At 43.4% G+C, this 72089-nt stretch overlaps 1 long non-coding RNA gene across 3 annotated transcripts; it reads right to left on the bottom strand.

Annotated features, from left to right (window-relative positions):
• Nucleotides 1-37365: 37365 nt before the first annotated feature.
• Nucleotides 37366-38916, bottom strand: LOC127004001 (uncharacterized). 3 transcript variants are annotated; one of them, XR_007757503.1, is made up of 4 exons: nucleotides 38310-38916; nucleotides 37967-38211; nucleotides 37771-37819; nucleotides 37366-37721 (listed from the first exon to the last, which is right to left on the bottom strand). It is a non-coding gene; the product is annotated as an uncharacterized LOC127004001 (long non-coding RNA). The 3 variants fall into 3 exon arrangements; XR_007757502.1 differs by having other exon boundaries at nucleotides 37366-37819; XR_007757504.1 differs by lacking the exon at nucleotides 37771-37819.
• Between the last annotated feature and the right edge of the window lie 33173 nt (nucleotides 38917-72089).

The following is a 72089-nucleotide window of genomic DNA, read 5'->3' as shown; positions in this document are numbered from 1 at the left end:
TACCGCGTAAAATCATAGGCTGGGTAAAGAGTAAATACCATGTTATCCGCCTAGAGTGTTGTGGATTATTATGATTTGTCTTGAATGTGTGTAAAACAGTGAGACACAGGAGCGAGGCTGTCGAGGACGATGCCGCCGCTTGAGGGTGAAGGGCTGGGTGTGACACGTGGGGAACGGCACGCACGCCCGCACTCACCCACGCCTTTTTAGTGTGTGTGTGTGTGTGTGTGTGTGTGTGTGTGTGTGTGTGTTCAGGAAATAATGTTAGTCAAAAGTAAATTTACATTCATGAGCTAGACGGAGGCCTTCCGTTGTGACAGCTTCGTGATACTGACATGAATCCGTTTATAAACAGACCTTACTTACATGAAATCATTTTCTCGTCTGCATTTAATCAACTGAAGAAAATCATTATTCACTTTCAAATTGAATATAAAACGTCCTAATCAGCAGAAACCCATTGGAAAGAAGTTACATAGATAGACAGATAGACAGATGGATAGAAAGATAGATAGATAGATAGATAGATAGAAAGATTGATAAATAGATAGACATATATAGATAGATAGATGGACAGACACAGATGGATAGATAGACATAGAGATGGATTGAGGGGTAGGTAGATAGATATTTCATGTGTCATCCTCAGTAAAATGAATATAAATATACTTTACCAAATATCAGTCATCAATGTGCCAGTCATTAGGGAAGTGTTCAGACATGTTGGGGGGGGGGTCTGTTGGCTGGGCGTGCGTGCACTCCTCACGTATGTTTGTCTAAGTGTTACACCAACGCGTCACGGACTGCGTTTTGCGAAGTTTGCTGACACAGACGAGGAGATTGTGAATGCACAAAGCCCTCGTTCGGAACAGGAAATTACGCACACGCCCGAGGAACTTTAAAAAAAAAAACCTGAATCAGAAACAAAAACGTCTGCAGATATAAATAAAATCACAGTAAACTTGGATAATGCGTGGAAAAAAGACATAAATTAATAAAACAAAAGATAATTAATGATATCACCGTCTCTTGTTAACAATCTCAAACTTACAAAAAAACACCAGAAACAAAACACTTTCTCACAAGAGTCCAATCACAGCCAAACACGAATTGTAGTGGAAAGAAAACTATGATATCATCGTTTCTTTGGTTAACACATTTCGTCCACCTCCACCACCACCACCACCATCACCTCCACCACCACTATCACCACCACCACTACCATCATCTCCTCCTCCTCCTCCTCTCAAGACAATAGCGTTAACTAATTACCAGTGACAACAAAGAACACTAAAAAAAAAAGATCTGTTATGATGACAAGGTTGCGTCCCCCCCTCACGCCTCCTCTTCCTCCTCCTCCTCCTCCTCCGCACCAAGCCTCTCTCTCCTCCTCCTCCTCCTCACCATGCCTCCCCCCCCCCCCCCCCATACACAGGAAAGGAAAGGCGAGGTGAATGCCGCAACAAACAAAAAAGGCAGGTGGGGAAGAAGAGCGATTCCCAACACCAAGGCGGATGTGCCCCTCCCCACCGCACCCTTCGCGGGCATCCATTTGTTTACCTACTGACTCGCTCACCCACGCACGCATTCCCACACCCACCTCCTCGCTCTCTTGCTCACCCACCCACTCCCTCCCTCACTCGCAAACTCCTTTTCTCGCTATCTTGCTCACTTGCTCACTCACTCACTCATTTCCTCGCACATGTGCACTCCTTTCCTCGCTCTCTTGCTCTCTTACTCCTTTTCTGACTCACTCATCCACTCACTCACTTGAAAACTCACTCACTCACTCACTCGTCAGTCGCACTCATGTACTAATTTTCTGGCTTACTCTTATACACACAAAGAAGAATATAAGCTAAATCGAAAATAAGTAGATAGTGTCATAAATAAATACAATAGCAAAGTAAATATAGATAAATGAAGAACAAAATAAGATACAATAAGATAAAGCATATTAAAAGATAAGGTAACACATAACAAATAAAACTACCACAATTCTCCTTCTCCTCCTCCTCCTCATTATTATTCATTCTTGTTCATCATCGTCATCATCATCATCATTCCAACCATCACCACCACCGCTGCCTGCTTGTTTTCTTTGCCACGCGGAAGAAGGAAAAATAAATGCATAAAATATCAAGCCAACGACCTGAATGATGAGCAGTTTTTATTAGTTTTCTTTTTGTTGTTGTTGTTGTTGTTAATTAAGCCTCAAGACCCGACTCGCTGCACACAAAATTAACTGGAGTGCTGCATCAATTAATCAAAGAGTCACTTCACGCCACTGGGTAAACGACAACAATAACAACAACAATAACAGCAACAACGACAATAACATGAAGAAGAAGAAGAAGAAGAAGAAGAAGAAGAAGAAGAAGAAGAAGAAGAAGAAGAAGAAGAAGAAGAAGAAGAAGAAGAAGAAGAAGAAGAAGAAGAAGAAGAAGAAGAAGAAGAAGAAGAAGAAGAAGAAGAAGAAGAAGAAGAAGAAGAAGAAGAAGAAGAAGAAGAAGAAGAAGAAGAAGAAGAACAACAACAACAACAACAACAACAACAACAACAACAACAACAACAACAACAACAACAACAACAACAACAACAACAACAACAACAACAACAAGCAAACAACACTACGATCAGAGGTAAAAAAATATATATTTCTTCAAACGTTTTTTTCATTAGTTGTATACGCACAAGAAGAATTTTTTCCTCCTTACGCAATAAGAGTTCCGTTTGCATCAGTGTAATGAGTAGAACAATTACTAATCTTTTTTCAATGACCTCTTTGTGTATATTTCTTTTCCTATAGAATGTATCCCAAGGTCCTCCTCCCATCTCCCTTGATTAAAATTATCTTCCTATTTTCTTCTTTCTCAAGCATTTCCTTTTGCATTTACTTTTTTTCCTTGTGTGAACGTACATTTACTTTTCTTGAATGTATTTTTTAAGCCTGTCCTCATTTATTTATCTTCTCTTGGGTATGTCCTGTTCTTTTTTTAGGGTATGTTCTATATTTCTCCTTTTTCAATGGCATGTGTATTTCTTCTATTTCTGTGGTTGTATTTTTATGTATTTCTGATTTTTCAATATTATATTTTTTTGTGTTTCTTCTTTTTTTATGTTGCCTTCTCTAGCGTGTGCTCCTATATTTCCTTTTCTTTTCTCTAGTGCATCCTCCTAGATTAGTATTCTCTGTATAATCTGTATTTCATTCTCCTCTAAACAACATAACCTCCTACATCACCTCCTTTCATTCTTTTCCCTTCTCAAGCTTATGTAACGGCTGCCGGTCTGGTTGCGTGTAGCTCAGATGGGGCTGAGGGGATGAACAGGTGTGAAGGAAAACACTCCGCTGCTTTTTAGGTGACTATATTCTTAACCTAAGTACAGGGGCGTTGGAGAGAGCCGAGACTGTTAGGTCTGAATGAGTCGGGCTCTCGGGAAGGAGTGTAGACGAGAGGCTTGAAAAGTAATGAAGTGACGACCGGTCACGTACGTCAAGGTGACCCTTAAGTTGACGAAATGCTTATTACACATACTGAGACGATCGTACGATCAACACTGACAAGTGACATTCCTACAAACGGTGGCGTGATCTATCTGAAGTGGGTTTTTTCCACTGATACTTCCATTCCTAATCCATGGTGACATATAATAATAATAATACACTGATATAACTACAACTACTATAACATTTATCCTAACATTTTCCTCTTCAGCAATTCCTCTGTTAAGCCCCCTTCACACTGTGCCGACTCTGGGCCACGATAACCCAGCGACTCAGGGTACACGAGGTCTTGGATGTGAATTTTTGATGTGAAAGGGTCGCACATGATCGGAAAGAGTCTAGAAACGATCGCCGGATGCTAGTGAGGAGGGGGCTCCAAAGTCGCTGGGTTGTCGTGGCCCAGAGTCGGCACAGTGTGAATGGGGCCTCGTAATACTCCGTGGAAGTTACACCATGTCAAATCAACCACCGTCGCCTACGTCATAATCCTCTTCGAAATGTTTGAATTCACTTTTTTCTACAACTATTCTTCCCCGGCCTTCCCAAATCTATCCCACGTTCCTTTTTCCTTCACCTCTCTTGTTCATCTTTTTTGTTCCCACTGTTCCCTTTGTTAGTATTCCTATTAGTAATGTGTTCGTTCACTGGCTCTTTCTTACTTTCCCTCTCTCCGCCCTCCATTTCTCTGGTCGATCCACCTCACATTTTCTCTCTGATATATATCTCTTTTCCTAGAATCGAACTCCCCCGCCGTGACAGTTCCGCCCAGCGACTGACGCAACTCAGCCCTCGCCAAGAACCCCCGTGGTGTCTACGTGTCGGAACCCACGCGGGGAAACCACCAGGAGAAAGGATGGCCAGAGGGGGAAAGAGAGAGGCGAAAGCAGAGCAAAGAACCGTGTGGGAGGAGGAAAGTTAGGGAAAAAGATACAGAGGCAAAAGAGAGAAGAGGAGAGAGGCGAAAGGAGTGCATAGGACCATGTTGAAGACTGAGGGGGTGGGGGGAGGTAAGTGGAAGAGACAGAGGCAAGGGGCGGTAAAATAGGAGAATGGAAATGCAGAAGAGATGGAAAGAGGCGAAGAACGAGTGGAAGAGAGATATAAAAGGAGAGAGGCGAAAGGAGAGCAAAGGACTGGAGAAGGGAATGGCGAAGAAGAGATAGAAGGATTGACGGCAAAAAGGGAGAAAAGATAAGCAGAAGAAAAAGAAGAGGAGAAAGACAAAAGAAGAGCATAGGACCGTGTGGTAGACTAGGGTGAAGATAAGGGAAGAAGCTGGAGAGGCAAAGGGCGGTAAAAATGGGAGAGAGGGAATACAGGAGAGATGGAGAAAGACGAAGAAAGAATAGAGGATCACAGAGGCTCATGGAGAAGCAAAGGCAAGAAAAGACGACAGGAAAAAGAGGAGAAAACGGGAGACATAGGAAGACCAATGGATCATGAAGTAGAGTGGAATAAAAAGAAAAGGGACGCAAGAGAAGTAGGAAAGAAGGAGAGAAACGAAGGAGTATTGAACCATTAAGCAGACTGAAAAAAAACGAGAAAGGGGTCAGGAAAAGTAGGAAAAGAGAAAGATGAAAAAAGAACAGAGAATCATGAAGCATAGTGAAATAAACAAAACAAAGGTGAAAGAAGAACAGAGAATCATGGAGCATAGTGAAATAAACAAAACAAAGATGAAAGAAGAACAGAGACTCATGAAGCGTTATGAAATAATAAAAAAAAGGTGAAAGAAGAACAGAGAATCATGAAGCATTGTGAAATAAACAAAAAAAAGATGAAAGAAGAACAGAGAATCATGAAGCGTTGTGAAATAAACAAAAAAAGGGTGAAAGTAGAACAGAGAATCATGAAGCATTGTGAAATAAACAAAAAAAGGGTGAAAGTAGAACAGAGAATCATGAAGCATAGTGAAATAAACAAAAAAAAAAGATGAAAGAAGAACAGAGAATCATGAAGCATTGTGAAATAAACAAAAAAAGGGTGAAAGTAGAACAGAGAATCATGAAGCATTGTGAAATAAACAAAAAAAGGGTGAAAGTAGAACAGAGAATCATGAAGCATTGTGAAATAAACAAAAAAAGGGTGAAAGAAGAACAGAGAATCATGAAGCATTGTGAAATAAACAAAACAAAAAGATGAAAGAAGAACAGAGAATCATGAAGCATAGTGAAATAAACAAAAAAAGATGAAAGAAGAACAGAGAATCATGAAGCATTGTGAAATAAACAAAACAAAAAGATGAAAGAAGAACAGAGAATCATGAAGAAAAAGATGAAAGAAGAACAGAGAATCATGAAGCGTTGTGAAATAAACAAAACAAAAAGATGAAAGAAGAACAGAGAATCATGAAGCGTTGTGGAATAAACAAAAAAAAGGAGAAGAAAGAGAAGAGAATCAAATATGAAAGCGTTGAATAAACAAAAATGATGAAAGAAGAACAGAGAATCATGAAGCAAAGTGAAAAATAAAAAAAAAAGATGAAAAAAAGATGAAAGAAGAACAGAGAATCATGAAGCATTGTGAAATAAACAAAAAAAGATGAAAGAAGAACAGAGAATCATGAAGCAAAAAAAGATGAAAGAAGAACAGAGAATCATGAAACATATTGAAATAAACAAAACAAAAAGATGAAAGAAGAACAGAGAATCATGAAGCATAGTGAAATAAACAAAAAAAGGGTGAAAGAAGAACAGAGAATCATGAAGCATAGTGAAATAAACAAAAAAAGATGAAAGAATAACAGAGAATCAAAAAAAAGATGAAAGAAGAACAGAGAATCATGAAGAAAAGATGAAAGAAGAACAGAGAATCATGAAGCAAAAAAGATGAAAGAAGAACAGAGAATCATGAAGAAAAAGATGAAAGAAGAACAGAGAATCATGAAGAAGAAGAACAGAGAATCATGAAGCATAGTGAAATAGAATCATGAAGCATAGTGAAATAAACAAAAAAGGTGAAAGAAGAACAGAGAATCATGAAGGAAAGAAGAACAGAGAATCATGAAGCATAGTGAAATAAACAAAAATGAAGCATTGTGAAATAAAAAAAAAAGATGAAAGAAAAACAGAGAATCATAATAAACAAAAAGGGTGAAAGAAGAACAGAGAATCACAAAAGATGAAAGAAGAACAGAGAATCATGAAGCATTGTGGAATAAACAAAAAAAGGGTGAAAGAAGAACAGAGAATCACGAAGCATTGTGAAATAAACAAAAAAAGATGAAAGAAGAACAGAGAATCATGAAGCATAGTGAAATAAACAAAAAAAAAGATGAAAGAAGAACAGAGAATCATGAAGCATAGTGAAATAAACAAAAAAAGATGAAAGAAGAACAGAGAATCATGAAGAAAAGATGAAAGAAGAACAGAGAATCATGAAGCATTGTGAAATAAACAAAAAAAGATGAAAGAAGAACAGAGAATCATGAAGCATTGTGAAATAAACAAAAAAAGATGAAAGAAGAACAGAGAATCATGAAGCATAGTGAAATAAACAAAAAAAGGGTGAAAGAAGAACAGAGAATCATGAAGCATAGTGAAATAAACAAAAAAAAAGATGAAAGAAGAACAGAGAATCATGAAGCATAGTGAAATAAACAAAACAAAAAGATGAAAGAAGAACAGAGAATCATGAAGCAAAGTGAAATAAACAAAAAAAAAAGATGAAAGAAGAACAGAGAATCACGAAGCATAGTGAAATAAACAAAAGAATGGTCAGAAAAAGTAGGAAAAAAGGAGAAAGCCAATGAACGAGGAGATTACTAATAGAGGGAACACTAGGAAGGAAAAGGAAAAAAGGAAGAAAGAATGAGCAATAGAACTGAATAAAAAATAAAAAAAAACATGTGGTATCCTGGTGAAGGTCGGGGGAAAAATAGTTGTAAAAATCATTGAATTGGAACGTTTCTAAGAGGATTATGACGCAGGCGAGGATGGTTGACTCGACATGGTGCAAGAGCCACAAGGTTATCCCGAAGAGTGGAAGAAACTGAAGGTGTTAAGAGTGTGCTTAGACAGGGATAGAGTTGCAAGACTAACAACAGAAGAAGGAGGTGTGTGACGCAAGCTTGGGAAGGGAGAGGCATGCAAGAATAACAGAAAAAGTAGTTGTTGGGTAAGCTTGGGAAGGGAGAGGCATGCGATAATAACAGAAGAAGCAGATGTTGGGTAAGCTTGGGAAGGGAAAGGAATGCGATAATAACAGAAGAAGCAGATGTTGGGTAAGCTTGGGATGGGAAAGGCATGCAAGAATAAGAGAAGGAAGATGATAGGGAAAGCTTGGGAAGGGAAAGGCATGCATGATTAAGAGAAGGAAGATGATAGGGCAAGCTTGGGAAGGGAAAGGCATGCATGATTAAGAGAAGGAAGATGATAGGGGAAGCTTGGGAAGGGAAAGGCATGCAAGAATAAGAGAAGGAAGATGATAGGGAAAGCTTGGGAAGGGAAAGGCATGCAAGAATAAGAGAAGGAAGATGATAGGGAAAGCTTGGGAAGGGAAAGGCATGCAAGAATAAGAGAAGGAAGATGATAGGGAAAGCTTGGGAAGGGAAAGGCATGCAAGAATAAGAGAAGGAAGATGATAGGACAAGCTTGGGAAGGGAAAGGCATGCAAGATTAAGAGAAGGAAGATGATAGGGAAAGCTTGGGAAGGGAAAGGCCTGCAAGAATAAGAGAAGGAAGATGATAGGACAAGCTTGTGAAGGGAAAGGCATGCAAGATTAAGAGAAGGAAGATGATAGGGAAAGCTTGTGAAGTGAAAGGCATGCAAGATTAAGAGAAGGAAGATGATAGGGAAAGCTTGGGAAGGGAAAGGCATGCAAGAATAACAACGAAAGCAGGTGTGTGTAAGGTAAATAGATAAACAAGAGAGGAGAAGGATTAGATAAGAAAACAGGGAAGACGGTAAAAGTGCGAGAGAAAGGGAGGACATCAAAAGCAAGATAAGAAGAAGGGGGAGGGAGAGATTGGATGAGAGGTGGCTGGAAAGAATAAACAAAAGGAATACTAGGAGACAGGAAGACTAGACCAGAAAAGGATAGGAGTAGGAAAAAAGAGGAACAAAGGAAAAACGAATGAGAATAAGAGGGAGCAACGAGGAATGAGATAAATTAGCAAAAATGATCAAAAGGGGAATGAAGGAGAAGGAGCTATGAAAAATGAGAGAAATTGGCAAGAGCGATCAAAAGGGGAATGAAAGGAAAGCGATAAAGAGGTAAAATGTGTGTGACTGAGGAGGAGGAAAAATCGTAAAGGAGGAGGACGAGGCAGGGAGAAGAGATGAGTAAGAAAGACCTACGAAAATATGAAAGAAATTGGCATAAGCGATCAAAAGGGGAATGAAAAGAAAGCGATAAAGAAGTAAAGTGTGTGAGACTGAGGAGGAGGAAAAATCGTAAAGGAGGAGGACGAGGCAAAGAAAAGAGATGAGTAAGAAGGACCTGAAGGACGAAGGAGATTGGTAAAGAGTGAAGGAGGCGAGAATGGGGAGGCGGGCGACCGGAAAAGGAGGCGAGGAGGTCATGAAGCAAGGGAGACAAGGAATAGGGGAAAGGAATGGGGGAAGAAAATGGGGAATACACAAAACCATGGATGCAAGAATAGCAGAAGAGGAGAGAAGAAAGAGGCGAAGAACGAGAAGAGAGAAATAAAAGGAGAGAGGCGAAAGGAGAGCAAAGGACTGGAGAAAGGAAAGGCGAAGAAGAGATAGAAGGATTGAAGGTAAAAAGGGAGAAAGAATAAGCAGAAGAAAAAGAAGAGGAGGGAGACGAAAGAAGAGCATAGGACCGTGTGGTAGACTAGGGGGAAGGTAAGGGAAGAAGCTGGAGAGGCAAAGGGCGGTAAAATAGGAGAAAGGAAATCCAGGAGAGATAGAGAAAGACGAAGAAAGAATAGAGGATCACAGAGGCTCAGGGAGAAGGCGAGTAAAGGGCGAGAAAAGGAGACAAGAAAAAAAGAGAAAAGGAAAGACAAAGGAAGACCATTGGATTATGAAGCAGAGTGGAAAAAATAGAAAAGTGAGATTGAGAAGGGAAAGGAAAGCAAACATAGGAGAAATAGCAGATGCGTGGAAGACAATTAGATAAACAGAGAATAATAATTAGCAACAAAAAAGAGGGAAGAGAAGGTGAGGAGTTTAAAAAGAAAGTGAGAAAAAGATGAAGGGAGGAGAGGAAATGCAGATGTGTGTAAGTGTGTAAATAGATAAAAAGAGGAAAATAATTTGACAGAAAAAAATAAGGAAAAGAAGATGAAGTCAAGAAAAAATGGAGAAAAAGATGGAGAGGAGAGGAAAAGTAAGCAAAGTAAGGTAATAAGATAAACAGAAAAGAACAATTAGATAAAAAAGAGAGAAAAGAAGGTGAGGAGGTAATGAAGAAAGGGAAAAAAAGATGAGAGGAGGAGAGGAAAAGTAGACGTAAGGTAAATTGATTAAAAGAGAAAAGAATAAAAAAATAAGGGAAAGAAGATGAGGTCAAGAAGAAATGGAGAAAAAGATGGAGAGGAGAGGAAAAGTAAGCAAAGTGAAGTAAAGATAAACCGAGAAGAACAATTAAATAAAAAAAAAGGAGAGAAAAGAAAGTGAGGAGGTTAAGAAGAAAGGGAAAGAAAAGATGAGAGGAGGAGAGGAAAAGTAGACGTGTAAGGTAAATTGAACAAATAAAAAAATAAGGAAAAAGTAGACGTGTAAGGTAAATTGAACAGAATAAAAAAAAATAAGGAAAAAGTGAAAAAGGCAAGAGGAAGGAGAGAGAAGGAATGGGGAAGGAATGGGGAAGGAATGGGGAAGAGGATGGGAAATACTCAAAACCAGATCTTACACTGCCTTTCGAGGATATAGAACAGCTTCCTAAAGTCCCGGCGGTGGCACGGAACAAGAAACGTTAATTAAGCTATTTCCTCCTCTCCGTCCTTCTCCTCTCCCTCCACCTGCTCCTTTTCCTCATTCTCACCTATATTATCTTTCCTATTAATCTCACCTGGCCGCCGCTGCCGTCACCCACTACGGATATGACGAGGGATGATGAAAGGCGCACCGACCTCCCCCCCCAAAAAAAACCAAAAAAGATACTAACACCGCCACCTACAGAGATTCAAGGGACAAAGAGACGGAGATGACTTTATTCTTCAGTTTGTGCGAGTCGCTTTCAGAGGGATTCCTTATTTGGCTTCATTTTCATTTCGTAAGCAGACGGGGAATTCCGCTAGAAAGGTTGCTGGGCAGTGTAGGTTTTTTTTAATCGACTGCTTACGAGGTGAGGTTCATTTCCCTTTTGATTATTCTAGCACATTTTCCTCCCCTCCTCGTTGCTCCTTCCTACCCTAACCTGCTCTTCCTTTTCTTCTTTTTCCCATACTTTTTTTTTTATTCCTTTGTGCCAAGTCTCTCTCTCTCTCTCTCTCTCTCTCTCTCTCTCTCTCTCTCTTGTTCATTTATTACAGCAACCTTTCTTATAATCTTCCCTACAACCCTTCTACTCTTCTCCTATTCTTGATAGCTTCCCTTTCTCTTCCATGCACTCCTAACGCCTTCCTTGCTTTCTCGTCTATATAATTATCCTCCTCTCCTGTTTCTCTACTCACCTCTACTCACATTTGTTTCTTCTGTTGTTTTTGCTTCCTATTCCCTTTCCCAAGCTTGCCCAACACCATCTTCTTCAGTCCTTCCAAGAAATGCGAGCGAGAACAAATACTTGTCTAGTCATCTCCTGTTTCTCTGCCCACCTTATAAACTCAACTCTTATGTTACTCTTCCCTCCTATGCCCTTCCCAAGCTCGCCCTAACATCCTCCTCTTCAGTTCTTCAAACAAACATAAGAGTGAGGACAAATACTCGTTTAATTTTCCTCTCCTGTTTCTCTGCTCCCACTTGCTTCTATATAACGTTAATCTTCCATCCTATTCCCCTCCTAAGCTCTCTACTCAACTTCCACGCATGTTTCTTCTGTTGTTTTTGCACTACACTTAATTCTCTAGTATTCTTGCCCTAACACCTCCTCTTCAGATCCTCCGAGAAACATAACAGGCGAGGACAAACACTACTTTTCCCGACTGTACAGGGATGCGAGGTGACTGGCAAGGGAAGGGCACACCCGGGAAGGCGACTGAAAGTGTTTATACAAGCTACTTTCCTTGACTGATCGCCGCGATAAAACAGTGAGGCAGCGGGCGAGCGTTTCTTTGCCAGCTCTAGGTATGCATGAGCTCGGTGGCGCTGGCTGAGGTCCGGCATGGCTGATTTTGTATACGCAGTGGGTTTTACGTAGCGATTTGGGCTGACAACCTCGTATTGGGTGTATGGTGGCGTGGTCTGTGTGCTGAGTTTAGGGCGTTCGTGCAAGTCCTCGTTTCGTGTCTCCTCGTTTTCTGTTTTTCCTCTTTGGTCCCCTTCCTCTGTTCCCCCTGACTGTTACACCCTACCTGCTTCCCTGACTCCTTTCTCACCCCCTATCTCTCTCTCCCTTTACCTCCTCCCTGTCTCCCTGCACCCAACTCCTTTCTCACCCCCTTTCTCTCTCTCTCTCTCTCTCTCTCTCTCTCTCTCTCTCTCTCTGTCTCTCTGCACCCAACTCCTTTCTCTCTCTCTCTCTCTCTCTCTATCTCCTCTCTCTCTCTCTGCACCCAACTCCTCTCTCTCTCTCTCTCTCTCTCTCTCTCTCTCTCTCTCTCTCTCTCTCTCTCTCTCTCTCTCTCTCTCTCTCTCTCTCTCTCTCTCTCTCTCGTGTTCTTAGTTTAGTGTGTTTGTGTTCCTCTTCGTGTTCTGCTCTGTCTGTTTACTCCACCTTGCTCTTTTAATTCCCTCCCCTGACTGCCTTCCTTATGTTCTTTCCTACCTCTTACCTCTCTTTGTTTTCCTGTTACCTTTCCCTTAATCCTGTTTGCTACATCGTGAAGGAGAAGCTCGTTGCTGCCTCCGCCTCTTCCTCGTGTCCACAAACCTTCCTCTCACCGTGTATAATCTTCCTCACTGTTCACCTCACTACTTACTCCCCTGTTGAATTCCCCCCCCCCCTCCCCCCGATACCTGTCCTTCTGTCTGCCCTTCTACCTGTCTTACTTTACCGGGTACGTGTTTGTCTGTCTGGTGTGTATAATCTTCCTCGCTATTTAACTCACTACATACTCCCCTGTTGTATTCTCCTCCCCCCCCCCCCTCCCCCCCTTCCATGATACCTGTCCTTCTGTCTGCCCTTTGCCTGTTATCCTCGTATTTCCTTCACTACTCCGCTAACCCACCTGTCTACCTGTCTCTTTTTTCACTCCTATACATCTGCTTGCCTTGGTAACTTAATTGTCTATCTGTCTCTTTTCTAAATTCCACTACGCCACCTGTCTGTTTTTCTTTGTTTTTCTTATCCACCTTCCTGTCTTGTTCCTCCCACTTCCATCTCGTTACTCTCTGTCTGTCTGTCTTACCTGCGGTTCTGTCTATTCCTCCCTTGTCACCTGTCAGCCTTCCACATCCTCCTGTTTAACTGTTCCCTTCTACTTCCACCTTGTTATTCGTTTGCCTTCCTCATTCGCCTGTCTGCCTGTTCCTCCCACCGCCACCTCGTTACCTGCTTGCCTACCTTGTCCATCTGTCTGTCTGTCCCTCTCCCACTTATACGTACCATTAAATGTCTACCTCTCTTGTCCTCCTGTCTAGTTGTCAATCTATCTACCCTACCTCCCTGCCACCCAACCTCGTTACCTGTTTGCCTTCCTCATTCTCATCCTCCTGTCTGCCTGTCTATCCACCTTACACCTCTACCTGCTTGCTTGTCCCCCCTATCCACTTGTTTACCTGTCCCTGCTACCTTACTTTACCAACTGTCTGCTTTCCTTTACCATTTGTCTGCCTGTCTATCCACCTTACAACTCTACCTGCTTGCTTCTCTCCCCTATTTACTTGTTTACCTGTCCCTGCTACCTTAATTTACCAACTGTCTGCTTTCTTTTACCATTTGTCTGCCTGTCTATCCACCTCACAACTCTACCTGTTTGCTTGTTCCCCCTATCCACTTGTTTACCTGTCCCTGCTACCTTAATTTACCAACTGTCTGCTTTCTTTTACCATTTGTCTGCCTGTCTATCCACCTCACAACTTTACCTGCTTGTCTACTTTATCCTCCATTGTATTTATCCCTGCTACCCCACCTTGTCAGTTCTCTGCTTTCCTTTACCATTTGTCTGCCTATTCCCCATCCTTCCCCTCTCCTCCCCTCCCCGCTTCGCATCCGTCTACCATATCCTGAAGGAGACGTTGTTGCAGCCTCCGTCTCTCCCCGTTTAAGGCACAGCACTCAGGGTCAAGGTCACTCCCTCCCTCCCGTTCACCTTCCTTCCCATACGGAGCCAACACCTGCTGAGCGCCGCCGATGTTGGCCCACACACCTGCCCACCTGTTGCCATTACCTGAGCTCGTTAACCTGTGCCTTGGGGGACCTACTTTCGCTTGCGTAAAACCTGGGGTGGCTCACACGAGGTTTTTTTTCTCGTTTTCATTTTTTTTTTTCTTAGGGGGAGAGTCAGGGGGAGGGGGAGTAGGTTGTTGTTGCCTAAATTCAGTGACATGCAAAGTGAGGTCACGTGAGTTTGACCTCTTCGTTGTGAGCAAGAGGAGGAGGAGGAGGAAGAGGAGGTGGAGAAAAGAAGAAAATAAAGATAAAGAAGAAAAGGAAGAAGAAGAAGAAGAAGAAGAAGAAGAAGAAGAAGAAGAAGAAGAAGAAGAAGAAGGGAAAAAAATCAAGCTGAAGGAGGAAAAGAAAACAGGAAAACTAGATGAAGAAGAACAAGGAAAAAAAAACCAATAATGACCACGAACAAGCACACGAAACAGCAAAAACAACAACAACAACCTGGAGTACATAATTAACACAAGCCATCCTAAAGAGACCATTAGCAACAACAACAACAAACTAACTAAGGTGGACAGCAGGCAGGCAGACAGGTAAGCAGGCAAGCAGGTAGGCATTCAAGCAAGCAATCGGGTTCATCAACACAACACAACATACCTCCAAAACTTTCACATTTAGGTCCATTGTTTTGTTTTTTTCTCATTCTTCTTCTCTTTCCACTATTCCGTTTCTTCCCTCAGTCTCAAATACTTCCACTATCTCCTCTGTTTTCCTTATTCCCTCCTTTATTATCTCCACCTTCCCCAGACTTTTATATTCAGCTCTATTGTTTTGGTTCTTCTCATTCTTCATTCTTTTCCACTATTCCGTTTCTTCCCTCAGTCTCAAATACTTCCACTATCTCCTCTGTTTTCCTTATTCCCTCCTTTATTATCTCCACCTTCCCCAGACTTTTACATACAGCTCTATTGTTTTGGTTCTTCTCATTCTTCTTCATTCTTTTCTACCTCTCCGTTTCTTCCCTCAGTCTCACATACTTCCACTATTTCCTTTGTTTTCCTTACTCCCTCCTTTATTATCTCCACCTTCCCCAGACTTTTACATACAGCTCTATTGTTTTGGTTCTTCTCATTCTTCTTCATTCTTTTCTACCTCTCCGTTTCTTCCCTCAGTCTCACGTACTTCCACTATCTCCTCCTCTGTTTTCCTTACTCCCTCCTTGATCATCTTCACCTTCCCCCAAACTTTTACATTCAGCTTCATTATTTGCTTCGCTTAATTCTTCTTTACTCTTTCCCCTTACTTCCCTTTCTTCCCTTCACATCACATATTCCACCATTCCCTTCCCTCTTTCCCTTACTCCCTCCTTTGCCACCTTGAAATACCCCAAACTTTCACATTCATTGTTAATATTTGGTCTTTCTCATTCTTTCTTTATTCTTTTCCATTATTCCATTTCTTCCCTCAAACTTCCATATTCGACTATCCCCTCCCCTGTTTCCCTTACTCCCTCCTTTATCATCTTCACCTTCCCCAAACTCTCACATTCATTGCTAATATTTGTCTTTCTAATTCTTCTTCATTCTTTCCCATGATTCCATTTCTTTCCTTCAAATCACATATTCCACTACCTCTTCTTTCCTCTTTCCCTTACTCCCTCTTTTACTACCTTGAAATACCTCAAACTCTCACATTCATTGCTAATATTTGGTCTTTCTAATTCTTCTTCATTCTTTCCCATGATTCCATTTCTTTCCTTCAAATCACATATTCCACTACCTCTTCTTTCCTCTTTCCCTTACTCCCTCCTTTACTACCTTGAAATACCCCAAACTTTCACATTCATTGCTAATATTTGGTCTTTCTAATTCTTCTTCATTCTTTCCCATCACTCCTTTTCCTTCCTCCGTCTAACATATTCCTCTATCCCCTCCTCCCTATTCCCATTATGCTCCCTTCTTTACCACGTTTGCCTTCTCCACCATTCCCTTCTGGTGTTCTGGTTTGAGTACAGCAATGGAAGAAGATAGGAAAGAGGAGATGAGAAGACACTGATGGAAGAGGAATAAGAAAGAAAAGAGAAGATAGGAAGAGGAAGATAAAAGAGGAAAAAACAAAAGACACATGAATGAGAGATTTTATGCTCAAAGACTCTTTAAGAAATGGTAAAATAGCTTCTCTCCTCCTCCTCCTCCTCCTCCTCCATTTATCTGTCTCTTCCTTCCTCCCTCGCAAGAAATCGCAAAAATGTCTCTCTCTCTCCTTCTCTCTCTCCCTCCTTTCTTCCGTCCTCCAGAGCTCCTTTTTTCCCTTCCATCTTTTTCGTCGCGTGAAGGACGAATGAGGGGAGAGAGTGCGGCGCGAGAGGCGAGTTTCGTCGCGGCGAGGTTGTTGTTGCCTATCACCTGCGTAGCGGAGGCGAGGCGAGGCAAGGTAACATGGGCGAGCGGGGCGTTGGACTCGAAAGGGCGGCAGCAGCGAGCGGGGTGAGGTGAGCCTAGGTTAGGTTAGGTATGGGGGGTGGGGGGGTGAGGGGAAGGGGGGGCAGTGTGGGGGAATGGACGAATGATTGGATGTCGTAATAAGGAGTTGGACGTAGTGATAAGCGTTTAATGGTGGTGGTTGTTGTAGTAATAATGATAATGATGATGAAAATTATAGTAATAAGAATAACAGTAAGAAAAATAGAAGGAGGATGACAACGACGACCACAACGATGATTAAGACGAAGAAGAAGGAGGAAACGAAGAAAAATAAAATCAACCAAACAGAGGAAAAAAGAAAGAAATACACCAGCACCAGCAGCGAGGGGAGGTCAGGAGACGGCGACGCAGGAGAAAGGGCAGGGCATTGACCCTACATCGAAGAGAGAGAGAGAGAGAGAGAGAGAGAGAGAGAGAGAGAGAGAGAGAGAGAGAGAGAGAGAGAGAGAGAGAGAGAGAGAGAGAGAGAGAGAGAGATAGAGAGAGAGAGAGAGAGAGAGAGAGAGAGAGAGAGAGAGAGAGAGAGAGAGAGAGAGAGAGAGAGAGAGAGAGAGAGAGAGAGAGAGAGAGAGAGAGAGAGAGAGAGAGAGAGAGAGAGAGAGAGAGAGAGAGAGAGAGAGAGAGAGAGAGAGAGAGAGAGAGAGAGAGAGAGAGAGAGAGAGAGAGAGAGAGAGAGAGAGAGAAAAGGGGGTGCCCAGCAAACAGGTGCCAGTACACGTGCGTTGGTGAGCCACGTGCCCGTCGTGTGCTCCCCCCGTGTGAGGCCGTTGACTTCACACACCCGTCACCACCAAAGGCACCGGCGGGAGTCGATGTGGGGCCGCGGAGGCACGCTGTAGCCACCCAACCATGCGAGCCTAGATTCCAGTCCCCTGCTGCGCCACACGTATCATTCACCTCTGCCAACACACGGGCGGGGAGCAGCGGGGCGCGGGACGACACACCAGGCGCATTATACTTAAGCAGATCTCCGGATACATAAGAAGTAGTAAACAAGGAGGACAAGCTGATAAAAAGATGCTTTGGGGGTCCTGGGTGGCCTAACATGAGGTAGCCCGGATGTCACACTCAAAAACGCAGTATCGGCACCTCAGTTCGCCGGTTCGAAAAGCCTCTCGTGGAAGTTGCCGGGTTGTTCATGGACTGTTTTGTGATGCTAGTGATTGTTTTACCCGACTTTTCATCTTAAACGGGACAACCACCCATGGAAACCCGGTTAACCTTTCCTGTGGCCTTGGAAAACAGTCGTACGTAAATGGACCTCAGTCGGAAGAACTCAAAAGCCCATACTCTCCAACACTTGGAGGCTCACAGACCCACATATGATAAGGCTTTCGTAGAGGTTTTGGGCGAGTATTTCCATGGGTAGTTTTATGAGCCTAATAATAGTTTGTCAAGCCATCTTTCTGTACCATGAAAGTAAAAAATAACTCATGAGAGCTCGACCAACCTCCTTTGTGGCCTTGGAAATATTTGCCGTGAGAGCCGACAGTGTCCTGAGTGTCCCACCAAACTTTACCTCGGCAAGAGCTTCCTTTATGATGAAAACGATAGTAATTATAAGAATAAGAATGATAAAAATACGAATAATTAAAAAAGAAGGAGGAGAATAACAACGACGACGATTACAACGATGACGAAAAGGAAGAAAGAAGGAAAGAAAGCCAAACCAAAAAGAGGGAAAGAAAAAGAAATATACTATCAGCACCACCTTCCGCGCCCCCAGGACACACGCCGGAGTGGAGGTGTCGGGCCTGCATGTCGATCGTTCCTCTCAAGGCTGCTTGCTAGGCTGACCACCCGATGAATCACGAATGAGAACCTTCGTGTAGGCCGTGCCTCCACACACACACACACACACACACACACACACACACACGGCCCTGTAATGGGGTGACGCGTGCCCTAACCTTGATGGAATACAAGAGACGCGGCGTACAAGATGGCAGAGTACACCTGTAAAGTATATATGCCTTCCCACCGCTCATCTCCGTTGCTTTCTAACTGGTCTTCGATTCCTACTGACGGAGTGTGACATCCGGGTTACCTCATATTAGCCTACCCAGGTACCGTCAGGCATACTTTTATCAGCTAATCATCAGCAAATGACACTGATTTTTTACGTTTGGCCTATAGCGCCAGTAGGCTTTCTTGATGGAGACTGTTGATCGGCCCCAGCTCGTTAGTGGCGCAGGCAAGTGTTTTACAGTGCCGCCATTCTTTTGCTTGGCTCATGTTGCCCCCGGAACTCCACTTGATCCCTGAAAGAGCTTCGCTAGAGTCCAGGTTGACAAGTGGGCATCAGAACAGCAAGTGCGTAGTCTGAGTCCCTCGGTGATAATTGAATTCACTGAAAATTGTCACCTTGTAGCAACGGGCGGAACTTGAACTCGGGTCATGCAGGACACCACGCCCGCGCGCTGGCCACTCAGCCATCGCCTGTCATCAGCTTTTTTTTCGTGCGTAATGATAGTTATTAGCACGTGATCGCTGTGCCTCTTTTTCGTACTTGATTATTGATGGATTATTGATGACCTTGTTTTTAATTTTCTCCTTTCGTTCCCTCAAGGATAATCAGGCGAAGTGGGTGACTTTTGTTCTTGGAAAGATGGAGAACTAAGAGCCGATTTCAGTCTAACCAAACCAAACTGCAGAATCCCACACAATCCAAAATGGTGAGGTCTTCGATGTCACACTACATACACAAGACTTTTTCTGTATAGTTTCATCAAATTTGTGACCTTAAATATAAACACCAGACACTATACAAGGAAATTTCGAAGGCTCTGGTATAGGTTTGGGAGCTTACTAACCCATCATGGGGAACTGTGAAACTGGCCCTAAATGACCGAAGTGTCCCGAACTGAGCTACCCGATCTACGAGACTTGCGTTGGAGGTCCTCTCGCAAACACCATGCCTACAAACAGTGTTGATATGCCATACTTGCCACCGCTGACGTCACCGCATAAGCCTACATATTCACACGGTTTTTAAATGGAGTGACTGCGCCGCTTTGCATGACTGAAGGATGAAGTTTATTCCCGTCTCTATAGGTAGTTAAGGATTCTCTCGTTGTTTCTCTCTCTCTCTCTCTCTCTCTCTCTCTCTCTCTCTCTCTCTCTCTCTCTCTCTCTCTCTCTCTCTCTCTCTCTCTCTCAAAGTTCGAATACGAAATGCACAGCGTTAAACTCAAAAGCGTTCAATGGGTCAAAGACTTGGGGGTCAAAATCGCGTCAAACCTCAAATTCTCACAGCAATGCATCGATGCAGCAAATAAAGCGAACAGAATGTTGGGCTTCATTAAAAGAAACTTTGTATTCAAGAATAAAGATGTAATACTCCCGCTCTACAACAGTTTAGTCAGACCCCACTTGGAATATGCGGTACAGTTTTGGTCCCCCCACCATGCAAAGGATATTGCTAAATTAGAAGGTGTTCAGCGTCGGGCAACGAAAATGATCCCTTCCTTGCGCAACAAATCCTACGAAGAAAGGCTTTCTACCCTTAACATGTTCTCTCTTGAGAAACGTCGCCTCCGAGGAAAACTGATCGAATGTTTTAAAATACTTAATGGTTTCACGAATGTAGACAGATCAACATTGTTTATGATCGATGACACTCTGCGCACGAGGAACAATGGCGTAAAACTCAGATGTAGACAAGTAAATTCAGACTGCACCAAATTTTTCTTCACCAACGTTGTAGTGCGAGAATGGAATAAGCTTCCACCATCAGTGGTCCAGTGTAACACGATTGACTCCTTCAAAAATAAGCTCGACCGTCACTTCCTTCAACTTAATATCAACTAGAGTAGAAATGCAACGTTTTGGAGTCTTCTGATTAATGTAAAATCACTTAGGTTTAAGGACAGACCACCAAGTCTGGACCATGGGGTCTGTGTGGTCTGATTTTCTATGTAAATCTATGTCTATGTAAATCTCTCTCTCTCTCTCTCTCTCTCTCTCTCTCTCTCTCTCTCTCTCTCTCTCTCTCTCTCTCTCTCTCTCTCTCTCTCTCTCTCTCTCTCTCTCTCTCTCTCTCTCTCAAACCACTTTTTTCACTCTACCTACCTAACTACCTTCCTGACTACTTATGTCCATCTATTTATCTATTTATTATTTTCTCTATCAGACCGTCTGCCAGTCTGTCTGTCAATCCCTCCGTAACAACAATGAGTTCGCATAAGTTAGGGGAGGGAAACCACATCCACCGAAGAGGAGAAACACGTGCGAACACCACATGAACCTTGCCAACCTCCAACCCTTCCTCCCAACCCCCTTCCCCTTGCCCTGTACAAGAGCGAGGAGGGGCAGTGAGGAGTTCAAGTTTTAAGCCCAAGTAACCTTCACCTCACAAAACTCTTCCCCCTCACACGACTCACTTTCCACTCCAGTGTGTGTCGTGGAGGAGCTTTGGCCTCACTCCCTCACCTCACCCCCGACAAAAACACAGAACCACCCCTCCCTCACCCCTTCTTGGCACCCCACCCTCGGATACCCACTACCCAGGGACCTGCTGGGGGAGTGTGGGTGTCAGGGTCCGCCGCGGTGCCACACTCACTCACACACGTGGCGTTAGGGGGTTGGGAGATCGGGGATTTGGGGGACAGGAGGCAAGGAACAGTGGGAGGAAGTAGGCCGACCGGATGGTGCGGCTCGTGTGTGGTGTGTGTGTGTGTGTGGGTACGCGAGAGAACACACGCACGCACTCTCAGCCTGCCTGCTCCAGCCTCCCACACAGAGCCAGCTGTCGACATGAGGCTCTTGGCAATGGTAAACAGCAAGCCATGATCACCTGTTGCTATACCGAGACCGCCGCTACAACCATCAGTCCTGCTAATGTGACTACTTTCTCTACTGCTATTGCTGCTACTACTGATACTCCTACTCCTCCTCTCCCTCCTCCTACTCCTCCTACTCCTACTGTTGTTGCTAGAAGGGTTTTTCTACTACTATACTATTACTGCTACTTTTCCTCCTCCTCCTCCTCCTCCTCCTCCTACTGTTGTTGCTGGCAGGGTTCAGTCCATTTCTCGTGCAACATTTAATGTACTCATATTCGTATTTAGATTAAGGGTGAAGATTATGCTTTGTACTTGTGCCTAGACTCTCACCTTTTGTATACTAGAGAGTTTACAGAGTTACCTTCGAGCACAAGCCTCTGGAACATGTGGTGAGAGGTGGGCAATCAAGGCACAGGTGAGGAAAGGTAAAGAATCAGACAAGGTGGGGTCCAGTGTGCGTGGTATTGACATTTTGGGGCGTCGCATTAGCATAAATCAGATCTTCGTTGTTTAAATGTTAAAGACGAATTACACTGTTGAAAGAAAATGTGTTTGGATTAGCTAGAAAGGACTTACGTATACCTGGATTTGAGTTTAATATAGTGAGTTTGTACTTGACTCCTACTTGAAAACGAGAACTTGTACTTGAGTTTGTGATATCATAATGTATATGTATGTGGAATCAAGTACGAACAATCTTATTTGAACCCAAGCCAGATCGCTACAAACATGGCCAAAGTACCACCACCCTCACTACTACTACTACTACTACTACTACTACTACTACTACTACTACTACTACTACCACTACTACTACTACTACTACCACTACTACTACTACCGCTACTACTCCTACTATCATACGATCCTACGATCATATCACTCGACCCGCCTCGACACACAACCCTCACCCCGTACCCATTCCCTTCCCTTTAAACCCATTCACCTCCACTGCCCATCACCACCGCCTGTCCCTTCCTCCATACCTGCTCCGTCACCACTCACCATCACCTCCCCCTGGCTACATCCTCACCACATCATCACCACATCCCAATCACATAGTCACCCCCTCTTCTATTGTAAGAACCAACATCACCAGGATCACCACCATCACCACATAACCACCGCCATTACTTACATCACCACACCTGAATCACAACCACATCACCACCATCACCACCTAATCCTCTCATCATCACCATCATACCACCACAAACAGGTTCCATCATCACCAGCACAGACACGGATCACCAGCACCACCATCATTATCCCATCCCTACCATCACCACCACCACCATCATTATCCCATCCCTACCATCACCACCACCACCATCATTATCCCATCCCTACCATCACCACCACCACCATCATTATCCCATCCCTACCATCACCACCACCACCATCATCCTATCCCTACCACCACCACCACCACCACTACCACCAGTGTTTCATCACAACACGCCATCACCACCACCATCACCTCGGCATTCCAGTCATACCTCTTCCCCTACTTCGATACCTCCATTCCCTTCCCCCCTCCCCCTTCCCGTCCCTCCTCCTCCTCCTCCTCCATTCAGTGTCTCCCTACGAGCAAGGTCACACTTTTTTCATTAATCACTCTCCCTTGCCCTGCCTCCGCGGCGACGAATGAGTCAGAGAGGCGAGCGGGCGCCAGCAACATAAACCGGGTGAGCATTCGATTTCGACAAGGTTATTGAGGGGGGGGAGCAAGGAGAGGGGGGGGGGGCAGGAAGACGCGTAAGAGAAAACAGGTATAGGCTCATAGTGGGCGATGTAGGCGAGGCAGCAAAACACGAGGAGCAAAACGTGAAGAACAGGTAAGGATGGAGTTTAGCAGGTGACGTAATGTGCCCGGCGGAGAGTCGAAGAAGGAAGAGGAGGGAGGGAGGGAGGGAGGAGGTTATAAGCTAATAGTGGGCGATGTAAGCAAGGCAGCAGAACACGAAGATCCACACATGAAGAACAGGTAAGGAAGGAGTTCAGGAGGTGACGTAAAGGTTGACGGAGGATGCAGAAGGGAGAGGAGAGAAGGAAGGGGGTATAATAAGGCTACTAGTGGGCGATGGCAAGACAGAACATGAGGACCCAGACGTGAAGAGAAGGTAAGGAAGGAGTTCAGGTGACTTAAAGATACTGAGCGAGTGCCTGACGGAGAGACGGAGGAGGAAGAGGAGGGAGGGAAGGAAGTAGAAGCTATTATAACTGGCGATGTAGACAGGACAGCAGAACACGAGGAACCAGACGTGAAGAGTAGTTAAGGAAGGAATTCAGGATGTGGCGTAAAGCTATAGTGTATACTGAACAAGAGCCTAAAAAGGAGAGGCGAAGAAGGAGGAAGAGGAGGGAGAGAGGGGGGAATAGGCTACTAGTGGGCGATGTAAGCAAGGCATCAGAACACGAGGAAGCCGACGCGTTGTGAAGGACAGGTAAGGAAGGAGTTCATGTGACGTATAGAGTGGCTGACGGAGGAGATAGGAGGGAGGGAGGGAGGGAAAGAGAGGGGTAAGGTTGCATTACGTTCGTCCGCCCTCCATTTCAGTAACAAAGTACCGTCACAATATGCCACGAATTAACACCTTGACTGCGGATTTCCTACAAGAAGACATCACCAAGCTACAGGAATGGAACAAAAAGTGGCTGCTACAATTCAATGAAGAAAAATGTAAGGCCATGCAAATTAGGAGGGAAAATCCAGCATACCAATACCACATGGGAAACACTCCACTATCCACCACAGAGGCAAAGAAAGACCTGGGAGTATGTTTTAACAGGCTACCAGTGAAGGCGAAATCCGTGTCAATCGCAGCGGACGAGTTAAGAGCAAGTTAGTGACGTAAGGAAGTGCATGACTCACTGACGGACTGCCAAGAGAGGAAGGCTTGCGTCCGGGCGGTTCATCGACACGTCCGTAGCAAGCCGAGACATCACGCTCATCATCCCTTCGCTTATCATCCCTCGTCTTGCTTGGCGTCATCTTCTCATCATCACGCAGAGATAAGGAAGTGCTTGAGTCACCCCTCTATGCTATCACGGACATTCCCTTCCTCCCACTCTATTCTCTCTCTCTCTCTCTCTCTCTCTCTCTCTCTCTCTCTCTCTCTCTCACACACCTTCCCCCCTCACCCCAAGCCAACTCACGTGAACATTGCAAACTTGTATTCTCAGACGCTTGAGGCTTTAACAACAATTTCCTAAGGCCATAAAGGAGATTAGTCAGGGTCTCATGAGTGTTTTTTTTTCACATTCATGGTGCAGATGTCTTGTCAAACTACCACTAGGCTCATAAAACTACCAATGGAAATACCTACCTACAATCTCTACGAAAGCCTTACCGAGTGTGGGTGTGTAAGCCCCGAAATGGGTGAGAATGTGGCGTCTAAGGGTCATATTCTTAAACATTTCGACGCCCAAACACACATATCTGACAAGGCTTACGTAGGAGTGGTGGGCATTTTCAGGGGTAGTTTTATGACCCTTCTGATTGGTTGACCCTTCTTCTGTACCATGAATCTAAAAAAGCACTCATTAGAACCCGTCTGATCTCCTTTAAGGCCTTTGGAAATGGTTGATGTGAGAGGTGGGAGAGTCTGACAATACCGCCCTAACTCTTCCATCTTCTTCCCTTCCCTCCTCTCCCTCTTCCTCCAACAGCCCTCCCTCCCTCACCCCCTCATCCCGTGCCCCCCAGGATCTGAATATTCATCCTCCCCGCGTCAGGCTGTGTCCCCCATGTACGGAAACGAGTGCATGCACGTGTTTTGAAAGCCAGGTAAGCTTAGACGGGCGGGAGACATGTAAGTTCCGTAAAAAAATATCAAGGTTACTCGTACTCGGCTTCCCCGCCAGCACCACCACCACCACCACCACCACTATGGCCATTGGTGAACGAATATTAACCGTGTAAGGAAGAAATAACCGTGTAGGGAGAAAAATCAACCGTGTAGGGAGATGAGGCAACCGTGTGGGCAGAAATAACAACCGTGTGGGCAGAAATAACAACCGTGTGGGCAGAAATAACAACCGTGTGGGCAGAAATAACAACCGTGTGGGCAGAAATAACAACCGTGTGGGCAGAAATAACAACCGTGTGGGCAGAAATAACGACCGTGTGGGCAGAAATAACAACCGTGTACAAAGATAGAGCAAACGTGTAGGCAGAAATAGCAACCGTGTGTAGGGAGAAAAAACCGTGTGAATGCATCAACCGTGTGTAGGGAGAAAAAACCGTGTGAATGCATCAACCGTGTGTAGGGAGAAAAAACCGTGTGAATGCATCAACCGTGTGTAGGGAGAAAACCGTGTGGGCAAATGCATCAACCGTGTAGGGAGAAAACCGTGTGAATGCATCAACCGTGTAGGGAGAAAAACCGTGAATGCATCAACCGTGTGTAGGGAGAAAAAACCGTGTGAATGCATCAACCGTGTGTAGGGAGAAAAAACCGTGTGAATGCATCAACCGTGTGTAGGGAGAAAAAACCGTGTGAATGCATCAACCGTGTGTAGGGAGAAAAAACCGTGTGAATGCATCAACCGTGTAAGGACATAAACCGTGTAAGCAGAAACATATCAACCGTGAGTGGCCCAAAACAATCAACCGTGTAACCCTCGCCAACTCAAGACTACAAGACGACAAGGGACAGATGAATCGAGGAAGCAATGAGGGAGTTTGACTTTTAAATGAGAAGCCCGGGCAGATAGCATCACAGGTGTCACTCGTGCAAAATCAAGACCACACGACCGAGCACATGACACACAGAAAACACGCGTCGGAGGAATCGAGGAAGCAGTAAATAAGTGTTGTTGTTTTAACCCCCCAAACCGAAGACGTCATCGAGAGAGTGAGAGTGGGAGAGAGTGAGAGAGGAAAAAACTAATACGTCATATGGGCAAAAACTATACTATTAGAGATAAAAAGCAGACCAGCGAGTAATACTAAAGTTCAACCTCACACAATGTCTCTAATCACCCCAACTCAAGTGACGGAGGAGTGAAGCCAAAACGAAACAGGCAACCAAACACACAAACACTTTAAAATGCAACGAAATCAGACCAGCCAAACTCACACGACCCTAAAAACATAAGAAGAAGCCAAGACGAAACTAGCAACCAAACACACAAATGCTTCAAAATGCAACGAAATCAGACCAGCCAAACTCATACGACCCTGAAAACATAAGAAGCCAAAACGAAACAGGCAACCAAACACACAAACACTTTAAAATGCAACGAAATCAGACCAGCCAAACTCATACGATCCTGAAAACATAAGAACCCAAAACGAAACAGGCAACCAAATACACAAACACTTTAAAATGCAACGAAATCAGAGCAGGCAAACTCATACGATCCTGAAAACATAAGAACCCAAAACGAAACAGGCAACCAAACACACAAACACTTCAAAATGCAACGAAATCAGACCAGCCAAACTCATACGACCCCGAAAACATAAGAAGCCAAAACGAAACAGGCAACCAAACACACAAACACTTCAAAATGCCATGAAATCAGACCAGCCAAACTCATACGACCCCGAAAACATAAGAAGCCAAAACGAAACAGGCAACCAAATACACAAACACTTCAAAATGCAACGAAATCAGACCAGCCAAACTTATACGACCCTAAAATCATAAGAAGCCAAAACGAAACAGGCAACCAAACACACAAACACTTCAAAATGCCATGAAATCAGACCAGCCAAACTTATACGACCCTAAAAATATAAGGGGTCATATTAAAAGACACTTCGTCGCCCAGGAACGCATATTTGACAAGGCTTTCGTAAGAGTTGTGGGCATTTCCAGAGGTGGTTTTATGACCCTGGTGGTAGTTTGAACCTGCCTCTGTACCGTGAACCTGAAGAAATACTCATCAGAACCCGATTGACCCCCTCCTTGACCTTCAGAAATAGCTGATGTGAGAAGCGAAGCTCTTATAATACCGACCAAGGAGTGTGCAAGAGGCCCAGGAATCCCAAACATTAACCCACCACAAAGTCACAATTTCCTACACCAGTCATCGTAACACCAACACATCCATGACGCCATCGAGAGGGGCAGACAGCTAGACGGAGGAGTTGGAACATGCACGTCACTAGCTAAGAAAAAAATATATATAATTCAGGCAGCATTTATGAACTTCAGTCCGCAACAAATACTGATCATTTCCTACCTTAAAGACATCATGGAGAAGGACAGACTGAAAGAGAGAAGAGTTGAAACATACACGTCATCAGTTAAGAAAAAAAATGTACAGTTCAGGTAGCATTTATGAGGTCAGTCCGCTACAAACCCTGATCATTTCCTACCTTAAAGTCGTTACGGTGAGGGACAGACAGACAGAGAGACATAAGACATACAGAGGCAAGAGTTGAAACATACACGTCATCAGTTAAGAAAAAAATGTACAGTTCAGATAGTATTCATGAGGTCAGTCCGCTACAAATACTGATCATTTCCTACCTTAAAGTCGTTACGGAGAGGGACAGACAGACAGACAGACAGAGAGAGGCAAGAGTTGAAACATACACGTCACTAGTTCAGAAAAAAAAAAGGTCAGGTAGCATTCATGAGGTCAGTCCGCTACAAACCCTGATCATTTCCTACCTTAAAGTCGTTACGGTGAGGGACAGACAGACAGACAGACAGAGAGAGGCAAGAGTTGAAACATACACGTCACTAGTTAAGAAAAAAAAAAGTAGTTCAGGTAGTATTCGTGAAGTCAGTCCGCTACAAATACTGATCATTTCCTACCTTAAAGTCGTTACGGTGAGGGACAGACAGACAGAGAGACATACAGAGGCAAGAGTTGAAACATACACGTCACCAGTTAAGAAAAAAATGTACAGTTCAGATAGTATTCATGAAGCCAGTCCCCTACAAACCCTGATCATTTCCTACACTAACGACGTAATCAAAGTGAACCTACAGATAGATATAGGCAAAAGTTTAAGCATGCACGTCATCAATTAAGAAGAAAAAATTGTTAGTCCAAATCTCTCTCACGAATTGGAACCCTTTACAATCTCTGCTCATTTCCCACACACCCCAATCATTGTAACCCCACACAAAGACGTCATCAAGAGGAGGAGAGATAAGATGCCAAAAGTTGAACGTCACCACTTCGGAAAAAAAAAGATTAGTTTAAGTAGCTCACGAATTTCAACCCTTTACAAACCCTACATCACAAACTCCCACACACCCCAATCATCGTAACCCCACCCAAAGACGTCATCGAGAGGAGGAGAGACAAGAGGCAAAAGCTGAACATCACCACTTCATAAAAAAAAGATTAGTTCAAGTAGCTCACGAATTTCAACCCTTTACAAACTCTACATCACAAACTCCCACACACCTCAATCATTGTAACCCCACCCAAAGACGTCATCAAGAGGAGGAGAGACAAGAGGCAAAAGTTGAACGTCACCACTTCGGAAAAAAAAGATTAGTTCAAGTAGCTCACGAATTTCAACCCTTTACAAACTCTACATCACAAACTCCCACACACCTCAATCATTGTAACCCCACACAAAGACGTCATCAAGAGGAGGAGAGATAAGATGGCAAAAGTTGAACGTCACCACTTCGGAAAAAAAAGATTAGTTCAAGTAGCTCACGAATTTCAACCCTTTACAAACTCTACATCACAAACTCCCACACACCTCAATTATTGCAACCCCACACAAAGACGTCATCAAGAGGAGGAGAGACAAGAGGCAAAAGCTGAACATCACCACTTCATAAAAAAAGATTAGTTCAAGTAGCTCACGAATTTCAACCCTTTACAAACCCTACATCACAAACTCCCACACACCTCAATCACTGTAACCCCACCCAAAGACGTCATCGAGAGGAGAAGAGACAAGAGGCAAAAGTAAACGTCACTACTAAAGAATAAAAAAAGGGAAGGCCAAGTAGATCTCATGATTTTCAACCCACTACAAACCTTACAAACTCCTACACACACCCCAGCCTCTGTAACACAACCCAAAAACATGATCGAGAGGGACAAATAAAGAGAAGCAAAAGATCATTAAAGCATAAGCGTCACCAGTTAAGAAAATAAGTCGGTACGAAAGTATCTCTCACGAATTTCAACTCTCTATAAACACTAATATTATCCTATAACAGTCACTGAAACCGCACCCTAAGACGTCATCACAAAAGGGAGCGACTCCAAACACACACGTCATCAAAGGAAAAAAAAATCAGACCAGGTAGCGCTAATGAACTTCAACTCAACCCACCACACTGTAAACTCAGATAATTTCCTCCTCCAGTAAAGGAATGGAGCCCCACCCAGCCAATCAGGACGCGGGGCTCACGTCACCAACACGTTACGACACACGTCACCGCCCCGACCAGCCACTCGGGAGCAAGGACAGCCGGTGAGGGTACTGTGGCCGGCATTGTCAGACGCTTCCACCAGCGTTGCCAGATTATCGTATTCACCACATCGTCTTTATTACTTTTAAGCCTCAAACTCTCGTACCTACACAAATAACGATAGAAAATTGAAGTTAGCGTTAAAACTCCTATTTATTGATGTTTGTTTGTTTGCTATAGTTATTGGTCAGAAACTACGAAAATGCAATACGATAAGTACGACAATTTGGCAACGCTGGGCCTTCCACTCCTCACATCAACTATTCCCAAAGGCCGAAAAGGATATCAGTCGGGTTCTTTTGGGTGTTTTCTTAGGTTCATGGTACAGAAGGAGGGTCAGACTACTAGAGGGGTCATAAAGCTACCCCCGGGAATGCTCAAAACTCCTGCGAAAGTCTTGTCGAATACGTGTGCTTGGGAGACGAAATGTTGAAGCGTATTATCTGACCCACCTCCGTCACGACCCGCCACCACCCCGCCAGCCCGCCAGCCACAGCCCAACCCTGAGAGGCGCTCCATATTAGGTCTACGGCTGGCTGAGTGTGTGTGTGTGTGTGTGTGTGTGTGAAGGGGAAGGAGGGGAGTTGATGACGCAATGCACGCCTATACTCTTCCCCCCCCCCTTCCCATCCCCTCCCTATTAACTCTCACCTGAAGCGTTCATGCGTTCGTTCGTTCGTTCGTTCGTTCGGCACATGTGTGAAAAAAAGTTGACAGTGTTTGTTTGTTTGTCCTTTTAGTGGTGTTTTTTGTTTGTTTGTTTTTTTCTTTTCCCTTTCTATCTATGTATTTATCTATCATGTTTTTTTTTCTCTCTCGTATGCCTTTATTTTTTTTCTCCCTCTTTCTATCTATATATTTATCCATCAGTTTTTGTTTTTGTGTTCTTTTGTCTTCTATCGTAGGAAGAAAAACATCTCATATTATATCAGTATTTTTTTGTAGATACTCAAAATGTCCCCTTCTTCCTCTCGTAACACCATCTCTCTCTCTCTCTCTCTCTCTCTCTCTCTCTCTCTCTCTCTCTCTCTCTCTCTCTCTCTCTCTCGTGACCTTCTGTGCTCTCGTCACCAGCTGAGCCGCGTTCCACAAGCCACCCTGGAATCACGTCACATATATACACCCTCTGCGTCCCCTGCCCCGAGCCCGTCAGATATCCCAACGACACGCTTTTTCTTCCTGCCCGCTGAGAAGACGCTGTTTGCTCGCTCTTAAGGCACCCCCAGCCACGTACAGTCATTCACTAATCATATACACTTGACACCACCACCTCCTCTTCCTCCTCCGCCTCCTCCTCCTCCTTCTTCTCCCCCTCCCTCCTCAAATCATGAAGTCTTCGCTGCCCCCTCCTCCTCCTCCTCCTCCTCCTTCTTCTCCCCCTCCCTCCTCAAATCATGAAGTCTTAGCTGCCCCCTCCTCCTCCTCCTCCTCCTCCTCCTCCTCCTCCTCTTCCTCCTTCTGCTCTTCTGTTAATGATATACAGAATCTTCTTCCTCCACCATCAATTAAATTAACCAATAAGTCAAGCACATGCATCAGTCTTACCAAAACAAATATGAACAAAGTAATATTAATGTTAATGATGATGATGATGAGCATAATAATAAAAATAGTGATAATAATAGTAATAATAATAATAATAATAATAATAATAATAATAAGAAGAAGAAGAAGAAGAAGAAGAAGAAGAGAAAGAAGAAGAAGAAGAAGAAGAAGCACAATAACAACAAAATGATTACGATGATGACAATAGTGATAATAACAACACACACACACACACACACACACACACACACACACACACACACACACACACACACCAGCTCATGACAACATTACTCACCTCAGTCAATGCCACTGAGTCAAGACACACCTGCACACTTGCCCCCCTGCACACCTGTCCTTCACTAACACAGGTAATACGACTCACCCAAGACACCCAGGCACCCCAAACCCTGCCAAGACACCCCTCTACCTCTGCCTACACGTCTTGTTCCATGTTGGTGTGCGTGGTTCTCCTCACACCCCATATCAAAACACCTCAATAATTCTGCTTACACATCTTCCCATTTTCAGTATACGTCCTTCCACTCACACCCCTGTCAGGAAGCCTCAACACCCCTGCTTACACCCCTGTCCCCTGTCAGTACACGTGTCTCCACTCACACCCTTGTCAGGAAGCCTCAACACCCCTACATACACCCCTTTCTCCTATTAGTACACGTTCCTCCACTCAAACCCCTGCCAGGACGCCCCAATAACCCTTCTTACATATCTATCCGCTGTTGCCGCGCGTGTCTCCTTTCACACCTCTGTCAGGAGGTCGCCAATATCTCTGCTTACACTCATGTCGGCCTTTTAGACACTTCCGCCTCTCACATCAACAATTTCCAAAGGCCGAAAAGGAGACAGATCGGGTTTTCAACTTTTCATGAGTGTTTTTTTCACGATCATGGTACAGAAAAAAAGGTCAAACTAGCCAGCGCTCAAACCCCTTTCCACCTTGCCAGGACATCCCGCTACCCCTGCCACATGAACCTGCTCCCAAACATCCCACTAAGCCGTCTAGCTGTCCCTGCCAAGCCAAGCCTCCTCACACACCCGCAAGCTTGGCCTCGCCCTAAGCTTGCTGCTGCATCACCCTCTCATTAAACCTTCTTGTTGCTTCCACTTTCGCGGCCGTTCTTCTTTTTTTATTGTCTTCTTTTATTACTCATATTTGGGTGTACTCGGTCTGAGACAGCGATTACCAGACCAGGGTTCTTCGGGTACGGGTAGAGGAGCGGCGATTCTTGATGGTGATTCTACTGGGTCGTCACGTCATCAAAAAATAATTTAATGAATACCAAAAGTCGGGAAGCTCACAGTTATTTCTTCCGTACTCTCAAACACTTTCGACTCTCACAACAAATAATTCCAAAGGAGATTACTCGGATTTTCATAAGTTTTTTCACTTCCATAACACAGCAGAAGCCTTGTCAAACTATCACTGAGCTTATAAAATTACAAATGGAAACACACACTTACAACCTCTACCAAAGCCATACCAAATGTGGATGAATAAGCCTCTATAAGTGTTTAAGAATATGGGCCTTAGACTCATTAATAGGATCGTGAATGAGTCGTGAGAGCAACGCATAAAAGGATAAACTGCGCCGGGTAAGAAATTATTGAAGACTATTATAGAGGATGATATTAATGACTTGAAGCCTTTCGGGGAGTTAAATTATAAGATCACGGCCGAGGATCCCTTCTTAGCAATGTTGACGGTCCTCTCGTGTGTCTCATTGATCAGTGTCTGGCGGAGAGCACTCGAGCGGCCCTGCACTATTGAAGAGGTTAGAAGAGAAGGTGGAGAGAGTAGAGAGAGGGAGAGGAAAGGTTGCCGTGGAGAGAGTGAAAAGAGAGAAGGGAGGGAGGAAAGGTTGGTTGTCCTAGACTAAGTAAGTTTCGGGTTCTAAGTGCGAAAAGGTCAAGAGCAAGATACTCTGCAATAGTTTACGATAGGTCTGCAATGGTCTACGATAGTCTACAATGATTCTGCGATAGTCTGCGATGATTCTGCGATAGTCTGTGCTAGCCTACCTCGTGTGCTCCCTTTTTCAGCCCCTTCTGTCGTGTTTCCTCTAATTGAGCTTGTTCCTGTGCTCCCGCGAGGCCCAGAAACACCCACACGCTAAACAGCTCACACGTGCGGTTTAGTGCACACACACACACACACACACAACCGAGTCGCGAGTCACAGTCAGCGTCATTTAACGGGAGTGAGTCACCCCCGATGCCTGTAAGCTGCCATCAGTATGGCGTAACACACTGAGGGTATGACAAATCCCGCGCTCGTCATCATCTCCTCTCAGGGCTCGGCGAGATACAGCAGCATCACTTAATTATGAGGATGCATTATATGGTCATCTAGTCACCAGCATTCATACTATACTTTCTCTGCTATACAGTTAAGTAATTAGCATATGTTCGTTTGTTCCTCTGTTAAAAACTTATTTTTTTTACGTTCCGTCTATGGCGCCGGTAGACTTTTTTGGTGAGGTAGTGAGGTATGGTGGTCTGCCACAGTCCGTTCTGGCGCACTCAAGTGTTTAATTATTTAATTTAATGAATTATCCTAAGTCCCTCTGCTAAATGCTAAAGTAATCAGCCTAACTTCCTCTGAAAAATAGTGCCCCCTCACACACACACATACAGTTCAATTTCTAGTACACTAACAAAAAAAATAGTATCTAATGCCCCGCACGTGCCCTCTACGCCCTTTAGCTTACATTTCCTGTCGCTGCTTCGGCCGAGGAGAGCAAAGCAAATTTCACGACACAGATGAAAAAAAATATTAGGCAGCTTGTTAGAATGTGGGTCACGGCCTTCCTGCGCGGCCCAAGGCTGTGTTAACGTGTTTGTTATTTTCCACTGGGCCACACGAGGCTTTTAGGCATGGGGGCGGAACTTGGGGGGTGGGGCTGAGGGGGCGGGGGTGTGGGCGGCAGGACATGTTCGGAGGCAACGCCCAGCCTGCCCGTGGGGTGATTGTGTGTGTGCTCCAGTTACCTGACAGACAGCCCCACCCACGCCCTGCCCTCACTCACCGCAGCGACCGCCAAACACACGCCTTCCTCTCCCCAAATTGCCCCATATTCTCTATTTCTGGGGCCTAGAAAGATAACAAACACACCAAAGAACACAAAAATGAAATAAAAGAAATGAAAATAAGACAAACAAAATGAAGAAATAAAATAGGACCCTTATCGTGCCATCTCACCGGCGGCCATTCTTGCAATCACCCGTCTGTTTACTTTCTGCCAGCCTGTTTGCCTCTACACGTGGCGGCTGGACTGGACGTGACCCCTAACTGTTATGAGGCCGAGAACTACACAAGAATGCCGCGCCGCTCCTCTCCTCCTACGGGTAAAGAACCTTGTGCCTGCCCGTACCAAGCCTACACGTGGATGACCTTTAAGAGGCTGCGGACGTGATGATATGAACGTCTCTCCTGATCGTGCGAAGGATACAAACTAAGCTGCATGGAGTCTTTAATATGAGAGCGTTGCATTTTTGTTTTCATGCGTCGTTATTTGAAAGTTTGAAGGGCTGATGTAACAAGAGAAAGCGTAAAAAGAGAGTGTAGCAAGTCTTTAATATGATAAGCGCTGCATTTTTGTCTTTATGCGTCGTTATTTGAAAGTATAAAGGGCTGATGTAACAAGAGATAGCTTAAAAAGAGTGTGTAGCAAGATAGTATAACAAGAGGTACTACGAGAGTGTAACAATAAAGTGTAACAAGGGATAGTGTAGCAGGAGAGTGTAACAAGATTTAAACGTATGAACAGTACAGTCGATCGAGAAAGTCAATCCCCTAAAAAAAAAAAACAAGGATTATGAGCACGATCTAAATCTATACTTAAATTACAGTGATCAGCGTTCCTTCTCTATAATCTTTGCTCATTCTATGTTCTACCGTTCATAAAGTGGCCCATAATTGCTAAGCTATCTGTGCTTAGAGACATTCATTTCAAACAATTCGAGTCGGCAAATCCTTCGTCACTTCCAAAGACCAGAAAAAAATTCAAGAAAGAAAATCAGGAAGGAATACAAGAAAGAAGACCCGAAAGGAAGACAAGAAAGAAGATTAGAAAAAATACAAGAAAGAAGATTAGAAAAGAAGATAAGAAAGATTTGAAAAGAAGACGAAAGAAAACTAGGAAAGAAGACAAAAAAGAAAACCAGAAAGGAAGACAAGAAAGAAGATCAGAAAAAACAAGAAAGAAGATTAGAAAAAAGACAAGAAAGAAGATTAGAAAAGAAGATAAGAGATTTGAAAAGAAGACAGTAAAGGTTAGAAAAAAAGACAAGAAAGAAAACTAGGAAAGAAACCAAGAAAGAAAACAAGAAAAGAAGACAAGAAGATCAGAAAGGAAGACAAGAAAGACTAGAAAAAAAGACAAGAAGATTAGAAAAAAGACAAGAAAGAAGATTAGAAAGAAGATTTGAAAAGAAGACAAGAAAGAAAACTAGGAAAGAAGACAAGACAGAAAACCAGAAAAGAAGACAAGAAAGAAGATCAGAACGGAAGACAAGAAAGAAAACCAGAAAGAAAACCAGAAAAGGAAGACAAAAAAGAAAACAAGAAAAGAAGACAAGAGAGAAAACCAGAAAAGAAAACAAGAAAGTAAACCAAAAAAAAGAAAGACAAAAAAAGAAGACAAGGAAAGAAAACAAAAAAGATAACAAAAGAAAAGACAAGAAAGAAAACCAGAGAAAAAAACAACAGACATGAAGTATAAAAAAAAACGGGTCAGATTATATAAGAAAGCCTATTAAGTTTCAGGAGATGACGCTCACTCAAGTTATACCATTCTTGGCCCCGAGTCGCTCCCAATGACACTCGTATTCAGGGACGGAGACGCGACATACGAACCAAAAAGAAAGACAGAAAGAAAAAAATGCGGCCCAGGTGCTCCGGTGAATCACAAACAAGATCACTCCATGGCATGAAAGTTCACCCTACGTCCTTACCACATGTAAAACGAGGAAATTCACGCAGAAATTCAATAGACAAAGGCATGCATGAGCAATTCGTGCCGCGGATACACAAGCCCGCGTAGAGCGAATCCGTGCGTCAGAGGAAGTAAAGTGCGCGCGGAGAAAGAATGTCCCTGAATACCGAGGGGGAGTGTGTCTGGCTGGCTTGCAGGTGGTGAATGGACATGAGGAAGGGCAAAAGGAAGACATCTGGGTGAAGGGAGAGAATAAGAAACGAGTGGTGAAGCATAAATGGAAGTGAAATGAAGGTGCGATAAGGTAAAAGGAAGATACTGTGCGGCGAGAGAATAGAAAAACAAGTGATAAAACAATATTGAAGGCCTGTGCGTGATGAATGGACATGAGGAAGAGGAAAAGGGAGACAGTAAGATCAAGAGAGAATAAGAGAGGAGAGGTGAAGCATAACTGGAAGCTGTATCGGAGTGTGTGTGGGTTACGAAAAAATAAATAAAAGACTAACAAGGAAGACACTGGATGAAGAAAGAATAAGAAAGGAGTGGTAAAGCATAAACTGAAGGCGAATTTGAGGCTGTCTGATTTACGACCTGGAAATTAAAATGTGTAACGGTAATAGGAATGCATTAGCTGAAGAAAGAATAAGAAACGAATGGTAAAACAGTTATGGAAGGCGAAGTGGAATGTTTGCTTGACTTACGAATGGCAGTTGTGCATGTGGACTGGTAAACGGAAGACATCTGGGTGAGGAGAGAATATGCAACGAGTGGTAAGCATAACTTGGAGGCGACAATGGAGTGTGTCTGGCTTGCGAGTGAGGAAGGGGTAATAGGAAGACATTGGGTGCAGAGAGAGAATAAGAAACGGATGAGGAAACAAATATTGAAGGCAGAAACGGCATGTGTTTGGGTTACGAACTGGAAGTGAGGATGTTAAATTGTCATGATTTCATTATTCAGGGAGTAGCCTGTGGAAAATTACCGCGGGAGTCCCCACCATTTTGATTGAGAGAGCGGGAAGTAGTCACAGATCACAGACGGAAACTAGAAGGCAGGGAGCAGCAATATAGCTATTCATTATTTATTATTTATGCCAACGCTATGTGCTATGTGCTGAGATGCATGATGACATGACCAATTGCATGTGTTTTATTAATAATTAATAATAGCCGTTAGGGCGTTTTTTAGCGTGCGTTGCACAGAAAAAAACGGCAGAGTATGGCAAGAGGACTGTGTACTGAGGTCAGGGAAGCCCGTGGGAGGAGAGGGCACGGCGCGTTGCAGTAAGAAACGGAGAGAGAGGAAGGACTCAGAGGAAACGGACCACGCGGAAAGGCAATTTACGGGATTTTCGGAAGTCCAGACCTTTCAAGAACCCCACAAAAATGATAAATGGAAAACGAATAAATGGAAGAGAAAAAAGAATGAATGCTGAATTAGGATAAAAGAAAGAAAGGGAAGATGCTAGGTGAAAATAAGAGGGAGGTGAAATGGAGTGTGCTTAGCTAACGAGGTGAAAATGGAGAAGTGAAAGGAAAAAAAGGAAGACTAAAGAGTGAAGGAGAAAAAAATGAGTAAGAAACTAAGATGGAAGGAAGAAAAGGAAGGCGACTAAAGGAACAGAAGACAATAATCGGAAGAAATGGAGACCTAAGAGAATAAAGAGGAAAAGAAGACAATAATCGGAAGAAATGGAGACCTAAGAGAATAAAGAGGAAAAGAAGACAATAATCGTAAGAAATGGAGACCTAAGAGAATAAAGAGGAAAAGAAGACAATAATCGGAAGAAATGGAGACCTAAGAGAATAAAGAGGAAAAGAAGACAACAATCGTTAGAAATGGAGACCTAAGAGAATAAAGAGGAAAAGAAGACAATAATCGGAAGAAATGGAGATCTAAGAGAATAAGGAGAAAAAGAAGATAATAATCGTAAGAAATGGAGACCTAAGAGAATAAAGAGGAAAAGAAGACAATAATCGGAAGAAATGGAGACCTAAGAGAATAAAGAGGAAAAGAAGACAATAATCGGAAGAAATGGAGACCTAAGAGAATAAAGAGGAAAAGAAGACAATAATCGGAAGAAATGGAGACCTAAGAGAATAAAGAGGAAAAGAAGACAATAATCGGAAGAAATGGAGACCTAAGAGAATAAAGAGGAAAAGAAGACAACAATCGTAAGAAATGGAGACCTAAGAGAATAAAGAGAAAAAGAAGACAATAATCGTAAGAAATGGAGACCTAAGAGAATAAAGAGAAAAAGAAGACAACAATCGGAAGAAATGGAGACCTAAGAGAATAAAGAGGAAAAGAAGACAACAATCGGAAGAAATGGAGACATAAGAGAATAAAGAGGAAAAGAAGACAATAATCGGAAGAAATGGAGACCTAAGAGAATAAAGAGGAAAAGAAGACAATAATCGGAAGAAATGGAGACCTAAGAGAATAAAGAGAAGACGAAGTTGTGAATGAAAAAAATAAATACGATAAATTAGGATACAAGAAAGAAAAGGTGACTGAACGCAAAGAAGACGAGACAACAAGAGTGACTAGCCAAGCGATGATGAAGATAAGTGAGTGAGTACAACATAATTATGACGCGCGGAGAGAAAAAACAAGTTCGCCACGACAGAGAGATAAAGATCGGAGGAGCGTGATAACGAGATGCGGAACAGACAGATAAAACAGATAACACGGGGCGAGTAATTACAGGACACGGACATGAGCGAAGATAATGGCCTAGAAAAATGAAAAGATAAGGAGGGAAGGAGGACGAATATAGACGATTACGAGAGCTAACACAGGGAAGATAAAGAAAATGGAGGGAGGAAGGAAACAAATAAGGACGATCACAATGCAAATAAAGGGAGAGATAAGAAGAATGGAAGAGATAATATGAAAACAATAACTACACAAGGTAAAGAGAGAGAGAGAGAGAGAGAGAGAGAGAGAGAGAGAGAGAGAGAGAGAGAGAGAGAGAGAGAGAGAGAGAGAGAGAGAGAGAGAGAGAGAGAGAGAGAGAGAGAGAGAGAGAGAGAGAGAGAGAGAGAGAGAGAGAGAAGATAAAAGGAGAGATAATACATAAGAAATATAACTACACGTGCCAAGAGGGAGAGAAAAAAGATAAAAGGAGAAATAACACATAAGAAATATAACTACACGTGCCAAGAGGGAGAGAAAAAAGATAAAAGGAGAAATAACACATAAGAAAGATAACTACACGTGCCAATATAAGGGAAGATAAAGAAAATGGGATGAGAGACAACATGAAAACAATAATATACATGTAAAGCAAGATAAAGAAAATGGAGGGAGAGAAATACCACATAAAGAAGATAAGTAAAGAAAATAGGAACGAAAAACAACATAATAACAACACCAACATAAACAAACATTACTAGAGATAAAGGTAATGGAAGAGGGTAAGAATGGAGGCAAGATAAAGAAAATGGAGGGAGATAAATACCACATAAAGAAGATAAGTAAAAAAAATAGGAACGAAAAATAACACAGTAACAATACCTAGATAAACAAACATTACTAGAGATAAAGGTAATGGAAGAGGGTAAGAATGGAGGGAGATAAATAACACATAAGGAAGATAACTAGAAGATAAAAAAATAAAAACGAAAAACATAATAACAACACCTACATACACAAACAATACTCGAGATCAAGGTAATGGAAGAAGGTTAGAATGGAGGCAACAGGTGAGTACTAAGCAGACATAGAGAGTGTATACGTGCTGATCCACTCGTCCCTATGACCCGTGAGGAGCATACAGCACAGCGCACCTATAGCAAGTACACCTGTCCTCCCCACCCCCCAAGCCCATATTAACGAGGGGAAAGGTAGCCATGGGGGGTGAAAGGGGCATTCTAGCCAGTCTTCCCAGTGAACCATAACACTCGGCCTCTTATGTTCTTATGCTCTGATGTTCTTGTGTCATGTTCTTACGTTTCTCGACACTCAAGGAACAATGATGCTTCCACACTCTACCAAGTCCTCCCAATTAACCATAACACTCGGCCTCTTATGTTCTTATGTTCTTATGTTCTGATATCATGTTCTTACGTTTCTCGACACCCAAGGAACAATGATGTTTCCACACTCTACCAAGTTCTCCCAATTAACCATAACACTCGGCCTCTTATGTTCCTATGTTCTTCTCTCCTTATGTTCTTGTATCCTTATGTTCTTACGTTTCTCGACACCCAAGGAACATTGATGCTTCTACACTCTACCAAGTTCTCCCAATTAACCATAACACTCGGCCTCTTATGTTCTTATGTTCTGATGTCCTCATGTTCTTACGTTTCTCAACACCCAAGGAACAATGATGCTTCCACACTCTACCGAGTCCTCCCAATGAACCATAACGCTCGGCCTATTGCAGACTCTTTACGTCCATATGTCTTATCCTCTTTGACACGTAAGGAAGAACAATAATAACATGCCTGTCAAGCTACTGTGGTGTCTTGCCATAAGATTTTGCGTTAGAGACCATAAGTTTGTGTATAAAACGGTAATTAAACCATAAGAAAACCATAGTTTTTGTCATTCAATATTTATTTGTTTAAAAAACAAATGCAAAATGAAAACACAATGTAAACACATGACACAGTATGAACACCACATAATGAAACACAGTACTGTTTTTCATTATGTGGTGTTCATACTGTGTCATGTGTTTACATTGTGTACAACAGCACAACAAAGAGCATCAGTGAGCTGCAGTGAACCTACTGCAGCTCACTGATGCTCTTTGCTGTACTCGGCAGTACAAGACCTGGCTTTCTCTAGCATATTAAAAAAAAAAAACATCGCAAGCGGAGAAAAAACGTAAGATTTTCAACTTACGCCGTAAGACTTGAAAATCACCGAAATTACGTAAGACTTACGCAAAAAACGTAAGATTTGACAGGTATATAATAATACTTTGACACACGAGCCGATCTTCTAAATGAAACGTAAAACTTGGCCTCTTATAGTCTCCTCGTGTTCTTGTGTTCTTATGTTATTCGACACGCAATGCACAATAGTAAGAGTCGTATTCTTAAACATTTCGGGGCCCAAGCACACATATTTGACAAGGCTTTCGTGGGAGTTGTGGGCATTTCCAGGGATAGCTTTATAACCCTGGTGGTGGTGCGACCCTTCTTCTGTACCGTGAACCTAAAATACCACACTTTAGAACCCGACTGATTTCGTTTTTGGCCTGTGGAAAGAGCTAATGTGAGAGGCGGAGGCGTCTGATAATACCGACATAAGACTCTTTGACACAATAGTAAGTTTTCCTAATGAACAGAAACACACTTGGATTAGTAGCTAAACAAGGATGGACTGAAGCAAGAGATAGGAGATAAAGAGAGAGTGATTAGAGGAGACAGCCAAAAATATCACACAAAGATGAACTAGAATAAGAGAGAATATAAGAAAGATAAGAGATAATAACACTCTTCAAACAGTAATTAAACATGATCGGACTGAGGCGAGAGAATGCTATAGATAGAAGATAAAGATACGAGAGAGTAATTAAAGGAAACACCAAAAAAAAAAAAAAATCAGACGGAAAATGAACTAAAAAAAGAGAAAGACGGAGGAGAGATAAAGCAAGATAAATTAACCAAATAACACAAATGAACAAATAAACACTCCACACATCCCCCCCCCTCCCCTTTCATCCCTCCCGCCTCACCCCCTCCACTTTTGATGTCCTTCTCTCCCTCTCTCTCACCTGGTCACCTGTCTGTCAACATGCCGCTCCGTCCCACCCACAGCATGGTTAATTAACGGTGTGCTAACAGAACCTCACCTGGCAACCATCCTCACCCACCCACCCGCCCACCCATCCCCTCTCTCTCACGTGTAAGAACATGTGGACTGGCTGACAGTCCACCACCACCACCACCAATAAGACTCCATCCAGTCCAATATAGAGGCTTAAGTAGGACGTGAGAAAAAATACACTAAGGACCGTGATAGTCTTTTTTTGTGTGTGTTGTTGTTGTTTTGATACGCAACGCTATACCAAAGACGTTGAAAGAAATAGAGATAACGTAGTACAGTAGGCAACACTATATACGAGATCGTTACTGTGTGTGTATATGTGAAGGGGGGGGGGGGAGAGAGAGAGAGAGAGAGAGAGAGAGAGAGAGAGAGAGAGAGAGAGAGAGAGAGTCAACTTAGCAATAACTGTAGTACGGTGAAGAAGAAGTAAACAGTAGTACGAAGAATAACAATAATTTCGAAAAAGCTTGCACGTCTGAAAGGCCCTTGTGAAATCCTGATGCACGGTTAAGCAGTCAACAGTAAACAAGTTAAGGCAGTCCGTTCGTCTCGTTGAAGAAGAGGAAGCGTCGAGAGAACTAACAGTGAAAAGAGAACTGGAATACAAGGTGTTTGCTGTTGTTGATGATGATGATATTCGAGACTACGTGTGTGTGTGTGTGTGTGTGTGTGTGTGTGTGTGTGTGTGTGAGAGAGAGAGAGAGAGAGAGAGAGAGAGAACGGGGTGGGGGTTATTTGACTGTGTGTGTGTGTGTGTGTGTGTGTGTGTGTGTGTGTGTTTCATAATAACTGGACTTCCTGCTGCGAATTATTTTTTTTTCTTGCCGTATCAGTTACAAATATCAAATCCCCGTGACACTCAGCACCACCAGCACCTCACCCATGTCACCACCACTGAGTCCAGACAAACAATCTCTAAGACAATCCATACGACAACCACCCTGCTTACAATTCCCCCCTCAGTTAAGAGTGCACAAGAGGACAAAACCCTCTCAGTTATATACTTTTTTTATGTTGTCAGATTTACTACCATGAATGAAAGAGATAACATGGAGACAATAATCAAATAAGATCAATATATGGGAAGATAAAGATGGTAGGAATGAGGTAAGAGGACAATAACTACATAGGTAAATAAAGTTAAGGGGCAAATTTTCCGTGGATCTTCAGTCAAACCACGATTTTCGCTAGCGTGGTTCTCATTTGTTTCTTGTTATTGCTGCTGATGATGATGGTGAGTAATACCGTCGTCCTTTGGTGAAATCTACTGTAGCTTTGGAAGATCGTGGACACGTCAGAAAACCACGGAAATATGAGAACCCCGGCAGCGGAAATCGTGGTTTGACTGAAGATCCACGGAAAATTTGCCCAGTGTAATAGCCCCTTAACCTGACCATCATAATTCAAAGGGTTTTTTGTCATACACTCCACCACCACAAAACCTATTCAGGCTACCCCTACCACCACCACCATCACCACCACCACCACCACCTCCCTCTAATCCACGACGTACCATCACACACGTTTCATCCATCACCTCCGACCACGAGCCATAGATCAGGAGAGCTTGGACCCCTGGAAATGCCTGAAACGCCTACGAAAGACTTGTCAATAATGTGTACTTGGGCGCGGAAAGGTTTGAGAATACGGCCCCTGCTGGTTTGGACATCTTCGTCACAGGAGCCGCGCGAAATCCAAACAAATGCTAATACAAGAGTTTTTTTCCAGAATCTTGAACCACCTATCGCACACACACACACACACACACACACACACACACACACACACACACACAAGAAACAATAGTAATAATCTCATTCGTGGCGGGTGTTGAGTAGAAAAAACGGATCATTATGGAGAGCATAGTTTGGTTAGAATGCTTACAATGACTTTGTGGTGGACTATCGCACTGATCCTATTCGGCAAAATACGGATATATAAACAGATTACCGTAAATAAGAAATTATGACAGTAAATATATACAAAGACGTATTTCCAATGAGGTTTTCTTATAATTTGGACGCTTCTAAGGTTCTCAGTATTAGAACTTCTCGGTATCACAGATGGTTACTTCTCTCTCTCTCTCTCTCTCTCTCTCTCTCTCTCTCTCTCTCTCTCTCTCTCTCTCTCTCTCTCTCTCTAAGGACAGAGGAAGTAAGGGAAGGTAGTAAGGAAATTCGAACACAAGGTTCTTTGGTTTTGTTATGCTGGCTGTTGATTATTCTTCCTACCTGACCAGCTTCACACACACACACACACACACACACACACACACACACACAGATGCAAAATAAGGTTACATGTGTGTCTTACACGATCGTGTTTGAGGTGTGTGTGTGTGTGTGTGTGTGTGTGTGTGTGTGTGTGTGTGTGTGTGTGTGTGTGTGTGTGTGTGTGTGTGTGTGTGTGTGTGTGTGTGTTCCAGGAAAAGGAGGAAGTGCAAATGTAAAGGTGGAAGTGATAATCAATAGTTCTTATTTGCAACTTAATCTATTTTTCGAACGGTTTATATTTTTTTTAATTTGTTGCTTTACTTATTGCTTTGTTTACACACACACACACACACATTATATATATATATATATATATATATATATATATATATATATATATATATATATATATATATATATATATATATATATATATCTCAAAGGTTAGGTGTTTCGTTGCATCCATGATCCTCAAGCTGTGCAATCAATTCCTTTTAAGTTTGTCGTCTGCCACTGCATGCCTTCACGAAGATTGTTTCTCTCCCACATGACTGACAATATTAAATATAGTTGGTCGTCTTCTACTCCTTAACATCACTAAGACTTTCTCTGCCACACGACCGATAAGTTGAATTGGACTTCCCCTGTTCCTTGACATCACTAAAACGCACGATCGCTAATAAAGATCCCATCACCATAAAAAGTAGTGGCGGCCATCCTTTTAAGTCATCTACATCACCGGGACAGTCTTCCTCGCAGCGTGAACGACAATAAAGATCCTAAACACGACTGAAAAAAGCCGTCATGGCCACCCCCGGGGACCGAACAGCAAAGCGCCACGGTGCTCTACTCCATTTCCTTGATCTTTGAGCCGCGGAGGATACGGCCGATTGCAACGTCCGGGTTAACAAATTTTAGCTTCCTCCATTGCTTGTCATTAATCCCTTTTTTTTTTTTTCATTCTACCTTTGAGGATGTCTTAGCACTTCCTTCCCTCTCCCAAGCCTTTTACAAATAAGCATGGAAAATATTACGCTGTGATCGCCTTCAGTTATTTATTTCATTGTTTTCAATTACTAATCGTTATTCATATTTTCTTACATTTCGGGAAGACGAATTAAGTTGTTTATTTTTGGTAAATCGATTAATTTTAGAGTCCCAGATTAAAGTGCATCTCATACCTGACTACAACCAACCGTTGTATGTGGTTATCCGATAAGAGGAAAGGCGTAAATCACCAATAAATTGTAAACATTATGTAAAGGACTCAGTGCGATCTCAATTCTGGGTATGGCTAATTCTTACAAGTGTCACCGGCAGGCGAATCAGAATGAGATCAAGGAAGTTTTGCCCTGAACTGTACCTGACTGACTGCATACCTGTACCGAAAAATAATAAGAAAAATAAATAAACCAGCACGCAAAATACTGTATTCTACTCTGACAATGATAGGATTTCACAACCCTCCAAACATACCATCACGACCACTAAATTCTAGCTGTGGCCCCCTGAAAACCATGGCTCCAAATTATAAAAAAAAAAACACTGCTCTAGACCCTAAGTGTATTTGAATGTATAAGACAACAATACATCCACAGCCTCAAAACAGATAAACATACACTAACCAAAGTCTAAAGATTTCTCAAAGTTCACATCGCACACAAGATAAAAACAACAACAAGCAGCAGGTGGACTGTGTGGCCGGACCAAGCCTCCGTTGCTATGGGGAGGGAATCCATGTTAAGGCCACGACGCTACATGGACTGCATAAAGACAGGTCACATGATACTCCGGACACCTAATCGCCCGCACGTGTACACCGACGGAGACCCAGTGTTGCCAGATCCTCACACTCAGAACATTACGTTTATCGATTCAATGTCCATAGTCTTAAGGACTTAAGCCAGGATTTACTCTTGGTGGTGCAATCAAAATCATCCGCTCGTCTTGAATTGTGTCCACTTAATGGCATAATAATTAATATAATACTTCTGACCAAAATTCAGATTTCTACATTGAAAAAGGATGACTTTAATAAAAGTATTATACTAAAAATGTTAAAAATTGCAATATTTTGAAGCCTATCTTCTCAGTACCTATCATGTAATTTGATTTCACCTTTCTAGGACATGTTCTGTGGTCTTGTCCCTACAATATGCTTGGAGGAATTAATTCTAAATTGATTAGCTGATTTTTGACAAGCACTTATTCTCTCTGACATATTTTTTAACTTTCTGAAATGGAAAATTGAATTTCAGGAAATATTTTGCAAGCTTACAATAAAGATAGGAAAAAGTCCTCCAACCATTATTTAGTTTAGGATGTTATGTGTCCAAAATAAAAATTTCAGTAAAACCTGGTCATTATTAACAGAGAAGATAGCATTCAAAATACAGTTTTTCTTTAAAAAAAAATCACTTTTGAGAACACGCTTCCTAAGGATTAGGCATAGGTATGCACGAATCAGGTAGAACCATAACAAAATTTATTACTTTCATTTTGAAGAGTAAGCATTGAGGATCAAATTAAGACCAGAACCACTGCAATTGGTCAATAAATAGTGAATGCATGGGCTATCAAGCATGACTATGTAAATGTGAAACTGTGACTTTTTTTTTTTTGGTCATGAGCACATAATTACACTCAATATTGCTCATTCGGGTTATTTTGTGTGCATTTTGATGTGCCAAGTTAAATATGAATATTTTTTGGGCTATTTGATGAATATAAAATAATAAGTTAGGTCTTTTCCGGTTTTATAAAACTTCATGATTCTTTTATCTTCCAAATTCCCCTTCACTCATCACTGGGAGTCTCAGTGCTGCACATATCCTCTCCATGGCCCTATATCCTACACCCTCACACATGAGGCTACACACAAGGTTGACGCTAGTCACTGAGTTTTTTTTATCGTGTTTTAACATTTTTGGCCATGGTGACTTGTGAATCACATGTTGTACACTTGGTAGTGATGGAGGTATCCAGTTCGGTGGTGTCCATTGTTGCACTCATTGTATTATATCAATACTTGCAGCACACGTTTTCCAAAACTTTTTCTATGTACATCCTGTCAACTAGAGTGTAATTTGTGTCTTCACACTGTTCACTCACTATGTCAACAAACAAACGCTTGCATTTCGTTGCACTAGACACATGTGGTGAAGCAACAGGTGTGGTAGGGGATGGAGTAGTCATAGGAGGTGGTGGGTGAGCTGCAAGCGGCGGAGAGGTGGCGGGCGAGGGAGGTGGCTGGTCAGCTACGGGCAGGAAAATTTTTATTTTTCCATCTTGCAGCCGAAAGCTTGTTCTTTTCTGGCTTCTCCTTGTATCTCCTGCTCTTCTTAGGCACCTTAGGCATCTTGAATATGCCTCATGTCCACCAGAAGAAGGAAAAAACTCTTGAAAATGATGGCACCGCGACGACCAGCTGTGTGTATGTTTACAATAACACGTCACGTGGTCGGGCCAGGCTGGCTCGCCTTGAAGAGCACCTCGGAGCGAGGCTAGAGGCTTGAGTTTCCAACGAGAACATAAACATCCCAATATTTCTATATAAATAGCAAAATAATAGCGAAAAATAGATATAAGAGGATTTAAAGTCCACTTGCTTGGCTCGCACATGACGTAAGCAAACGCCAAGCGGCGTGACATTTAAGTTTTAAATGGCCCATACAGTAAGTAAATTTCGCGCTACGATGATCAAACTTAGTGAAATGAGAGACCAAGGGTGATGATGTATCCCAGAATTTTTTCCTAGCGTGCGTAACGTATCGGGCTCGCATTACGACTATTTACCAAGGCCATAAAGATCAACCGGGTTTTCATGGGTGACTTTTCCGGTTCAAACCCATATTCTAAACATATCGGGCTCCCATCACGACTATTTACCAAGGCCACAGAGAAGACTAACCCGGTTTTCATGGGTGACTCTCGGTTCAAACCCATATTCTAAACCTAAGTCTATATATACCAAGTCAAGTCACTCTGCTTCAAAACTGCGACCGGTACGCGCAGGAGGCGGTTTTGGGGCGGAGCAGCGGGATGACGTCACTTGGAGCCAAAAAAAAAATACCCGCCAGTTCAGGGGTGACTAAAGTTGGGGCCGTATGTGCACTCTGGATGTGCATTCTCGCCTTCTTTCACAGCGCGTGACGAAAAAAATGTCTTTTTATTGTGCTATTGCGTGACTGTAATTTCAATGACTACAAACGGCGGGATGGGGTGTGAGAGAGGGCATGTTGAAGTGATTGATTTAAATTAGTCCGCCTTTCCTCGTTTTCTCTAAATCCCTGTTTCTACATTCTCTAGTTTGGCTCCAAGCAGTGTCACGCATAAACCACGCCTCGGCCGTGTCTCCTCCCACAAACCAGCGTATTTTTTTTTTTTTTTTTTTTTTTTACGTCTTGGCCTATTGCGCCGGTAGGCTTCTTCCCGGTGGGGCCTGATGGTCGGCCCAGCCCGTTCTGGCGCAGGCGAGTGTTTATAGTGGCGCCATCTTGCATTGGCTCATGCTGCCCTCCCGGAGCTCACCTTTAATCCTTGAATCAGGGTTGATAGGTGGTCTTCTGGACAGCACGTGGGTAGTTTTAAGCCACTCGGCGGCGGCTGAAAAATCCCAGTTTGGTGGCACCGGGCGGGGATTGAACTCGCGTCCTCCTGAACGCGGGGCCGTCTCGCTATCTGTTCAGCCACCGCCTCCCCAAAATGACTTGACTTGGTGTATATAGACTTAGTTCTAAACATATCGGGCTCCCATTACGACTATTTACCAAGGCCACAGAGAAGACTATCCCGGTTTTCATGGGTGACTTTCTCGGTTCAAACCCATATTTTAAACGGGCTCCCATTACGACTATTTCCCAAGACCACAGAGAAGATTAATGGTGCTGCTGTTGGGACTGAGTGGTGAAGCAAATGAGAGAATTATAGAAGCCACGAAGAGTTTTCTGGAAAAGATGTGGTGTGCAAGAAATAGGGAATAGGAAGATTTGAATGGATACTGCTTGTTTTGTCTTTATTTTTACAGGTTGTGCCGATATTAAGGCCTGACTCTCCAACGGGTTTTCATGGATGGCTTTCTGTTCAACATGCAGACGTCGTGTAAAAATATCACTAGGATCACAAAACAGTTCATGAATGTTCCAGCAGCTTCTACGAAAGACTTTTCAAGTAGGCGAATTGAGTGAGGTTCCGAGACGTTTGAAAATAAGGACTGCAGACCCAAAACTGTCGTAAACCCACTCAAATAACGATATGCAAATAAAGTTATCGTTAAAACTGTCGATTACTGATGCTGTTTTTGCGACAGTTGTGAGTCAGACACCGGAAAATACGATATGCTGAGTGTGAGTCTGATAAAAATAAGATATGCTGAGTGAGAGTCTGATAAAAATACGATATGCTGAGTGTGAGTCTGATAAAAATAAGATATGCTGAGTGAGAGTCTGATAGAAATACGACATGCTGAGTGTGAGAGTCTGATAAAAATACGATATTCTGAGTGTGAATCTGATAAAAATACGACATGCTGAGTGTGAGTCTGATAAAAATACGATATTCTGAGTGTGAATCTGATAAAAATACGACATGCTGAGTGTGAGAGTCTGATAAAAATACGATATTCTGAGTGTGAATCTGATAAAAATACGACATGCTGAGTGTGAGAGTCTGATAAAAATACGATATGCTGAGTGTGAGAGTCTGATAAAAATACGACATGCTGAGTGTGAGAGTCTGATAAAAATACGACATGCTGAGTGTGAGAGTCTGATAAAAATACGACATGCTGAGTGTGAGTCTGATAAAAATACGATATGCTGAGTGTGAGAGTCTGATAAAAATACGACATGCTGAGTGTGAGAGTCTGATAAAAATACGACATGCTGAGTGTGAGAGTCTGATAAAAATACGACATGCTGAGTGTGAGAGTCTGATAAAAATACGACATGCTGAGTGTGAGAGTCTGGGCCCGTATTTTCAGACAACCACCATTTCGAGAGGCCACAAGGGAGAGTAGTCGGGTTCTCGTTAGTGTTTCTTACGTTCAGGGTGCAGAAGCCTTGTCAAACTTTCACTTGGCTCATAAAACTACCCATGAAAATACCCACAGCATCTAGAAAAGTCTTATCAAATGTGGGCGTGTACGCCTCGAAATGTTTGAGAATATGGGCCGCTTTCACAGTCACTGTTTGTTTTGATCGTTACCAATGGCGGCGATCAACGCTATAATTTTCCACGTAAAACTGGCCTATGGGGTAGTAGCGGCTGCAGAGGAAGGGAGAGGTGTTGAGAGTATGTAGTAAGGTGCGGGGCTAGGCTAACCCCGCAGCCGCCACTACCCCATCGGCCAGTTTTACGTGGAAGTACTATAGCGGCGATAACAGCCATTGGTAACGATCAAAACAAACAAAATGACTGTGAAAGCGCCAATAGAACGCTGCGACGGACCGAAGGAAGCAGACAGACGGACGTGGGTGCTGCTTCCCTCCTCCCTTCCTTCGCTCCTCCCCACGTGACCTTGTCTTGTCCGGAACTGTGAGCGTGGGTCCAGGAACTGCTGTAGGTGGCAATAGGTCACTTCCCCCTAAGTGAAGTGGGGTGAAGTGAGGTGACGGGCCAGGTTCTCGCTCCTACCAAGGGCACGCCCCGTCCACGTCCAGGTTCCTGCACTATCGTTGTTTTTTGTCTTGTTTTTTGGACTTTAGTGCTGTTAAGGCCACTTCTCTAGTCCTTCGTTGTACCTTAAGAGAAAGTCTGTTTTCCTGGAAGGAGTAAAATGTTGGGGGCCATTTTCTTTTTTCCATTTTTTTTTAGCCTCAGAAATGAAAGCAAACACGATTTTTTTTCTGCTTTTCTTTGCTGTTTCTCTGATCCCTCGTTATACTTTAGAGAAACTATTTTATTGAAAAGAGTAAAATTTGGGGGACCATTTTCTTTTTTCCATTATATTAGCCACAGAAAAGAAAGCAAACATTAAACTTTTTCTACTTTGCTGTTCACGCCACCTCTGATCCTTCGTTGTACCTTAGAGAAACTACTTTATTGGAAAGAGTAAAATTTAGGGGTCATTTTATTTTTTCCATTTTTTAGCCTCAGAAATGAAAGCAAACACGATTTTTTCTGCTTTTCTTTGCTGTTTACGCCACTTCTCTAATCCCTCGTTATACTTTAAAGAAACTATATTATTGAAAAAACTAAAATTGGGGGGACCATTTTCTTTTTTCCATTATATTAACCACAGAAAAGAAAGCAAACATTACACTTTTTCTACTTTGCTGTTCACGCCACCTCTGATCCTTCGTTTTACCTTAGAGAAACTACTTTATTGAAAAGAGTAAAATTTAGGGGTCATTTTCCTTTTCCCATTTTTTTAGCCTCAGAAAAGAAAAGAAACATTAAACTTTTACTACTTTTCATTGCTGTTCACGCCACTTCTCTAATCCCTCGTTGTACCTTAGAGATACTATTCTATTGGAAGAAGTAAAATTTTGGGGGTCATTTTCTTTTTCACTTTTTTTAGCCTCAGAAAAGAAAACAAGCATTAAACTTTTACTACTTTTCATTGCTGTTCACGCCACTTCTCTAATCCCTCGTTGTACCTTAGAGATACTATTCTATTGGAAAGAGCAAAATTTGGGGGTTATTTTCTTTTTCCCATTTTTTTAGTCTCAGAAAAGAAAACAAGCATTAAACTTTTACTACTTTTCTTTGCTGTTTGCGCCACTTTTCTAATCCTTTGTTGTACCTTAGAGAAACTACTTTATTGGAGGGAGTAAAATCCTGAGGGTCATTTTCTTTTTCCTCTTTCTAGCCTCACAAAAAATAACATTAAACTTTTTTCTAGTTTTCTTTGCTGGTAAGGCCACTTCTCTAATCCTTCGTTGTAGTTAAGAGAAATTCTGTTTTCTTGGAGAGAGTAAAATTTTTGCGGCCATTTTCTTTTTTTCTTTTTTTCTTTTTAGGCATTCGTCAGTCTGTTTTTTTGGTAGGAGTAAATTTTTTGCGGCCATTTTCTTTTTTTCTTTTTAGCCATTCGTCAGTCTGTTTTCTTGGTATAGTGCGCGCCAGCTATTTTGGCCCGTGAAGGAGGAGCTTCACGGGAAAGCCTAGGTCATTAAGCTCTTAAAGCGTTGCCACATATCTGTCGCTCCGCCTCCAACAGGGTCTAGCTCCCACCCATCTCTCTCTCTCTCTCTCTCTCTCTCTCTCTCTCTCTCTCTCTCTCTCTCTCTCTCTGTCCCTAATTTTAACAGATTTGGAAACGTTCTCTGTAGGTCCTCCGTAGTCCTTCTCTTTCTGGAAATACTCGTGGACGTTGAAAACAATGTCCTTTGCCTGACTACGTAAGTGAGACGAGTGATGGTTTGGATGAGCTGCCATGCTTCCTCTGTGGTGGACTGGTGGATGGAAGTGGAATGCCGGGCTGGGCCGAGGGAACAGGGAGTGGCCAGAGGAGGAGTCAGTGAGGTCGTGACCCGACAACACTGTTGAACACTGTTGTCACGTTTTCTCCACCGTTTTATAATAACCTAAATATATAAGTAACAGTACACTGTGTAGCTCATTGCAGTTTGAATTAAAATAATATTAGTGTGTGTTTATATCTTTTGAAAAGTTTTTTTTTTAAATGACGCACATTAATTAAAGCCAAATACGTTCACTTGACATTTGAGCATTTTTCACGGCCCTCCCTCTCACGGGCCAAATTAGCTGGCGCGCACTTTTTTTTTTTATAGGAGTAAAATTTTTTCGGCCATTTTCTTTTTTTTCTTTTTAGTCATTCGTCAGTCTGTTTTCTTGGTAGGAGTAAAATTTTTGCGGCCATTTTCTTTTTTTTCTTTTTAGCCATTCGTCAGTCTGTTTTCTTGGTAGGAGTAAAATTTTTGCGGCCATTTTCTTTTTTTTCTTTTTAGTCATTCGTCAGTCTGTTTTCTTGGTAGGAGTAAAAATTTTCCGGCCATTTTCTTTTTTTCTTTTTTTCTTTTTAGCCATTCGTCAGTCTGTTTTCTTGGAAGGAGTAAAATTTTTGCGGACATTCTTTTTTTCTTTTTAGTCATTCGTCAGTCTTCCCTTTAAGCAGAAAAGAGAAAAGAACATTAAACTTTTACTGCCTTTCTTTGCTGGTAAGGCCTCTTCTCTAAGCCTTCGTTGTAACTTAGCGAAACTATCTTATTGAAAGGAGTAAGGCTTTGAGGGCCATTTCCTTTCTTTTTTCATTATTTTTTAGCTATTCGTCGCAGAAAAGAAAAAAAACATTAAACTTTTCCTGCTGTTCTTTTTGCTGTTAAGGCACTTCTCTAATCTCTAATCTTGTTTTCTTGGAGGGAATAGAATTTTGGGGGCCACTTTCTTCTCTCTCTCTCTCTCTCTCTCTCTCTCTCTCTCTCTCTCTCTCTCTCTCTCTCTCTCTCTCTCTCATAGTTATTCGTTGATCTTCTCTTACTGCAGAAAAGAAAATTATTAAACTTTTCCTGTCTTTCTTTGCTGCTAGGGACACTTCTATAACTATGATCTCTATTTTCTTTTTCTTTTTTGTAAGGAGTGAAGTTTTTGAGGGTCACTTTCCTTTTTTTTTCTTTTAGCTATTCGTCGCAGAAAAGAAAAAAACATTAAACTTTTTTCTGCTTTTCTTTGTTGTTAAGGCCACTCCTCTCATCCTTCGCTGTAGCTTCGAGAAATTCTGTTATTTTGGGGTCATTTTCTGCTATTTTTTATTCTTTTTAGCTAGGCTTATTCGTCAGTCTCCTCGTATACCACAGAAAAAAAGACATCCAACTTTTTCGCCGTCATAAAGCCACTTTTCTGTTATTTTTTCTTTTTAACTAGGCCTATTCGTCAGTCTCCTCGTATACCATAGAAGTAAAAAAAAAAAATCATCCAACTTTTTCGCCGTCATAAAGCCACATCCCCCGCTCGCTCTCTCACCGCGGTCAAAGACACATCCGTTTTTTACCCTGATATCTAAAACCCAAAAAAGGCCACGCTTCCTTTTTTTTCCGCAGTAGCCGCCAAGGTCATCATATGTAGCCCGCCCGCGCGTGTCTCACTACTATCGAGGCCACATCTTTCTAGTTAAGGCTCCGCGGTGCGCCAAAACCCATGTCACATCTCAAGGTCAACGTGGTGTGCCTTGCCTCCCTTACAGCTCGGCACACATACTTATCTGCCTTACATGTTCCCCTTCCCCCTCCTCCCCCCCTCCACCCCCGTGCATGGCCAGGGAGACATCACAAGGCAACACAAGACATCCTCACCAAGCACGCCGCCTAACTTGTCACCCCCCACCTCCATCTACCCAACTGTTCCCGTGCATGGCCAGGGAGACAACACGAGGCAACCCAAAGCAACACAAGGGAACACAAGGCAATACAAGACATCTTCACCAAGCACGCCGCCTAACATCATTAAACATGTCACCCTCCCACCCCCATCTACCCAATCATCCGCGTGCATGGCTAAGGAGACAACTCAAGGCAACACCAGGAAATGCAAGGTAACAAGACCTCCTCGCCAAGCACTCCGTATGCCCCTATATATAGTTACCACACAACACGCTGAAGGGTACGCACGCCCTCATGTGTAGGCCAGGACGGTGCAGCTCTCTTCGTTGCTATAAACAGGCGCTGACATGCGAGTAAGGCGATGCATGTATTGGTGCTTCTAATGACGTTCTGGACGGGTTCTTAAACGCTACTGCTTTTCACACTGCAATAATGTTTGTTTGTACTACTCTTTACTGATACGAGTATGACAATGTCTGAAACGGTGTAATGATGTATGCCAGTGATTCAAAAAGTGGGAGGTACCGCTGACTGATCTAAGAGGGCAGTAAGGAAAAAGGGGGCGGTAGGGGGGCAACAGGGTGGCATTAGGAGTAATATTTTTTTTTTTTAATCTGAATGACAGGATCTGTCACAAAGTTAAAGGAACACGTATGCCTTATAGATAATAAAACTGAAATAAGAAATATTAACGAGAGCATGGCTTTCTTTTGTTACGTAGTCCAAAGTCGTGTGTGTGTTGGGGGGGGGGGGGGGGGCTAGGAACACCTGTGAGCCGAGGGGACGCCAGCCTGGAAAAGTTTTGGAACCACTGATGTATACGATGTCGATGCTATGCACGCACACACACACACACACACACACACACACACCTGCACGTGCTTATTGTTAACAAGGTCCCCATTTTAATCATCTGATCGGGCTATTCATAACTCGGCCACATGATTGAAATGGGGACAGCGTTAACAGTATGATCATGACAGTCAGCAGATTTTTTTTATGCCAAGGACATACTTTTTATTTTTTTATTTTTACAACAAAGGAGGCAGCTCAAGGGCACACAAAAAAAAACAATAATAAAAAAAGCCCCCTAATCGCCGCTCCCATAAAAGAATCAGATGAGGTGGCCAAAAGCAAGGTCAAATTCGGGAGGAGAGGTGTCCTGATACCCTCCTCTTGAAAGAGTTCAAGTCGTAGGCAGGAGGAAATACAGATGAAGAAAGATTGTTCCAGAGTTTACCAGCGTGAGGGATGAAAGAGTGAAGATGCTGGTTAACTCTTGCATAAGGGGTTTGGACAGTATAGGGATGAGCATGAGTAGAAAGTCGTGTGCAGCGGGGCCGCGGGAGGGGGGGAGGCCTGCAGTTAGCAAGTTCAGAAGAGCAGTCAGCGTGGAAATATCGATAGAAGATAGAAAGAGAGGCAACATCGCGGCGGAATTTAAGAGGTAGAAACTATCAGTAGGAGGAGGAGAGCTGATGAGACGAAGAGCCTTAGCCTCCACTCTGCCCAGAAGAGCTGTGTGGGTGGAGCCCCCCCACACGTGAGATGCATACTCCATACGAGGGCGGACAAGGCCCCTGTATATGGATAGCAACTGCGCGGGGGAGAAAAACTGGAGGAGACGATACAGAACGCCCAAACTCGAGGAAGCTGATTTAGCGAGAGAAAAGCAAGAAAACTTGGATGGAATATGGTCAGCTGACGCCCCTAAACAGCGCCTCTCCCTCCCCTTCCTCCCACTGTCCCTCACCAAGAGTATTGCTACACCTTCCTTTTATGGTAACTCACACGGAGGTATCTGATTGCTGATTGATTTTTTCTTAATTTGCATATTTTTGTACACACGACCATGGTGACAAAGGAATGGCTGGCTGCAGTTGTCATTTCTAATAATAAGCATCATACATTCCCTTCTTTTTCAATCGTTCTCGGCCTCGTACTCGACAACTTAAAGTAAAAAAGAAATCACGTCCTCGGCGATAAAAAGCCACAGAGTCAATGTTTTCTCCCTGAACACTTGATTGACTGGAAACAAAACTTTACAACTTACAATTTCAATAATCATTCATAAAATTGCAAGGTTAATAGGTACCATAATATTTAGGTAATAGTAATCATAATCATTCATAAGAGTAGTCAGTTAACAGGTATAGTGGCGGCGCCTCGCGACGTGGACAATGTTTCCAGCCATTCCATCACGGATACCCTCCCCACCCCCAACCCTCGGACGGTGCCACTGCCACGCCGCCGCCTGCAGGCAGGTGAGGCGAATACTTCCACAGCAGCTGCCTGAACGGGCGGCGCTAATATGGCAGCAAGTCACTAAGGGGCAACACCAACACCTCAGCACGTGCTCCCGTATAGGCTTGGTGACGGCGTGCAGCCCGTAACCAACCCAGAGCGGAACATGGCCGCCGCCTGGTTCACGGGGTACTCGAGCATCGCCTCTCGGCACCTGCACGAGTCATTAGGAACCCTCACACACAGACGGTGCTCCTGACATCACTTTGCTTTGAGTTTTACCAACATGGAATAACGATACGGCGTCGTTTGCTTGGTGGCGCCTGCACTGTATTTTGCTGCCGCCAACAGCAGCTTTCAATCCTATATGTGCCCCCCCCTGGCCACCCCTGTGCAGCCTTGACCCACAGCCTGGTGACGTGAAGGACTCTTCTTTCCGCTATTATATGATTCTCTCCCAAAGTAATTGTAGCTTCATACCAGCTCTGACTCTCTGTTCATAGCGCAGTGCCAGTCGCTAAGCTCATTCTCCTTGCACTGGCGACACTATTAATTCGTCTTGTGTTGAGGCTACTCGAGGATGTGTTGCCCTTGTATAATTATGTTGAGGTTATGAAAAAAGTTAACAAATATAGAATGTGAACAAGTCATCGTTATTAACTTCACAACGGGAAACAGGACGAGGCAAGGATATTAAGAGAGAGAGAGAGAGAGAGAGAGAGAGAGAGAGAGAGAGAGAGAGAGAGAGAGAGAGAGAGAATAAAGATAATGATACACAACTAATCAGTAACTCGATACGCCTTTCATCTTCAAATAGGCGATTCAAAGCACACATCACCACCAACAACAACAGTAGCAATAATAACAACAACAAGAGCCCCTACTACTACTACATAATAATCATGGTGGTCAACAACAAAAAGCTCAAAAACAACAACAACAACAACCATAACAATGCCTACCCACCAGCTGCTCGGATTTACATATCGAAAGAAGGATAAACAAATAAATAAATAAATAGATAAATACAAACAAAAGCAAAAAGTAAACCCTTCCCAAGTACAGCAAGACGAGAGGAGCCAAAGAAAGAAACAAACAGGAGTCATTATGCAGGAAAAACTTGGTGGCATTTTCGCAAGAGCCCAAAAAGAAGTAACGTTACAAATTATTATCAACAGTCGCTGCGTGCCAGATACAGACGGACACCTGTCAATGTATAAATAAATGAGATAATAAAAAAATAAAATATATATGAATAAGTAAAGAAAAAAAAGAGAAGTACAAAAGTATATATAGGTAAACAAATATAGAGGTAAATGAATGGGTACGTAAATTGAGAAGAAGAAAATTTAAAAGAAGAAAAAAGGCAGAAGGAGAAAAAGAAAAAGAATAAGAAAAAAAGGACAAGAACAAAAACAAAAACAGGAAAAACAAGAACAAGAACAAGAATAGGAACCAGATAATGAAGAAGAAGAAGAAGAACAACAACAACAACAACAACATTAATGAGAAAGAAGATGCAGAATAAGTAGATAAGTGAACAAATATAAGTAAAGAAAAAAGGGGGGGAATGTTCTCTACAACAACAGCAACAACAAAAAGATTAAGAGGATCTAATGCCATTTTGAACAATAAACGCTAAAAGGATTGATAGGTGTGTGTGTGTGTGTGTGTGTGTGTGTGTGTGTGTGTGTGTGTGTGTGTGTGTGTGTGTGTGTAATTTTTTTTCTTTTTTTTTCGCATGGTTATTCTTAGATACATTCCTCTGCGGTTATATTAAGTGAAAAAAAAAAAAAAAAGAACAATGCCGCGCCACACACCCATGAGAGATAAAGTAACTGAGGTAAGCTGCGAACCGCGTAAAAACCTACACACATAAAAACAAGGTAGAGGTGGAGGGGGAGGAGGAGGAAGAGTACAAAGAAGTACAAAGGAAAAGCAAACAGCAACATACCTCTTGGTCCTAACTAGGGTGCTTGTTGTTGCTACCATCTAATCTAATCTAGGAGTCAGATACACTGAACAGCAAAGGCGAAGCCTCCTCCCCTCCCACCAGTCCCTCCAGCCGAGGCTGGCATGAGAAGGAAGATTACCATGTAGTATAGGAAAACTACAATGGAATTTTACATGGACAGAAGGAAGATCATACACGATACTAAGCTAACACTACTTTCTGTTCGACTGGAGCAAAATAGCGGATGTTCGGGTTAGCTTCCGTTAGTTCGGGTTCCGTTAGTTCAGGTTAGAGGAAGAGGAGGAGGAGGAGGACAATGATGATAAGGACTACGACTACATCAAAGGAGAAGACAAGATAAAGAAGAAGAAGAGAAGAAGAAAAAAAAAGAAGAGAAGAAAAAAAATAAGGAAGACGCAAGAGCAGAAAAAGAAGAAAAAATAAATAAACAAGAATAAGAATAAATAAACTACAACAAGAACAAAAGACAACAGCGACAATACAACGAAGAAAGAAAAAAAAGAGAAATAAACGAATGAAAAAAAGGAAAAACAAGAAAGAAAAACGAAAATAAAATAATAGCCAAGGAAGAGAAACAAGAACAACTGGTCGAGCGGAAGAAGAAAAAGAGGCAGAGGAGGAGGAGGAGGAAGTGAGTGGACGGACGGGCGGCAAGGAGACGGAAGGAGGAAGAGGAGGAAGAGAAGAGAGGTCATCGGGGGTGGTGTGACATAACGAGAGGAAATGAACGCCGAGGAGGAGGAGGAGGAGGAGGAGGAAGGAGGAAGGAACTGGATCAAACTACATCAGCAGATTAATGGAGGGAAAAAATAGAGGTCTGGAGTTTCATGGCAAAAAAGCAAAAAATCAATAACAAAAACAATGGCTATATATGAAAAAGAACTAGCAACAAAAAATAAACAGGATATGAAGCTGAGTAGTGACAAAAAAAAAAACATGAAAAGACAAGAAAAACAATTAGAGGGAAAATCAGGAGGGCGAGATTGGTGATGAAAACAACAACAGTAAAGGAGAAGTAAGAAAAAAACAATTAGAAAAAAATAAATGAAGACAACCGATGATAAAAGCAGCAACAATATAAATACAAGAAAAGAATTAGCAAAAAAAAAAAAAAAAAAAAAAAAGAGGACGTGGGGATGATTAACAGCAACAATAAAAAAACAATGAAAAAAAACAGGAAATGGAGATAACTAGCAAAAAAAAATGATATACAAGAAAAAACAACAGCAAAAAAGAGAAACAGAATATCTAGAATTAATGAAAAAATGGAAATACAAAGAAATGGCAGGCAAAAAAAAAAATGAAAAGACGAAAATGAATAAGAAACGAAGGTAGAAGGAAAGTGATAAAGAAGAAAAAGATTGAAAGAAGGGATACGTGATGAGAGAGAGAGAGAGAGAGAGAGAGAGAGAGAGAGAGAGAGAGAGAGAGAGAGAGAGAGAGAGAGAGAGAGAGAGTAAAACAAAAATAATAGTAAGTTTATCTTAGAATCTTGAAGGTCGAGAGGAAAAAAATAGGAGGAAAAAACAGGAGACAGAACGACGCCCTGCTCCTGGAACACGCCAGAGAGAGAGAGAGAGAGAGAGAGAGAGAGAGAGAGAGAGAGAGAGAGAGAGAGAGGTTAGGCCCACAAAACTATTATCTCCTTAAATAGAACAACACACAAAAAAAGGTCGCCACATTATCAACAACACCTTTAGGACCCGGGAGGTAATTACGCAGCTGACGCCTCCGTGACCTTGGAATATTTGTTGCGTATATGAAAATTAATAAGATCGGTATTGTCAGACGCTTCCACAACCCTCACACCAACTATATTCACCAAGGCCAAAAAGGAGATCAGTCAAGTCCTCATGAATGGTTGTTTTAGGTTCATGGCACAGAAGGGTCAGGTTGGTATTCTTAGACGACCCTACCTCTCACATCAACAATATCCAAAGGCCAAAACGGAGATTAGTCGGGTTCTAATGAGTGTTTTTTTAGGTTCATGGTACAGAAGAAGGGTCAAACTACTACCAGGGTTATTAAACTACTCCTGGAAAGGCCCACAACTCCTATGAAAGCCTTGTCAAATACGTGTGCTTGGGCGAGGAAGTGTTTATCAATCCGGCCAAAACTACCACCAGACCCCGAATTCTCAGACGCCCGTGGCTCTCACATTATTTCCAAAGGCCACAAAGGAGATCAGTCGTATTATTTTGAGTGTTTTTCACATTCATGGTGCAGAAGCCTTGTCAAACAATCACTCGGCCCATAAACCTACCCATGAAGAGACCCATAACCTCCACGCAAGCTTTGTCTAATGTGGGTGTGTAAGCCCCGAAATGTTTGAGAATATGCGCTCAGGGTCGTAAAAGTACTCCTGGAAATGCCCCCCACAACTCCGACGAAAACCTTGGCAAATTGTCTGTGCATGGGCGCCGACAGATTTAAATGTTTTAGTCCTTAAAGCTCGATTCTCAGGGTGAGTTATTGCCAGGAGCGACTGAGGACATTACGGCGGCCTTCACACCCAAAGATCAGGGACGAAACGGTATTGACAGATTAAAATTACACACACACACACACACACACACACACACACACACACACACACATACATTAATTAAAACAGATAGAGAACTTACCCTAATCAATATGTGGGTGTAATAAAGTAATATAATAAATAAAAATAAAGGAATAAGCGAAAAAATGAGAAATAAATATAAAATAAATGTAATAATATATAACAAACTTAACACACACACACACACACACAATCAGATGGCGTATATACTTTACAAATTAAATTATGGGCAAAATACAGACAATACAGACAAGATTAAGAATATGACAAGCAAAAAAAAAAAGATAAATAGGCCCAAATAAGGAAAGTAAACACACACACACACACACACACACACACACACACACACACACACACACATAGCACCCCCTCCATCCACCCCCCACACAAGAGAGTCGATGCAGTAGCAATGTAAGAAGTAAGTCCCTCCGGCGAGTGACCTTGATGATACACACGAGACCTTATTTTTGGGCATTGCGGCGAGGCGAGGCGAGGAGGGGCGGGGGAGGGGCGGGGCTTTGAGGAGCGAGGCTGCAGGAGGAGGAGGAGGAGCAGGAGGGGGAGGGGGATACGATGCACGGAGCGGGGCGTGTCGGGATGAATCTTATGTATAAGGCCACTGTTTTCTCAGGGGTTCCCCGACCACTGCTTTATGTAACATTATACAAAGCGCGAACAAACACGCACTTCCCTCTCCCCCTCTCCCCCAAACATACACACACACACACACACACACACACACACACACGAGGAAGCGTACAACAGAAAACGGTCATAGCAAAGAGTGAGTGCACATGTACCGAGGAGGAGGAGGAGGTCATACATATCCTGAACGTGTATTGTCTAGGTCGTGGTCTCTCTCTCTCTCTCTAAAGTGCATGACCGGGCGAGACTGCATTGAGGAAAGGAGAGGAGAGGAGGAGACATGGTGGGGAATGATAATGTTTAAAGGCAATGGACGAGAGGGAAGGAGTAAGCATGGAAGTGTTGGAGGGAAAGGAGGTGACGTAAAGAGATGGAGAGGAGGGAGGGGAAGACAGGCAGGAGGAAAGGGTAAGGGAGGAAATGATACCGGGGAAATGTTTTTAAAGGCGATGGACGACAGGGAAGGAGCAAGCATGGAAGCGTTAGAATGACTGAGGGAAAGGAGGTGACATTGAGAGACGGAGAGGAGGGAGGGGAAGACAGGTAGGAAAAGAGGTGAGTGGGAGAGATCACAAAAGGAGGAAGAGAAAGACAATGGGATGGGATAGAGGAGGGATAAAGGGAGGGAAAAAAAGAGAGAAGGAAAAAAAAAGATAGAGAAAGGTAGGAGGAAGGAGGAGGGAAAGGAGGTGACGTAGAGAGATGGAAAGGAGGAAAAGACGATGGGATGGGATAGAGGAGGGATAAAGGGAGGGAAAGAAAGAAAGAAGGAAAAAAATAGAAAGATATGGAAAGGAGTAAGGAGGACAAATATGGAGGAGGTGAGGGAAAGGAAAAGAAGAGAGACAGCAGGAAATAAAGGTGAGGGAGAGAGATGGAGCAAACTGGGATTAAGGAGTAAACAGGAAGGGAAAGATGGAGAAAAAAGACGATGTACTAAAAAAAAAAGGTGGATGAGAAGCAACAAAAGGGGAGGGAAGAATAGGAAAAAAAAATGAAATGAGGAGGAAGAAAAAACAGGAAATAACAGAAAATGCAAAGAGAAGGAGGAAAACCGAGAGGGAAAGTGAAGGGACAAGAGGAAACAACAAGAGAATAATTCGAGAAGAGATACAGAGAGCAAGAGAGGGCAAGACGAAGGAGGGAAAGTGAGAGAAGGAGGGGGAGTGAGGGGAGAAGTGAGAGTGGGAGAGGAGGAGAAAGGGGGGGGGAGAGAGAAGGGGGGTAAGAATTCTTAAAACCTGGAGGCTCCGTCAAGAGAAGCGACGAAGCACATTCTTGGCGGGGCAACTTGCGGTCCTTCGTCGGTGGTCAAGTCCTGAAGGTCACCCGGACACACAGAAGAGGAGGAGGAGGAGGAGGAGGGAAAGAAGGCAGGTGAGGTGGAAAAGTGGAACGATGAGAGGAGAGATAAACAGGGGGAGGAAAAGAGAGGTTGCAGAACGCAGTAAAAAAAAAAATGAGAACGTAAGAAAGAGGAGGAGGAGGAGGAGGAGGAGGGAAATAAGGCAGGTGGAGAGAGACGAGAGGAGATAGAGAGCAAGAAGAAGAGAGAAGAAAGAGAGGTTTAAGGACGCAGAAGAGGAACGGGAAGGGAATAAAACGAGGTAACAGAATAATGAATGATGAAAATGGGAATAGATCATAATGAAAGAAAGGGAAGAACGAGGTAGAGGCGAGATTACCAAGTGGCGAAAATTAATAATGAAAGGGTAAAGAAGACACGTGAATGAAAGGGAGGGAAAATGAGGCAGACATGAGCAGAAAAAAAGGAAAGGAAAGAACAGAATAAGTGGGAAAGACAAAGGACAAAGGAAGAACAAGGACGAAGGGGAGGAGAGAGAAAGGAAAAAAAGGTACAAGAGAAATTACTGAATAGCGAAAATCAGTTGAAAAAGAGCTGAAGGATAGAGAAGAAAAGGAGGATAGACAAGGATAAAAAAAAAATACAAGAAAGAAAAGGAAAGAATAAGATAAGTATAGGAGAGAGAGAGAGAGAGAGAGAGAGAGAGAGAGAGAGAGAAAACAAGGACGAAGGGAAACTCATCTATTATGCTTTATTCGGCTTATGGATATTCTATTGATAAGCACTCCGTTATAACATTTTTTTTTCTTAGTCTTTATAAATAAACTTAATAAGCACTCCATTTACGTGCAAGGCAAAACAGGAAGGAAACGTGAGGAGGAGGAGGAAGAGGAGGAAGAAGAGGCACATAACTGGACGCGTTACAGCACACAAGTGAGAGTGAAAGGTGTGTGTGTGTGTGTGTGTGTGTGTGTGTGAAAAATAAATAATCCATATCCGCTCACACACAATCTTCCCATTCTTCCTCTTAAACGCAAAACATCAATCTACCATTTTTTTCCTTTTCTTTTTATTACTACTACTACTACCGCTACTTTTACCACTACTACTACTACTATTACTACTACTACTACTACTGTTTTATGTCTTCCTTCTTTATTTTTGTCCTACTCTTCTTCATTTCCTTTCTTTGTTTTCTCTCATTCATGTCATTCTTGCATTTAGTTTCTTTTTTATTCTATTCTATCTCTTTCCCCTCATTTCTTTCTGTCCGACTCTCTTTCCCTCTCGTTTTCTCCTTTCTAACCTTCCTTTTTTTATTACATCGTCTTTCCTTCTCTTTTCTCCATCTCTACCTTTCTATTTTTCCTTTATAATAATTTCCTCCTCTAAGACATTGACTCTTTTAACTCCCCTTACTCTTCAACCGCTTTATAATGGGCTCTAACTACCCTTCACTTCCCCTCTAAGCCATCCCCATCTTCCCCATCTCTATAATAACCCCTAACTACCCCCTTCTAATCATTTCAATCTTCCCCTTTACTCCCCATCGTCTTTAACCCCTATAATGGCCTCTAACTACCCTTCATTTCCCCTCTAAGCCATCCCCATCTTCCCCATCTCTATAATAACCCCTAACTACCCCCTTCTAATCATTCCAATCTTCCCCTTTACTCCCCATCGTCTTTAACCCCTATAATGGTCTATAACTATCCTTCATTTCCCCTCTAAGTCATCCCCATCTTTCCCATCTCTATAATAACCCCTACCTACCACCTTCTAATCATTCCAGTCTTCCCCTTTACTACCCATCCTCTTCAACCCCTATAATGGTCTATAACTATTCTTCATTTCCCTCTAAGCCATCCTCATCTTCCCCATCCTCACCCGATCCTTATCATTATCTCTTAACTACTACTTTCTTACCATCCCCATCTTCCCCGTACCTCCTCATCCTCTTCAACCCCTATAATGATCGATAACTACCCATCATTTCCCCTCTAAATCATCCCCACCTCTATAATGATTCCCTAACAACCATTTTATATCCATCCCCATCTTCCCCGTACCTCCCAGTCTTCTTCAACCCCTATAATAGTCTCTAATTACCCTTCACTTCCCCTCTAAGCCATCCCCATCTTCCCCATGCATCCTTCCCCGATCCCTATCATGATCTCATAACTACCACTTCTAACCATCCACATCTTCCCTTTAACCTCCACCTTTATTCCGCCACACTACCTTTAATCACTCAATGGTCCCTCCCTGCGGGCCTCAGCACCCATCACCTGCCCATCAGCGGTGCGGCTGTCAAAACACTCTGACAGCCGCCAACCCCCACACCCAAAACGGCACAAACGGGCAACCTTTCGGCGACTCGGGCTAACCACCGCGGCTTTAAGGTGAAGGGCGCGGGGCAGAGGGGCGGCGGAGTCTGACACCCCCACCGGCGCCGCCAAGCCCCGCTACGGGTTCCTGCATGGGGCCTCACAAGATCCGCCACGCCCCCCGCCTATGAGTCAACTTTTTCTACCGTAAACTTCAACACCTTCAGTCAAGCGTTGCGCAGTACGCCACAAGGAACACTATGTTAAGGTACGCTAAAAATCCTTGAGAACGCGACAGACCATGTTGGAAAAACAGACCCACAGACTGCTAATTACCCCTCAACAGACATGTCGCTGCCATACTCAGCCTCCTGACATTTTACGCTGCTGGAAATACTCCACTAACAAACATTCCAAAAATGCAGCTAAAAGTTCAGACTGCGGCTTCAGGTGGTTCTGAAGGACAAGTTTTTTCCCCTTGCCCGAGACAGTTATGCCGACGGGCTTCTTCAGCGTGTCAGTGCACATGTGTACAAGTTTGTGCGTCGTGGGAGGCTGCACGTCTCCGCAGAGCCCAATCCTCGACCGGGGAGGGGAGGGCAAGGCCTTGAAACTAAACACGAAATATACAAACACGAAACCAGTGACTTGTAATACTGAAAATGATTAAGACAATACAAAGTTTGATGCCAGACCGTGATGCGCCGCCGTCAGTATTCAATCAAATAATTGTATTGAGGCGACTTAATTGTTCTCAATCTCCTCCCCAAAAATGGCCTCCAGTTGGTCACTTCTTGTCCCTTTCCACGCTCTTTAAAGGTAATTCTGATAACCGAAGAGGCATCTATATACGGCACGAACTTCTTGCAATCTTCTTATGTGCTACAAAGGCCCGGCGGCTCCCCTGAATGTCCTGTGGCAGCAGCCAAGAACAGAGATGCAGCGGCGCCTGCACAGCATGCACGCACGGAGGCCGCTGTGTAGGTTTGTGACTCCCTGGTCCGCGTCTTTTGCTGTGTGCCGTGGCAGCGACACGCTCTGGCCACGCAGGCGGTGTAGCGAGAGGGGTTCCTGTCCCCCATCACTTCAACTTTCTTCTCCCAGCAACTCATGGGAACGCTGCGCAAGCTCTTCTCATTACGAGACAGGCGGCTGTTGCTAATCTCTTTGCTAAAAGAGGACGGCATCAAGAAGGCCTGACTACGGCTCGGCGATACGATCTCCCTTCCTTTGCAACTTTTCTCAAGAAAGAGGATGAAGAGTCTCATCGCCCGGCAGGTGATGAAAACTGGGTTGATCTCCAGTGGACAAGTTCGCCGTGCCACACGCCCGAGGGGGAGCGGCCGCCGCGCTGCGAAAGGGAGGCGAAGGGGAGAACGTCCCTTGCCACCTCGGCTTGCATGGCAAGATTCAGAATTTGTTTATCGGGGACTGAATGAGAAAGTTCATTGATTCTTACATGCCAAACAGCGCACACACACGCAATGCACGCACACGGCACACGCACATGGGACACACATGACGCACACACCTCACTTAGGAGGCTGTGACCTGCGGGACTTGCGTCAACACCTCGCTCAGCACTCCATAGCAAGCAGGCAGGTAGGCAGGCAGGCGGACAGCAGGAGGGCCGGAGCATACAGACACGCGGACCCAAGATCACAGAAACATGCATGTACACACACAGCCTCGCATGCAAACACACAACGAAAGAGGTTAAGGTAAGGTAAAGTCGGGGGCATACGCCATAGCTGCGCGTGGCTGTGGTGTTCATCTCCGTCCCGTTGGCTCTTTGAAGCTGTGGTGGGAGGGAACCCATTACCCCGGGACACAGGGCCAATGTGACATCCGGGTCACCACAGTTTACCTTCCCCAGGTTTCCCCAGGCACCCATTTATCAGCCATCCCGAAAGGAAGGATGAACAGCTGAGCGGGCTGCACACTGACTGCCCAAGCCGAGATTCGAACCCAGGTCCATGGATTCGTAGTCAGGGGTGCTAACCACTGAACCGCGGAGCAAAAAAAAAAAAATAAAGTAAAAAAAATAACCATAAATCATAAAAAAAAACACTGAAACCTCTATCTTAAAAACAAATTAAGTATGAGTAAAGTTGGAGGCATACGCTACAGCTGCGCGTGGCGTCGGTGCTCATCTCCGTCGCACAACAAAAACATACACAATAACACAATACACATCATTCCCCACATAGAAACAAAAAGAGAAAGAGTGAACTAAAGGGCGCCTCCCCCCACCCCGGCCTTCCAGTCTGTTGCCCGGCGCCACTCATGTGTTATTGACGAGCCCTCATGCTTACCCCCCAACCCCCCCCAACCCCCCGGCCCTCCTGTCCCTGCTGCCCTCGCCGTTCATGTGTTATTGACGAGCCCTCATGTTTACCCCCTCACCCCCCCCCCCCACCCACCCCGGCCCTCCTGTCCCTGCTGCCCTCGCCGTTCATGTGTTATTGACGAGCCCTCATGTTTACCCCCCCAACCCCCCCCAACCCCCCGGCCCTCCTGTCCCTGCTGCCCTCGCCGTTCATGTGTTATTGACGAGCCCTCATGTTTACCCCCCCAACCCCCCCCAACCCCCCGGCCCTCCTGTCCCTGCTGCCCTCGCCGTTCATGTATTGTTGACGAGCCCTCATGTTTACCTCACGTTCCCCGGCCGGACCAAAACACTAACCGGCTGGAACAGGTAACTGGCGATGCTGCTGCTGAGGTACCTGAGTGACCCACCCCCCCACCCCCTCTCTCTCTCTCTCTCTCTCTCTCTCTCTCTCTCTCTCTCTCTCTCTCTCTCTCACGCACCCCCCTCCCCCTCTTCCCTAATAACCCCACACCCATACAGACAGACAGACAGACAGACAAAGCGGTAATGGTGATTGATAAGTATTCCATCTATCTAATAATGGGTTAGTAATGGCTGGTGATGATGGTGATGATGATAATAAAGATGATGATGATGGTGGTGGTGGTGATGATGGTGATGATGATGATAATGATGATAAAGATGATGGTGGTGGTGGTGATGATGATGGTGATGATGATAATAAAGATGATGATGGTGGTGGTGGTGGTGATGATGGTGATGATGATGATGATGATGATGAAGATGATGGTGGTGGTGGTGGTGGTGATGATGGTGATGATGATAATAAAGATGATGATGATGGTGGTGGTGGTGGTGATGATGGTGATGATGATGATAATGATGATAAAGATGGTGGTGGTGGTGGTGGTGATGATGATGGTGGTAATGACGATGGTTGTGATGATGATAAAGATTATTAGCGCTTATCATAAACACACACACACACACACACACACACACACACACACACACACACACTTCCTTTTTTTCTGCTTTCTTTTTGTTTGTTTGTTTGTTTTTTCACGCAAATCACCAACAACAAACGCAAAACAAAACAAAACATTCACAAAAACTAACGGGAAGCCGAGGACACTATTTTTTTTTCTTTTATACCTTCTCATTCTGCTGTTTCCACGTATAGTAAATAAATCACCAACGACAACGAGCCACATAAAAAAAAACAAGACAAAAAGACAAAAAAAACGAAAAGCCAGAGAGAGAAAAACAAAACAGACACGAAGAACTCACTCATTCACATCCTTGAACCACATTCCAACATCCGTTTGTTTTCTTTTTAACATCCATTTCATCAACATTGCCTAGCGCCCTCCTCAATTCCCCTCATGCCTCCACGCTCCCTTATCCACCTGTTTGTCAGTTCCACCTTGCTTCCTTCCCCTCATCGATATGCAGTCCTTTCACTCCCCTCCCTCCAGTCCCTCCCTCCCTCTCTCCTTCCTTCCTCTGCTCTGTCACCCTCCCTTCCTTCAGTACCTCGTCAACCACCTGTTACACTCTCCATCTACTTCCCCTCCTCTTCCCTCCACTCATACTTCCCCTCTTTCCTTCCCTTTCTCTATACTTTTCTTATCTTTCCCTTTTCTTTTTTCCCTTCCTTTATTTATGGTCATGTCTTTTTAACCTCATCTTCTTTCCTTCCTTCCTTCCACTATATTCATCTTTCTATCTTATCTTCTCGTCCCACATCTCTTCTTTGCCTTTCCTCCTTTCCTTCCCTTTCTCTATACTATTCTTATCTCTCCCTTTTCTTTCTTCCCTTCTCTTCTTTATGGTCATGTCTTCTTAACCTCTTCTTCTCTCCTTCCTTCCTTCCTTCCTTCCACTCTATCCAACTTATCTTCTCTTCCCTCATCTCTTCTAAGCGGCTCCTCCTTCTTTCCTTCCCCTTCTCTCTACTATGCTCATCTCTCCTCTTTTTTTTTTTCTTCCCTTCTCTTCATGCATCTCTCCTTTCCTTTTTTTCACTTATATCTCCTTTACTCTCATTTCTTTCCTTCCCTTCTTCATATTCATCCCTTCTTAACCTCTTTCCTCCATTCCTTCCTTTCGCTCTACCTATCTCTCAGTCCTACGTTCTCCTCTCTCATATCTTCTTAATCTCTCCTTCTTCTTTCTTTCATTAATTTTTAACCCTTTCTTTCTCTTCTTTCCCTTCGCTATATTCGTATCTCCTCAGCCTCTTCTCTTTTCTTTCACTTCTTCATACTCAATAATAATAATAACAATAATAATAATAACAATAATAACAACACCCAGAACGCTATAGACAACACACCAACAACCCTTCAGACTAACAGCTTCGTCTACAGCGTTATCTCCACCAATTAGTACGCAGTTTCAGTTGGTATGTCAGGAATATGCGCAGGGGACACACGAGCCCCGACACACCCCCTCTATCCCTCCCTCCCTCGCCAGCCAGTGATATGAGGCTAGGGGGATGGGGAAAGGGGGAGAGGGGGGGGGGCAGAAGGAACGGAAGGGGGGCATACAAATAAGGTGCCCGATAAACAATAACAACATCAGAACAATTAAAGAACCAACGCCATATAAGTGTACACTCCTACGGTCTCCCTTCTCCCCCCACCTGTCCCTTCACCACTAACCCATGCAATGAATGAATAATGAATAAAAAAAGGAGTCAGTCATGGAACATTATGACGAATTTGGGGATGAGAAGGAAAATGGGGATGAAATTATCAGGAGGAGGAGGACCAGGAGGGGGAGGAGGAGGAGGAGGAGGAAGAAGATATGAAAGAAGAGGAGGAGGAGGATTAGAGGGAGGAAGAGAACAACTACGGCAAAAACGCCCAAAACAAATTCAATTATAATGATGATAACGAGAACAAAAAGAACAAAAAGAACGAAAACAAGATGAACAAAAACAAGAAGAAAAGGAACAAAAAAAATGAAGAACAAAAAAACGAAGGAAGGGGAGCGTCATAGAGGGTTATCACTGACGAAAAGGGGGGAGGACAGGGAAGAGAAGAGGGAGAAGGGGAGAGGGGAGGAGAGAGGGAGGGGGAAGCTTATGGTGTAGGTTGGGTCCTGTTACCTCAGGGGGGGGCGGCGTCCCTGGGGTGCCCTGACGCGTCACTCTGGCGACAACCACAAGGGAGGAGGGAGGGGGAGGAGGAGGGAGAGGGAGAGATAGGGAGGAGTGAGAGGGAAAGGGAGAGGAAGCGATGGGAGGGAGAGCGAGAGAGAGAGAAAGGAGAGATGAAGGGAGAGGGAGAAAAACGATAAAGAGAGGAGGGAAGGAGAAATTAGAAGAAGAGAGGAAGAGTAGGAAGAGATGGGGAAGGAGAGAGATGAGACGGAAAGGAGGAAGCGATGGGGGAAGGAAGAAGGAGAAAGAAAAGGGAGAAGCAGGGAGAAGGGGGAGTGAGAGATGGGGGAGAAGGGAGGAGAGGAGGAAGAGAAGGGGAGGGAGAGGAGGAAGAGGGCATGGGGGAGAGAATGTGATCAGGCATTTAAATCTTCCCTTCATCGTCTTTTTCTTTCTTCCTTTCTTTTTCTTCTTATTATTATTAGTAGTGGTAGTATTAGTATTAGTATTAGTATTAGTATTACATCATTAGCAAAATCTGTTAAACGTTCCGCATTAAAATTAGATGTTCATGGCTGTTGTTATTGTTCTTATTGATTATTTTGTTAGCTATTCTTCTTCTTGTTCCCGTTATCATTACATTACTATCATTATTATTATTATCATTGTTTTTAATCATTCGTTATCATCATTACATTTATCATCATACTATTAAGATAACAATTATGATGATGATGATGATGATGACAGTCAATCTCCATACTTAGTGTTATTAATACTTTTGTTGTTTTTGTGTTTTGTTGTTTTTGTGTTTTGTTGTTGTTGTTGTTGTTGTTGTTGTTGTTGTTGTTTTCTTGGTAGTATTGGGGGGGGGCGAAGGGGAAGGGGGTGTTGGTGGGGGGAGGGGGAGGCTCCATTCGATAGGACTATAAAAAAAAATACTCCTCCATATGGCTAGTTGACTCCGCCCCCTCTCTCTCTCTCTCTCTCTCTCTCTCTCTCTCTCTCTCTCTCTCTCTCTCTCTCTCTCTCTCTCTCTCTCTCTCTCTCTCTCTCTCTCTCTCTCCTCCATCAATCCCTTCCAGTCCTTTCTCTCTCAACCTTACCTCCTCTTTTTTTTTCTTTATTTATTTTTACATCTTTCTCTCTCCTTTATCTCTCAACCTTACCTCCTCTCTCTCTCTCTCTCTCTCTCTCTCTCTCTCTCTCTCTCTCTCTCTCTCTCTCTCTCTCTCTCTCTCTCTCTCTCTCTCTCTCTTTCTCTCTCTCATGTCCTTTCCCAC

This window comes from Eriocheir sinensis, chromosome 27 (genome assembly GCF_024679095.1).
Source record: "Eriocheir sinensis breed Jianghai 21 chromosome 27, ASM2467909v1, whole genome shotgun sequence".
NCBI classification, from domain to species: domain Eukaryota; kingdom Metazoa; phylum Arthropoda; class Malacostraca; order Decapoda; family Varunidae; genus Eriocheir; species Eriocheir sinensis.
The sequence above is the reverse complement of the archived record's forward strand: the minus strand, read 5'-3'. Positions and strand labels throughout refer to the sequence as shown.